This window comes from Corythoichthys intestinalis, chromosome 20 (genome assembly GCF_030265065.1).
Source record: "Corythoichthys intestinalis isolate RoL2023-P3 chromosome 20, ASM3026506v1, whole genome shotgun sequence".
Classification (NCBI taxonomy): domain Eukaryota; kingdom Metazoa; phylum Chordata; class Actinopteri; order Syngnathiformes; family Syngnathidae; genus Corythoichthys; species Corythoichthys intestinalis.
In genome coordinates, this window is record NC_080414.1 from 38,601,256 (window position 1) to 38,673,344 (window position 72,089).

At 40.4% G+C, this 72,089-nt stretch overlaps 1 protein-coding gene across 1 annotated transcript; it reads left to right on the forward strand.

Moving 5' to 3' along the window:
• The first annotated feature begins 3,453 nt into the window (after nucleotides 1–3,453).
• On the forward strand, nucleotides 3,454–39,369 carry LOC130908928 (gastrula zinc finger protein XlCGF7.1-like). The gene is made up of 2 exons (XM_057824875.1): nucleotides 3,454–3,748; nucleotides 36,502–39,369. Exons 1-2 carry the CDS (start codon nucleotides 3,742–3,744, stop codon nucleotides 37,500–37,502), a joined length of 1,008 nt encoding a protein of 335 aa, XP_057680858.1. The 5' UTR covers nucleotides 3,454–3,741; the 3' UTR covers nucleotides 37,503–39,369.
• Nucleotides 39,370–72,089: the final 32,720 nt, after the last annotated feature.

The following is a 72,089-nucleotide window of genomic DNA, read 5'->3' on the forward strand; positions in this document are numbered from 1 at the left end:
TAGTACTAAGCTTGTCAGGGCCTGCGGCAAGGAGGCAACTATCACGCCCTTCCCCCCGAACCGGTCCCAGCCGTCCCACTTCCTCGGTGTATGATGCATTAAAATCAAGCGGGGGACGGCACGGGACTGTATGGCCCCGTTTCGGGTCCCAAGTTCCAAGTGCCAGTTTGAAAATGTACGTATATAGTCCTACAATTTTGACTAAATCACATAACTTACACATCAAAAATTCCAGGACGGGCATGAAAGTATATAGAATTTACCAAAAACCTAAATTTGCCAAAAACGTTCCCATTCATTTCTAAATGGATGGCATTGACAGCCATGCACGTCCAAATTTTACATCCATTTTAAATAGTTAAATGGAAAACATAGGTTCTTGGGATTTTTGATCATTTACCATGACAGCCAATTGACATTCAAATGTCACAGATGTAAGTCGATGCCATTGTCAGCCATGCATGTATGGAGGTAGATTTGTGTCTTTATTATTCAATCCAAAAAAAAGTTGCTTCAATCAAATAAAAAGTTGCTTCAATCAAAATATACATTTTCAATCGAAGAAAACGTCACTTCAATCAAAAAAATGTGTTTGAATGACAAAAATGAATTTGAAACTCCCAAAAATATATTTGAAAACTATTTTTCTTTGATTGAAAAATTTTTTTTTTGATTTAAGTCAAGTTTTTTTTGATTGAAACACCATTTTTGATTGAAGTCATGTAATTTTGCGTTGGGACCACAATTTGGCTAGGACATTTGTGTCTTTATTATTCAATCAAAAATTAAGTTGCTTCAAACAAAAAATATATATTTTCAAAAGAAAAATCACTTCAATCAAAAATTTTAAAAATATTCAATCGTAGAAAAAAAGGTTTGAATGTGAAAAAATATTTGAGACTCAGAAATTCGCATTTGAACACTTTATTTTTCATTCAAACTGTTTTCTTTGATTGAAGCAATCCTTTTTGTGTTCAAGCCATATTAGGGGTAGGACATTTGTGTCAAAATCATTCAATCGCAATAAAAGTTGCTTTAATCAAAAAACTATTTTTAATCAAAGAAAAAAATCATTTGCAAAAATATATATTTTTTGAAAATATATATTTTTTATTTGAAATGTATATATATTTTTTATTGAAGTATCACTTTTTTTGAAAAGCAAAAAGTTTTAAACTCTTTTTTTTTTTTTTTTCAAAGTGGAAAAAGTTTTGAACACACTTTTTTTTGAAGTGGGAAAAGTTTTGAAGGCACTTTTTTCCGATTGAATCATTTTGACACAAAGATTCAACGCTAGTTCCGGTGTGTTTGAGTGGCAGCTGATTGCGCCAATGGCATAAAAGTATGAAGCAAGAATAATGGCCATTGGCCACCAGGTCTCCATCCAGCCATCGGAGTCTCCTGGAGTCCAAGCCGAATGTAGGGCACTGGTACGGGGGTGTAACATCGGCATTTCACCGGAGTACGGTGCCCTGCTGCTTAATGTGATTCAACACGGTGAACTTCACCCGCTGCCCTGACGTGACGGTTGGCAATCGGTTCCAACCGGAGTGTCCGCGACGCGCCGGTACAAGAGTGGTCGGCGAGTGGCCCGACACTAGCCTGCCCAGAAAGAGAGTGGACTACCGGCGAGTCGCCGGCGTCCACGCCTGGAGCCCCGTCACTTCAACTTTGAATGAGTGTCGTGTCATTCGCGGACCGTCCACTCGACAGCCGGCCACCGCGCCTGGGGGGTGATATCGGGGACCGACCAGTGTGCCGCGACAGGGCAACGTGCCGTTGCGGGTACTCCGGTGAAATGCCGATGTTACACCCCCGTACCAGTGCCCTATATTCGGCTTGGACTCCAGGAGACTCCGATGGCTGGATGGAGACCTGGTGGCCAATGGCCATTATTCTTGCTTCATACTTTTATGCCATTGACGCAATCAGCTGCCACACAAACACACCGGAACTAGCGTTGAAGTTGAATCTTTGTGTCAAAATGATTCAATCGAAAAAAAGTGCCTTCAAAACTTTTCCCACTTCAAAAAAAAAAAAAGTGTGTTCAAAACTTTTTCCACTTTGAAAAAAAAAGAGTTTAAAACTTTTTGCTTTTCAAAAAAGTGACACTTCAAAAAAATATATAGATTTCAAATTTAAAAAAAATATTTTCAAAAAATATATATTTTTGCAAATGATTTTTTTCTTTGATTAAAAATAATTTTTTGATTAAAGCAACTTTTATTGCGATTGAATGATTTTGACACAAATGTCCTACCCCTTATATGGTTCAAACACAAAAAGGATTGCTTCAATCAAAGAAAACAGTTTGAATGAAAAATAAAGTGTTCAAATGCGAATTTCTGAGTCTCAAATATTTTTTCACATTCAAACCTTTTTTTCTACGATTGAATATTTTTAAATTTTTTGATTGAAGTGATTTTTCTTTTGAAAATATATATTTTTTGTTTGAAGCAACTTAATTTTTGATTGAATAATAAAGACACAAATGTCCTAGCCAAATTGTGGTCCCAACGCAAAATTACATGACTTCAATCAAAAATGGTGTTTCAATCAAAAAAAACTTGACTTAAATCAAAAAAATTTTTTTTCAATCAGAGAAAAATAGTTTTCAAATATATTTTTGGGAGTTTCAAATTTATTTTTGCATTCAAACACATTTTTTTGATTGAAGTGACGTTTTCTTCGATTGAAAATATATATTTTGATTGAAGCAACTTTTTATTTGATTGAAGCAACTTTTTTTTTTTGATTGAATAATAAAGACACAAATCTACCTCCATATGCACGTTCATATTTTTCATCCATTTTAAATAGTTAAATGGAAAACATAGGTTCTTGTGATTTTTGATCATTTACCATGACAGGCAATTGACATTCAAATGTCACAGATGTAAGTTGATGCCATTGTCAGTCATGCAACAGGGAGTGTCCCCAAAATCAGCAGGAAGTGACCCGATATCTACAGGAAGAGTCCCTGAAATGTCCCCAAATCAACAGAGAGTGACCTGATATCAACAGGACGTGTCACCCAAATCAACAAGAAGTGACCGGATATCAACAGGAAGTGTCCCCAATTTAACAGGAAGTGACCTGATATCCACAGGACATGTCCTCGAAATGACCCCAAATCAAAATCGAAATTTCTCCACAAATTGCCGTTTCTACCTAAAAATGCATGACTGCATATTTTCCTTTGCAGTATTTTGTGGCTCTGATGTGATTAGAACAAGACGTTCATGACCCACCCCCACGATATAATTGAATTTCATCAAAATGAAATTTACCCATAAATGAGTATTGTGAAATGAGGCCCATCAAAAGTAGCGTTCCTGTTTCACGTTGGACAAGAAAACTAAGCAAAAAAATAAAAATAAAAAATTGCGGTGTCGTGTACGTTCGCGTCATGCGTCATGACGTAGGGGATGTGAGTGGCTGGGGAGGAGGAGTTGCCGCTGGTGACAGACCGGATTGCTTACTTTGGAAAAGTAGTGCTTGGAAGAAGACCATAAACTTTTCATCTCTCTTTAGCCCCACGACGTAATGTAATCGATTGAGAGGTGGCAGAAATTTTCGGACACGCCAAGAATCCGTTTAGTCTCGCTTGTGCTTTGAGTGGTTTGGGTGCACGTCGAAACTTCGAGGCCAGCATAGGTTAGCCTAGCCTCGTTTAGCCGCTAACAAAGAGAACAAACCAGGATCGACACGTCGCCGAGCAAGCAAACGTCAAGTCCCAAAATGTCAGGTGAGTAAGTTGACTTTTGACTCTATTGTTTCGCAAATACATACACAAAATGTATGACTCGTGCTGTCACGCATATCCGTGTATCATTCGTTCAATCCATATGTTTTAGATTCCAAAATTGGAAAACCGATCACGACTTATTTCATTTCTCGTTTTCAAATCCAAATTCGAAAAACTGATAACACGTGTTATTTCATTTTTCGGTTTCAAATGAAAAATATTGTGTTATTTGTTCATTCCATATCTGTTGACGTTTTCGATGTGTTGTGACCCAAAAGTTGTTGATACACTGATACGAGATCGCTGTTTGAAAACAGCGTTTTCCCTTCTTTAAAAAGCACATACACATCCGCCATCCTTAACAAAAACGATACATGTAAAACATTAGCTATCATGCTGCTTGACTGAGCCATCAATGTAAATCACCTGGTAGAAACTGACTGACCTTCCTGACAAAAAAAAGTCAACAACTTCCGGGGCACGACACCTCAAAAATCATACAAATCAAATACAAATAGAGAAAAAATACCATAGCCACTTGAAAACGAGACATGAAATCACTTGTCTAGGCTGCACTGCTGCAGCTATCGAATATTTTAGAAATCGAGTATTCGACTGAAAATTCTATCACTTAATCGAGTCACCGGATAAAACATTTTTTTTAGGTAAAGAGCTATTATAAATATTAGCGGTGGGAGTCTTTGGGCACCTAACGATTGGATTACGATTCAGAGGCTCCGATTCGATTGTAAAACCCCAGGCTTTTAATTATTTTTACATTAGTTCCAAAATTATTCAAAAATCCTCTCAGGCTAAACCAAACTACTACTTTAGTATCAAGTTATAAACAATAAATAAAATACTCAAGTCCCCATTCTGTATCAGCAGCTTTAAGCTACATTCAATTAATTTAATGTTGTGAATCAACCGTTAAAGTTGTTAAAATTGCTCCCGTTGGTCCATAATTTCCCTTCTGTCTACATTCGTCATGTCAAAGTTTTAAAACTGTTTCATCATTTAAAGATAGATTCAAGTCAAGATTTTGCCGATTTAGGGTTGGGTTTTTTTTTCTTTTTAGATAAAAAAGTAATTAGGTTCGCTACAACATAGCCTTCTAGAGAAGTCTACTGCTTTAAGATGGCGCTTGTTTACTAGTACGGGAAAGTCTGTAATTTCGCATCTAGTTCTTGGTACATGTTCTAACACGGCCGTCTGTCATTTCACATCTAGTTCTCGATATATGTGATATTTACCATAGCCCTATGTTGCCATATGTTTGTAGCAACTAGCAACTGAGCGCTGTTTGTAGCGGCTGACGGCCGCAGTCAGGTATTATTACAATTTTTTTTTTTTTTTAATCTGGCGGCATGAGTTGAACATGATATTTACTCTCGCTTTACCTGGTACAATTCAATAATCGGAATTTGGACGTTTGTGAATCGTTCTCGAATCTTCCACGGCCGAATCGCTAATAATCTAAGAATCGGAAATTTCGCATGCCTCTAATAAAATAAATGAGAAAACAAGACATTTCATCTAATATTGAACAATTTTCAAGGCAATCAGTTTCTTTATTTTGGATGTACATTGTTGAAAACCGCCATCAATTGCATCTCAGATGTGACTAGAAAAAAAAAACTCACTGCTTATTAAAAAAAAAAAAAAAAAATTCTTATATAAATAAATGTCATTACGCTTGATAACACACATCATTTAAAAGTTACGTGTTTTGTTCCACGTGTTTCAATTGAATTTCCATTTGTGTCAAGCTAATTTGAAGTTCTAGTTAAGTTTTAAGTTAGTCTAAACTGTAAATTCTGATAGGATTTTTAGTTTTTGCAGTGTTCATAATAAATGTATGATACCTGCTGTATTTGAGCACATTTGGGACCAGTGCTACTTGGTGTTTTATCCAGCAATGACTGCTGAGCTACCTGAGAAACCTAGCCCTTCGCAGGGCTAACATTACGTTAGCAAGTGACAGTAATGTTAATCTTATTTATTAGCGCTGAGAAGTCTACTGCTTTTAAGATGGCGGCTGTTTACTAACGCTGCCGAGTCTGTCATTTCTCATCTAGTTCTATATACATGTGATATCTATGAGACACATCAGACGCTATGTACAACCACCGTAGCATCATGCGGGCATAGTTTTTAGCAACGTTGGCATAGTTTGTAGTGGCTGTAGTCAGGTATTATTGCTTATTCCTCTACGCACGTTACGTCAGTGCATATTCCCGCGTTAAAAGCAGTCCGGGCAAAACGTGATGCATCGAGCTGACAAAATTAAACGATTCCTCGAGGCGAATAAAATTACTCAGATCAGTTTTTAAACTCGAGTTGCTTGAGTATTCGTTTCAGCTCTACACATTATCCGTTTTCCGATTTTGGATTCTAAAACAGATATGGAATGAACGAATGGTACACAAATATACGCAGCCCCCCCATTTGTGATTTTTATTCTGTCTTGACTGTTTTTGATTGGTTCTTACCCATTTTAATGTGATGTAAAGCACTAGAATTGCATTATTCTCATGTAACAATTCTACATATTTACCAATCGGAAAATGGAGATACGACCTTTCAGTAATGTCCGATAATAGTTGCTGGACACAAATGTGTCAAAATACATTTACGACTAAGAATAGCATTCTGCAATTTATCCAATTTCAAACACTGCATAGACTGCATACAACTTAATTTAATACTTACAAAATAAGGTTTTCCCAATCCAATAGATGCACAAACTGTGAGGAGAATACTCCTGGTAGATATTTACCTGCTATTTGGCAGTGTGAACCTGTACAACAGTCATACCTTTTCAACTGCAAGATTCCATTGTCTCCAAATCTTTGTCTTCATTGTCTGCTGTGAATATCTCATGTAATCAAGTCCATCTGCTGCTGGCGACTTTAATGATAGCTTTAAAAAAAACTATATTGCTGAATTGGAAAAATAAACAAAATATTAACAAGAACCAATGGCTAAATTTAGTCTTGGAACAAATAACACTGGAGCACATTTCTGCAAAACAGACAACTTGTACAACTACAAAAAACAATGGGCAACATTCGCTAGAATAATGATTCTTTCTTGCATGTGAAGGAATGCCATAATAATAATGCTGGTAGTCACCGGGTTATAAACGAGTTCCGTTCCTTTGCTGGCAACGTTACACGAATTTCCACCTAAGTGGTAACGAAGCCTTTAAGTACCCCCAAATACCCTCTAAATCTCAAAATAACTCTTCAAAAACGGGTATTGTACTTCATTATCCTGTCCTCGCCAAGTAGAGCTAAGTCCTAGCTAGACAGCGAGCTAAGCTCCAAAATGAAGATGTCAGACACCCGTGTGGTTTGCTGACTTTATTCAGCTGCTCATGATGACATCAACACTTGCAGAATGAAACTAAAATAAAAATGAAATTAAATTTTCAATAACAGCGATTCAAATTAGTGTTATCCAGCAATGAGAATCCACAGAAACGATAAGCAAGAATCAGTTAGCGTCCGCACATCATCCAAAACAATCACATCAACTCGCCCCAAGTATTTGACCACAATAAAAAAAAAAAAAAGTACAATAAACAGGACAAAAGATGTAGATGATACAGATGTTGCCTCTGTGGAAACTTTACAAGCAAGTCAGGGAACATTTCTTTTGCTAATTCTGAGACGTGATCATTAATAGTTGCAGGCAAATTGTGTTCGGCAACAAATTGGCAGAATAAAATCTCCGCTTTTGTCACTTTTCATTCTTCAGACTTCATCTCTATGACCAGTGTTGTTAATCTTACTTTAAAAAAGTAATTAATTACAGTTACAAATGACAAATTACTTCTCCCAGAAAGTAATTGAATTAGTAACTGTTACCTGAATGTAAGAGTAATTAGTTAGTTGGCAATGTAACTGGTGTTACCTTTCATGTTTTTTTTTTTTTTTTTTTTTCATTTAAAAAAACCCCCAACAACATAGTAACCTTTGCTATGTTTGAAAGTCATTTAATGTTGTGAATCAACTGTTAAAGTTGTTAAAATTTCTACCACTTTTGCATTAGTTCCCTTCTGTCTACTTTCGACATGTTTAAGTTTTAAAACTGTTTCGTCGTTTAAAGATTGATTCAAGTCAAGATTTTGTTGGTTTACGAGTATTTTAGATAAAAAGTTACTTAAGTTCGCTAGGAAGCTTCACTACAACAGAGCCTTTCTGAGAAGTCTACTGCTTCAAAATGGCGGCTGTTTATTAACGCCGCCGTTTGTCATTTCGCATGTAGTTCTATAAGCATGTGATATCTAGGCGTAGATTGTAGGCTCTCGGCTACAGTCAGGAAATATTGGAGCCACCCAGCCTAGCATCGCGTTTCCAACAGTGTCTCTGACTTTTCTCGCGTCATTCAACCAACGTAGTAACGCATCGTAACGTACATTGTCTCATTGCCGAAACGGTGACAAGATCTGAACGGAGGGAAAAAAAACGTAATGCACAAAAAACGTACAGATTTTTAACGTACGGCGTACACATTTAAAAATCAGTGCTCACTTGTACAAATTACGCCGAAACCGTACAACTTGACAATATTACCTGCTCTGTGCTAAAATAAAAGCATTCATCACAAAACAAAGTCAACATTATTAAGAGAAAAAATATTTTTAAAAAAACACTACAGACAAAATAGCAAACGAGACTCCGGCGTCGTAGGTTCCAAATCACGTATGTCGGGTACGTCGTAACCCGGGGACTACCTGTAGTAAGCCACATGGTGTCCAGGGGTAAATAAAACCAGACAATATTAGCACCACTATGTTCACAGGTAGCACAGGGTTGATAATGGTTTTCTGCTTGTACAGCCTCACTCTCCCTCCTGCTGCTTTTCTTGGGCTGCAGTGCCCTGGAGTTAGCTACTTAAAGTTAACGTTGATTTTCTAGCTTTGATCTTGCCAGTGAAGCCGAGTCGCTCTACGATCAAAGGCGCAATGATTGACAGGTTTCTTGCTTTGATCTTGCCAGAGAAGCTTGGCAGCTTTACAAGAAAATCCCAAATGTGTCAATGTTTGTTTAGCTTGTTACACACTAGCAGTGCCTTAGTGGTAGTCGTTCCCTAACCCAGAGGTTGGGTCCGTGTACCTATTGGCCGTTAGTTATTCCCACTAATTTTGGAAAACGGAAAATGAGCCCGATTCTGTTTTTTTTTTTTTTATGTGTGTTAGCAAAAAACGAGAAATAAATCTCCTGTTTCCTGATTCAAAACGGGTAATTCAATAACGGAAAATGAGGCTTCATCCGTTTTTCCAATATCAGTTTATTGAACTGAAGTCTAAAAACAAAATGCGCCCAATATTTTTTTCCCGCCAAGTTCACTTTTACAATGAGCCTTGACCCGGAAGACGATGTTCTTCCTCAACTAAACTAGCAAGACCCTGCTGCAGCTGCATGATATTAATTTAATATTAAAAACACATATGGAAAACACAGATATTGGGCGTATTTTGTTTTTCGACTGCAGTTCAATAAACTGATATTGGATAAACTGACTGAGGCTCGTTTTCCATTATTGAATTAGCACTTTTTAATTGGGAAACGGGAGATTAGGGCTGGGCGATATGGCCTTAAGTACGTATCACGGTAAATTGAGCAGATTTACCTAGGTAACGATAAATGACGATAAATTCGCCCAAGCGGACTGTTACATAATTTGAAAATTTGAATCAATGCTTGGAATACAAATTAACCGTTTCTCGTTAAATTTATTTACCAGCTTTCAATTTAACAATTGCACATGCAGTCTAAACATTAAGTATAAAAAAAATCTTGTAAACAATAAGAATTCTTGTGTGAACATTTATAACAGCTTGTATGATTTGAAAAATGTACAACATTATAAAAATCAATATGACGACTGTGCAAACATGTCATTGTAACACAAATGACTTGCAGCTTTAACAGTACAGTTCAGACAACTTATTGGTAATGGCTGCTGTGACATAATTATTCAACACAAGTGTTTACATCAGGTTTCAGTTTTTTTTTCCAGAACATTTTTTAATGCATGCACGCCCCACACAGACACAACCAGATTAAAGTTGTATTGCTCTGATGCCAATGAAACATTTAAGATTTTATGATGGCAGAATAAAGCAAACACATACAGAAAAATAGCTGTGGCCATTAAACTGTCATATTATATATAGGCTTCACTGTTGGATGATACTTTATGCTGAGTGCTTTACCATCATGAAAGCTTTCAGAGAAATCACACAGAAATACCAAATAACGCGACATAATGATTGCTAGATGATGTTCGTGCCCAGTCCACTCATTAATTTCATTCATTCATTCATTCATTTTCCATGCCGCTTTTCCTCACGAGGGTCGCGGAGGTGCTGGAGCCTATCCCAGCCAAGTACGGGCAGTAGGCAGGGGACACCCTGAACTGGTTGCCAGCCAATCGCAGGGCACAAGGAGACATACAACCATTCACGCACACACTCATACCTACGGACAATTTAGAGTGTTCAATCAGCCTACCATGCATGTTTTTGGGATGTGGGAGGAAACCGGAGTTCCCGGAGGAAACCCACGCAGGCACGGGGAGAACATGCAAACTCCACACAGGAAGGCCGAAGCCCGGGATTGAACCCTTGATCTCAGAACTGTGAGGCAGATGTGCTAACCACTAAGCCACCGTGCCGCCTCATTAATTTCAGCCGTTTCAATAAGGTTAGAGCCACTATCCGACTCCCATCACGTTCATTTGTACCGTTAGCCGCAAGCGTTAGCCTGTGGCTTGGCTACCAGAGGAAAGCACTGAAAGCATCCTCTCCTGAAATCGTGAGAACCAGGGCAGGACACTGGGTGAAAGCCCGTCTGGAACCCACCAAGAGTTTACTTAATGTCGGGTGAAAGTTTGGCAAAGCTCCCTTAAGCCCGGCTCCATCACGTTAGCTTGTAGCGTTAGCCGCTAGCGTCAGCCTACCGGTCTTCTGTTTGTTTGGCTTCCTGAAAACCACGTGACTCCATACGTAAGCGCACCGACTGCTTTCTTAAAGGGGAATGAACATAGCCGAACAACACAGAGTCAAAGCGGGATGAAAAGACTATATTCTCTTATTTTATTAAATTACTGAATTTACCGACATGGTCTAAATTAAGTCGGTCATCATGAAGAATTTCGGTAACGGTAAATTTTCGGTTTACCGCCCTGCTCTACGGGAGATGATTCTTTATTTTTTATTAACACACATAAAACGAAAAAAATTGAATTGTGCTCATTTTCCGTTTTTTGTTTCCCAAAATTAGAAGGAAAACCGATTGGCCAAAAGGTGCACAGACCAGGTTGTGGGTTCGATTCTGCCCCCTGAAGAACTTCTCAAAGTATCCCTGATCAAGATACTGAACCCCACATTGCTCCTGCATCTCGAAATATCCAAATTGAGTACTGCTTGTCATTTTCCCTCCAAAATGTCATGTGACTCGTTACAGGAGTGCTGTCAGCATGGCTTCAGAGATTAAAGCGGTTGGGGGGTCAGGCTGTTAGTGCACTTATCTTTGTACTCCTCACCTGGTCGCCGCCACACATGCTTAAGACCATCGGAACCAAACAAATTCATCTTCGTCTCATTAGACCATAGGACATGGTTCCAGTAATCCATGTGCTTTGTTGACATGTCTTCAGGAAACTGTTTGCGGGCTTTCTCGTGTACCGTCTTCAGAAGAGGCTTCCTCCTGGGGTGATAGCCATGCACACCAATTTGATGTAGAGTACGGCGTATGACCTGAGCACTAACAGCCTGACCCCCCACCGCTTTAATCTCTGAAGCAATGCTGACAGCACTCCTGTAACGAGTCACATGACATTTTGGAGCGAAAACGACAAGCAGTACTCAATTTGGACATTTAGGGATGTACGTAATTCCCATGTGGTGTACTCACTTTTGTTGCCAGGGGTTTAGTTATTAATCGCTATATTTTGAGTTATTTTGCGGGGAAAATACACAAACTCTATTATATAAGCTGCACATAGACTACTTTTCATTGTGTCAACGTGTCATTTTGTCAGTGTTGTCCCATGAAAAGATATACTTAAATATCTGCAGAAATGCGAGGGGTGTACTCACTTTTGTGATACACTGTATGGCGAAAACACAGACAAGACTGCAAAAGCAGTTTTTGCTCTTGCACCCCTCTTTAAAATAAACTTCTGTATTTTAAGCCAAAAGAACTGTTGCGTTTGATAGAACAATATGTTTATATGCTGCCATAGCAGATTCATGGCGCATGAACCTATTTTTAATTTGTCCGTTTTACCCTGAAAACCCCCCTTTTACAGACGTCGCGCAACTGCTTTTGTTTCAACCCAGCCATTAAAAGAAGCTTATTATATTTGATATTCAAAATGTCTGTCATTTTTTACTTAGAATTATTCATTGATGTCTTGTAGTATGTTTTAAAAAAAAACAACTTGTTGAAATTCGCCCCCCACGGCCCAGACGCACCCGGGAACAGCACCAACCAAAACAAGTGCCGCTCGGCCGACGCTGCCTCCGCACGCGCCGACCGGGAAGGCAGAACTTCGCGCATCCTCTTATTTTAACCCTTTGTACTGACTCCATGTTTTAAAAGCTTGAAGAACACTCACCGAAAACAGGTTGACAATTTATTCGTCGACAATGGTAAAAACAAGTTAAATACAGACGACGGAGGGACAATTCTGGATCCAAAACAAGGCTACATGTTTACGAGCAGCAAAAAATCTGTGTTATCTCAGTGTCCAGTCTTTTTAAAGTCAGTGATGATGTGGGGCGTGCTTAAGGTATGTCCGAAGGTGTGTCTGGGCATTGCTTTTGGGTCTTCCCCTCGGTGGCCGGTTTTGGGCGGCTTAGGTTCGTGCGCGGATTGGGACGCCCGCTATCAACTTTGCAGTCCGGGCTGGCTGTACTTGTTTTAGGACAAAGCGCTTTGTCCTTGGAGTTGGCTGGGGGAGCTGATTGCAAGAGTTGGTGCGTCAATCTTGTGATAAGACGGCATTGTGTATCTCTTCTATTTCTTCTCATTAAACTATGGTGTGCTATTTATTTTATATTAGTAGTGTAGTCCTACCGTAAATATGAAAATTATACTATTTCCTGATTAATTATATTACGTGTGTTAGAGTAATGCAAACAGTTAGATGGTGCCTACGAGAACTTGTACCATATGTATGTGTTAGACTATATATGTGTTAGATTAATGCAAACAATTATATGGTGTATGCGATGACGATATCTTTTCCCCTTCAAACTTTAAAAATGTATTCACTCGCATATTTTAAACTTTTAAACAAATTACGTCACAATGAAAAAAATTAGCCTCTGTAAAAAACTCAGATATCTACCTGATAACTATAGCTTTATCGTACTTTTTTCGTTACTGTTGCATTTTCCCCAATATTTAGATGATAATCGATCCAAACAAAGAAAAATTGAAAAAAAAAAAAAACATTTAAAAGGGTAAATATATCAAAATGAAAATCTCGACCACTCCTTGATGTCTACGATTTCTGCATCGCGACCCTTGTTATCATGTTTCACCCATAAAATCTCCCAAAAATCCGGCTGTGGCCATTCACAGCTGTGTCTTGACAGCCGGTGATACATGTAACATGGAGTTTTTGGATCGAAAAGAGGTAAGTACGCGATAATATCTCGTTAAAATCATGGCGTCTTTAATTATGCTCTTGCGTGCTCTCACCTCCAGTTAGGGTTTTACAGTTTAAAAAAAAATAATGATGTTTCGCACATGCATATTGGACAATTTTAAAATTTGGCCAAATTGGGGGTGTCAGAGCGGAACTTCAAGTCACCTGAATGTTTTACGCCATATATACACACACACTAAGGGTGTAACAGTACATGTATTCGTATTGAACCATTTCGGTACTTGGTGCTCGGTTCGGAGCGGAGGCGTACCGAACGAGTTTCTGACATAATGTAACCCTTACTTTTCGAGGCTGTGAGTCGATCGGGTTACAGTTTCTTTGTGTAGATTATATATACTCCGTCTTCTCTACTATAATGAGGACCAACACGGTAGGACAGTAAGAAACGTCAACGGCGTGACAACGTGGCTGCCGCGAGAACGCAGTGAAACGCGGCCGTTAAAATCAATCAGCCAATGCACACCAGTCGCAGTGCGGCCGCGTGTTAGACGCGTCCCAGAAGCGGCTTAACGCGACGCACGAGAAAAGAACGGCAGAGTTTATTATATTATCCAGCGTCAATACTACTAGCTAGCAAACCGGGCAGACCGGAAGTCACTCGTGTAAAAATACGGTGGATCCAGTCGATTTTCAAACTAATATGCAATCGTAACTAGGGCTGGGCGATATGGCCTTAAGTACATATCACGATAAATTGAGCAGATTTACCTCGATAACGATAAATGACGATAAATTCGCCCAAGCAAACAGTTATATAATTTGAAAATTTGAATCAATGTATGGAATACAAATTAACAGTTTCTCGTTAAATTTATTTACCAGCTTTCAATTTAACAATTGCACATGCAGTCCAAACATTAAGTATTTAAAAAAATCTTGTAAACAATAAGAATTCTTGTGTGAACATTTATAACAGCTTTGTATGGCTTGAAAAATATCATCACTTGAATTTCATTAAATTCATTCCGCATTGTTATACACTAGATAGTGGCATACGTTTAGATATTTAGAATAGATACAAATACGACACATCCACCCGCCCCCCAGAAATTATACTTAATTAAAAAATAAAATGTTTCACAAACCTTTCCTTTCTTTTATTCGGCTCAATTTACATCTTATGATTTTGGAAATCCTAACAGTATGCAATAATATTCCTGTTCCCAAGCACTGTGCTTACTGTAGTGTAATTTTTACAAAAAATAAACAATACATAGTTACTCCCCGTCATCTAGGACGAGCCACTTACAAGACTAGCACTGTCGTGTATTACAAATACTGCTTTGAACACATCTTCACAGACAAAAGCAATGACACAGGCTTAAAGAGGTCAACTTTAATTGTGTAAATCACACTTAATGACGACACGATCTCCTGGTTGAAATAGACGACATCCACTTAATTCTATTGAAGATATGTAATGCTGAGGCAATTTGTCAACTTTACTTTTAAAAAGAAACTTGCACTGTTTATCCAGTAGATGGGGCTCTTGCAGTGTGTCAAACAGTGATTCAATTTAGGGCAATTGTCTTAAAAGTGGTTCATTGTTTCAAAAAAACCTCGGTTTTTCCATCTTTATCTGGAACCCGTCAAGAGTTTACTTAATGTCGGGTGAAAGTTTGGCGAAGCTAACTTAAGCCCGACTTCATCCCGTTTACTTGTAGCGTTAGCCGCTAGCGTTAGCTGCTAGCGTTAGCCTACCGGGCTTCTGTTTGATTGGCTTCCTGAAAACCATGTGACTCCAAACGTAAGCGCACTGTCTGCTTTCTTAAAGGGGAATGAACATAGCCGAACAACACAGAGTCAAAGCGGGATGAAAAGGCTATATTTTCTTCTTTTATTAAATTACCGAATTTACCGACATGGTCAAAATTACGTCGGTCATCGTGAAGAATTTCGGTAACGGTAAATTTTCGGTTTACCGCCCTGCTCTAATCGTAACCCACTTTTTGATTCCATCAGATCTCTTGAGTGGTAGATCGAGGCACAGGTGACTCACTTGTCTTTGCTGATTTTCAGTTGTATTCTCTGCTATAATAATAACCAACACGGCCCCGTGTTCAATACAGAACCCTCCTACCACAACAAAACAAGTAGGAACTAATATTCACATAGGAACTAAAGTTATACAACATAAAATATACAATATCACATCACATTTGTAAATACAAACACATAATAAAATAAATAATAGCCCATTTAAATAAAATAAACTGAAATGAGAAACAACACCTGTAATTAAATAATAATACACAGATCCTGCTTACACAATTAAATTTATTAATTTCTGTGTGGCGCTTTAACTTGAGAAAATCCACCAATAAAGCTTTTGAAAACCGTTCATAAGAAAAAAAAAATCATTGAGGCATTTCATTTGTAAAATACATGTTAAAATCTTTGTCATTGGAATTGCTTTTCTCTTTAGCACAGGACTTTTTTCTTCTTTCTTTCAGAAAGAAAGCTGACCAATACGCGGGGTCTAAAAGGCAAATTGTTGTTGGATTGTTATCTTTAAATACCCGCTACTTTTTGAGCAGAATTCTAGCTTTGTATAGGCTACTGTTCCTATTGTTGAAAGCACAGAAGTGTGTAATAAACAACTAGCATTTATATTTTGCATTTTGTTTTCTTACTGTACCGAAAATGAACCGAACCGTGACCTCAAAACCAAGGTACGTACCAAACCGAGATTTTTGTGTGCCGTTACACCCCTAATATAAACACACACACATATATATATGTACTGTGTGTTAGCAGTGCAACGGTTTGCGGTTCAACCGACGTGTCTTGTTCAATACGCCTTTATGAACCGCGCCTTTTCGGTTTTGCGATTAATTTATTCCGAACGCTTGTGGAATGAATTGGTCGAGCTCTCTGTGCCTGTGTGTGGCGTGAAGCACAGCTGTGGAGAAATTCCCGCCCCGCAAGTAAATGTCCGATCGCTGTCAAACACCTGTGTAATAGAAGCCGAGTAATGCCCTCTCTCGCTTGCGAGTGAAGTGAAAGTGAAACAAGAAAGAAAACAAAAAGCTACGGCGAGCGAAGGAGTGGAGAGACCGCATTTTGAGGAAGCACTGGCTTCTTTCAAATCAGCAGTGTGGCAACATTTCTGTTTCCCCGTGGACTACAATGCGGAGGGAGAGAAAATATTGAAGAAAAAAAAAAAAAAAAAAGTTGCAAGCATTGCTCAGCGCTTGTTCCCTATGCTAATGGCAACACTTATAACATGACTCCGGCACCTCAGCCGGCATTACCCACAGATATCACTTTCTCAGAGCAGGACAACCCCGAAGATGACACCAGTGAAAACACACGGTGGGCTTTGTTAATTTATTTGCAATGCTTGACCCGCGTTACATTGTTTCCTCGCGGACATATTTCTCCAACAACGCAATCCCCATCATTTATGAAATGGCACGCAAAGCCATCGAAGATGATTTCGCTACAGCACATAGTTTTGCCCTGACCACTGATAGTTGGATGTCCCGTGCTAGAGTGGTACTACCTAACTGTGAGTCTGTGACGGTCCACTGTAAGTCATATCTGTCAAATTGTATGGTCTCGGCGTAATTTGTACTAGTGAGCATTGATTTTTAAATGTGTACGCCGTACGTTACGTTCAAAATCTGTACGTTTTTCGTGCATTACTTTTTTTCCACTGTTAGGATTTTGTCAACGTTTCGGCAACGAGACAATGTGCGTTAATACGTTAGTTGAATGACACGAGAAAAGTCAGAGACACTGAGAGGGAAGAGTGTTTGTTGTGACGCTGTAGCAAACGCGATGCTAGGCTACGTGGCTCCAATATTTCCTGACTGTAGCCAGCAGCCGACAATCTACGCCCAGATGTCTCATGCATATAGAACTACGTGCAAGACGGCAGACTCGGTAGTGTTAGTAAACAGCCGCCATTTTAGAGCGGTAGACTTCTCAGAAAGGCTCTGTTGTAGTGAACCTTCCTAGAGAACCTAAGTAACTTTTTATCTAAAATACTCCTAAATTGGCAAAATCTTGACTTGGGTCTATCTTTAAAGGATGAAACAGTCTTAAAATTTTCACGTCGAAAGTAGACAGAGGGGAACTAATGCAAAAACGGGAGCAATTTTATCAACTTTTAACGGTTGATTCACAACATTAAATGACCTCCAAACATAGCAAAGGTTACTGTTTTTTTGTGTGCTTTTTTTAATTGAAAAAAAACATGAAAGGTAGCACCAGTTACTTTGCCAAGTATTTTTTTAATACTGTGTGTGTATTTCAGTAGTCAGTCACTACACTAGCCAAAGAGCTAAGAGGCATTTTAACAGTCGGAAATGTTTACATTTTAAGTGTTTATTTCATTTTCTTAAAAGCAAAATAAAGGCAGTTTAAAAAAAAAAAAAAAAGCTAAACGCAAACCGAACCGAAACCGTGATCACAAAACCGAGGTTCAAACCGAACCGTGGGCTAACTGAACCGTTGCACCCCTACTGTGTATGTGTATATATGTATATAATATATATATATATACCATCTAACACAATGCATCTCTTTGTGAGGTTAGGTATTGCACCCATCACATTATCAAAAGTATATACATACAATCAAATTTCTCACACACGCACACACACACACACACACACACACACGCACCCCCCCACACACCCACACACATCTATGTACAAATTGAAAAGACTGATAGTGAAAAAAATATATAACATTGAAAAAAAGTCTTGCACTTGCACTTGTTTACGTGAAGAAGAGTGCTCACACGCCAGAAGAAGACGGACAGCTACATAGCTCTGAATGAGTGAGTGGGCGAGTTAGCGAGAGAGAATAGACGGCTGCGAACCTACTTTCATTGTTTATGCTTTTAAATCATCTCTACAGAGGCAATGCCTGCATGTATCATCTTTTCTGTTGTTGTTGTTGTGTGTTTTCCACTCGCGATCGGACACTTAGAGCCAGTTGTGTGGTTGTTTGAATGATGTGCTAATGATAGCGAACGCATGCTAACCTGTTACTTATTACTAATAGTACCTAATTATCATTTATTTACGTTGATGCGATCCTGTTTTCTATCGAGGACCAAATTGATTCAGCAAATTATACGGACGTCCAGCATTGTCTTTTGGGAGTTCGCTGTATAGTCAGGACCGAGCCGTAGCGTAGGACAGTATATTCACATTTCGTTGTTCATGCACTGTACACTGTACATTTATTTAGCATGTTGTTCTCTATTGTATTTTTATATTAAATTGCCTTTCAAGATGACATGTCTGTTCTATGTGTTGGATTTTATCAAGTAAATTTCCCCCAAAAGTTCGACTTATACTCCGGTGCGACTTGTATATGTTTTTTTTCTCTTCGTTGGGCATTTTATGGCTGGATCGACTTATACTCAGGAGCGACTTGTAGTCCGAAAAATACTGTAGTTAAAATGTAAATATTGTTTTGTAAAGGTTTCATCTAAAAAACACTGGGAGTGAGACCTCTCCTTGTCCAGCGAATGTGCATTTGTGCTTAGGGCAAGATCATCTGTCGCAATTAGCGATCTTTGACGCTATCCTTTTTTTTTTTCTCCCTTCATTCAAGCTTGGTTCTTGGTTGTCGTGAGATTTATAACCTCGGCGAAGTTGCTCTCCCAGCTAAGACCAGGCTAACATTCGTCTTTGTAAGTTTTTAGTCACCGTAATTTCCCGAATATAAGGCGCACCCGTGTATAACGCGCACCCCAACTTTACCTGTAAAATCTAGGGAAAATTCTTGTACCCGTGTCTAAAGCGCACCCTAATTTTAGCACCAATAAATATGAGTCTCGTGTCTCGAACTTTTATAAAGTAAGCGGTTGCAGCATTTTTTAATCCTTTTGTCAAATTTTTTTTTTTTTAAATAGAATATTTATTTTCTGTGGTAAAATTGCTCACAGTGTACGATAATAATTTTCACAAAGTAAGGAGTTCTAGTGAGTTTTAACAGAATTCACCAGCGGAACTAATGTTGGCAAGTTGTGTAGTTCCCCGGGGGAAGAGTTTAGTTAAGGGAACAGCCGGAAGTAAACAAATGTCCCGCGATTTGTGTGCAAGACGTACGTTGTTACTTGTGTGAGTTTCAATGTAAATATCGCCATACACGTTCTCTTCAAGACAACATTGCCGTGTGCGGGCTGGCATGTTGCAACGCAAAGGTTAGTGTTTTCCGAAATTTCCAGGTTCGCGGTGAATCAGTAACAGGCACACTTATGCAAAATAGACAATGTTTATTGATTAGAAAATGCAGAATAAATGAGATTTATTGATTATAATCCCACAAGAGCAAGCAAACAAGTATCAAAAACAAGCATAACAAATGGCAACGATGACTCTAGATTTGAGTTTGTCAATCCCAGAATCCCCTCGAAACCGTTACTTTTCGTAAAACAGAAAGAAAAATGTACAGTTAGATATGTGCAGTTAGAAAAATGTACCGGTGAATAATAATAGAACAAAAAAAACATTTTTTAGGTTTGAAAAATATCATGAAAACAATTATTTACCACATGAAACTTGATTATTATATCACTGTCGTTCGGATTAGGTAATATTGTGCTGGTCCATGCTTACAATGGAACATGAATCATTATGAATTTTTTTCTGCCTCCGTCCCTGTACCCGTGAATAACGCGCACCCATGATTTTGAGAATAAATTTTGGGGAAAAAAGTGCGCGTTATATTCGGGAAATTACGGTAGTTTGTGTTTTGCATTGGAAAGGATAATATGTGTTTTGTTTTTGCCGAACTTTTTCATGGTCTTCATGGATATGATGACTTCCTCACATTCTGTTGTTTGTGCTAATGAACAGGGTACCTGCGGGTTATTAAAAGTATTAAAAAAGCATTGAATTTAGTTTCCCATTATTAAAGGTATTAAAAGTGTTAAATTAGCTGCTGTAAGTCTGGAATTTTTTCACCGTGGTCTTGATTTCCAAGAACATCTCAGTGCAACCTAAATTATATTCGTGCCGAATTTTTTTTTTTTTTTTTTTTTTAATCCATAACGAAGATGACGCATAGAATTTTTACGATGCACTGCACTACAAATCGAAATGCAACTCGTGCGTGCCAAACCACCACAACCGGCAAAACGGAGAATCCATCCACCTCTGCATCGGAAATGCGTCCGTTTGTGGGTGGAACGAAAACCCTGCAGGCAGAAGTATTGTGGATTCTGAACACCAAAACAGACCACCATTCATATACTTCAAATGAGTCCATTGGGGATCTGTTTCGGATATTACGTCATTTTTGGACAGCATCGGCTGTCACAATGTTGGTCATATTGTGTTTTGTTCCAGAGGGAGCGTTCCCGATGTTGTAACTGTCTTTTGTAACGAATTTTCAGTTGGCAGAAAAAAAACGCACATTTTCTTAATGTTTAAATAGTCTATATATTATATTGATCATTATAAATGCATTTACACAATGAAATAACGCTGGAAAAGTTTGTTAAACATAATGTTGGTCAAATCGTGGTTTTTTTCCAGAGGGAGCATTCCCGACTTCGTAATTGCAGCCAGTTTAAGCTCATCAAGACTTTAATATAGAGGTAAAATCGGGCCTAAAAAATCCAGCCCGACCCGCACTGGTCCGTGGGTATTAAAGCTCGACCCGCGTTTTGTGTGATAACAGTTGTGACGATGTCTGCATAAAAGACTGACTTGCGCAAGTCGTGTCCGTCTTAACGAATTCTCAGTTGGCAGAAAAAAAACGCACATTTTCTTAATGTTTAAATAGACTGCATATTTTTATGATCATTATAAATTTATTTACACAACGAAATAACGCTGGAAAAGTTTGTTAAATATAAATAAACAGATGCGGTTTTGCAGACTCGCAGAGGGGAAGATTAAAAAGGGCGTATAGGCACGCTCTGGCTCTGCAATGACCATACAGCGCCTTTTTTTTTAATTCAAATTATTTATTTTATAACAAGTATTCCTTAGTTTATCATTCATACATTGGTAATATGTAGTTATTTCAAAAAGTTAGCGAGAAAGAGGCCCGGCCCGGCCCGGCCCGACGTAATAATTGACATTTTAATTTTGGTATTGTTTTCAGTTTAATTTAGCTGTTTCCAGCTTGCTATGTTTATAATTGGGATGTTTGTTAACCGCTTTTCCTCTTACTGCGAAGAGGGAGGAAGTTACATCCGCCGCCGCTATGATATTTAAGTCATCAGCCATCTGCTGTGACCCGGGAATTTAACGCCTGCTTTCACGCACACTGCTTCCCATGTCAGTCGACACGGGAAATTGTTTTCTCACACAACTGCTGCACGGTTAAGTCCCGCGATATTCCCGTTGTTTTGGAGTATGTGATAGGGGCTTAAGTTACGTACAGATACTTTAGATGCAGTTTATGGGTCAAGCGAAGGCAGTGGATCTGCTTAAACATTTCCGTTTGCCTTTCGAAGGAATGTGAATTTCGCCGTTTTAACTCAAGCGTTAGCCATGTTCACTGGGGTCTTGGCAGGTGCACTAGAGGCTAGCCTGTTACAGAAGATGGCTGGTCTGGGTCCTGTCCTCCTCCTCTTTTTGTCCATAATTATTGTGTGCGTGTGTGTGTTTATAAAAATTCTGACAGACTTTATAATGTTACTTTAAATGTGTTTTAATTGTATCTTCAATATATGTGCATTCTTTTGTCAAACACACTTAGTAATTGAGGTTAAATTTGATGTTCAGTGCTTTATTTATTTAATATGATTCAATATGATCTAAATAATGGGTGCGAGAAAAGTATTAATTTTCAGTTGAAATGGCATTTAAAAAGGTCTCAAAAGACTTGAATTTAGATTTATCAATTCTTGGGGGACCCTGATGAATCTACTCACACGTGTAAAATACTATTGTACGACGTTTTAAATGTTTTCATTTTGTATATTTAAGTTACGATGATTTTGAGACCACGGCCGTTGCGCAGTTGGTAGCCAGAGTTGTCCTTGGACCGAACGGTCAGTGGTTCGATTCCCGGATACGACTGCCTACTGTCAAAGTGCCCTTGGGCAAGGCACCGAACCCTGATTTGCCTCCAATGGGTTGACAGCGCCTGGCATGGCAGCAGCCCCATTGGGTGTGTGAATGTGTGCTATTGTAAAGTGCTTTGGGCATGGTAACCATGCAGATAAATGCACTATATAAGTACTGTCCATTTACCATTTTTTTACCTCCTTAAATTCAAGAAAAGTATACACCTTTTGTTTGGAGTGCTCCTTTTTGATTCGCTGGTTTTGTACACCGGCTGTCTAGCAGAATAGCGTCACTGACACACACACAGGAGAAGGAGGGGTGAGACAGTTCTGGCAGCATTTTTGAAACATGTAAAAAACATGTAAAATAGCGAATACCGTACAATGGTATGACGGAACATTTTAGGGGTTTTGAAACGGTGACGTTTTCATACCATGGTAAACCTTGAAACCGGTAACCAGCACATGCCTAATCATGACAAATAATTTTTTTTTCAACATTTATGTCTTTCCAAGAAGAACCATAACAAAGACCTATTTGCAAAGTTTGCATCCTGCCTGCACTTGATTTTCCAGGATTTTGTTTAAAAAAGACAATTTGCGGGCTCTTTCATAAGGGAAATCAGCAATTGGTGGTCACATTTATAGTCAATGTGAGGCATGCTTCCAGTTCTCCTGCAGCCTCCTCAGGTCTGTCTTCACCTACAGAAGAATTTAAAAAAAGAGATCTAGGAAATGAAGACATACAAGCATCTCTGACATTGTACAGTTCTGTACAGTTGACCAAATGTCTTACTATGTTCATTGCAGAGAAATCTCGCTCACAGTTCACTGTTGAGATGGGCATTGTCAACGCAATGGCCGACTGTTGGCTCCAGCAAGGGTACAGCAAGGGCCCTCCCATGTTATCAGTCAGTGATGCCATCTTTGCCATCGTGCTGACCTGGTCCATATTCTAAAGCACATTCAATGGATTAGCCATTAGGACTACACTGTTTCAATCCCATGTTTTCACAGGTTACATGCGTTTTAAAATTGAATTGACTTACAGTGTCTTTGTGGGAGTTACTTTTGTGATTGTTTCAAAGTTTCTCCCTAGTGCAAACTGATATTAAAATAATAACAATAGTAATGATTTGTTTCAATGAGATGAAAAATACTTATTTTGCCATCTGTTTTGTATTTTTTTGGATAAGGAATATGCCAATTTATAAACAATGAACCTTTTTCAACGCCGTAACTTAAGTTAAAACAACACAATTTTGATTAAAAAAAAAAAATAGTTGCACAATTCTTAATACTAACCTTGATTTGTGTGGTACAGTCATTTTCTCCTAGTTCTCCTTCCCTGGATTTATTGCGCCTTCCTGATCTCTCATCTCCAGCTGTCATCTTGCCTCATTCAGTTTTTGAAAACATTATCTCAACATTAAAATACAACACTCGCCAAACACTATTGTTTTTTTCTACTCTTGGAATGTGAGAGCTACACTGCTGGCCAAAAGTATTGGCACCCCCTGCAATGCTGTCATATAATGCTCAATTTCTCCCAGAAAATGATTGCAATTACAAATGCTTTGGTAGTAATATATTCCTTTATTTTGCTTGCAATGAAAAAATACTAACGAGAACGGGGGAAAAAATTTAATCATGATAATTTTACACAAAACTCCAAAAATGGGCCATACAAAAGTACTGGCAGCCCAGCCTGATACTTGGTAGCATAACCTTCAGACAAAATAACTGCGAGCAACCGCTTCCGGTATCCATCAATTAGTTTTTTACAATGCTCTGCTGGAATTTTAGATAATTGTTCTTTGGCCAACTGCTCCAGGTCTCTGAGATCCAAACTGCCATTTTCAGATCCCTCCAAAGGTGTTCTATGGGATTCAGGTCTGGACTCATTGCTGGCCACTTTAGAAGTCGTCAGTGCTTTCTCTCATACCATTTTCTAGTGCGTTTTGGGTCATTGTCCTGCTGGAAGACCCATGACCTCTGAGGGAGACCCAATTTTCTCACACTGGGTCCCACATTATGCTGCAAAATTTGTTGGTAGTCTTCAGACTCCATAATGTCATGCACACGGTCAAGCAGTCCAGTGCCAGAGGCAGGAAAGCAACCCCAAAACATCAGGGAACCTTCGCAATGTTTGACTGTGGGGACCGTGTTCTTTTCTTTGAGGGCCTCGTTTTTTCCCCCCTGTAAACTCTATGTTGATGGCTTTTCCCAAAAAGCTCTACTTTTGTCTCATCTGACCAGAGAACATTGTTCCAAAACGTTTTTGGCTTCCTCGGGTAAGTTTTGGCAAACTCCAGTTTGGCCTTTTTTTATGTCTCTGGGTCAGAAGTGGCGTCTTCCTGGGTATCCTACCAGAGAGTCCCTTTTCATTCAAACGCCGACAGATAGTTCGGGTTGACACTGTTGTATAGAGCTGGGAATCTTTGGGCACCTAACGATTCGATTACGATTCAGAGGCTCTGATTCGATTATAAAACGATTATTGATGCACCCCCCTCCTTTTTTTTTTTTTTTTTTAATTTATTTTTTTATGTTTTGTACATTAGTTCCAAAATTGTTCAAAAATACTTTCAGGCTAAACCAAACTACTATTTCAGTATCAAGTTAACATATAGCAGTAAACAAATATACAAAAATAACAGTAAATAAAAAACTCCAGTCCCCATTCTGTATCAGCAGCTTTAAACTACATTCAATTAATTTAATGTTGTGAATCAACCGTTAAAGTTGTTAACATTGCTCCCGTTATTTCATAATTTCCCTTTTGTCTACTTTCGACATGTGAAAGTTTTAAAACTATTTTAAAGATAGATTCAAGTCAATATTTTACCGATTTAGGAGTATTTTAGATAAAAAGTTAATTAGGTTTGCTTGGAAGGTTCGCTACAACAGCCTTGCAGGGACGTGTACTGCTTTAAGATGGCGGCCATTTACTAACGCCCTCATCTAGCTTTTTGTAGGTGTGCTGCTAACTCTACCGAATCAATAATGCATCTAGTCCTATATAAATGATATCTACCATAACATTATGCTACTTTGTAGCAGCTTTTCGGCAGCAGTCAGGTATGTTGTTGTGTTTTTTTATCTCGTGGCATGAGTTGAGCTAGAGCCGTGAGTTGAGCATTGGCATTACCCGAGGGGCCGGGTAATGAGAAGCATGATGTTTAGCTACTCTTGCTCCGTTCCTCATTGACCGCGCGGCGCACTGAGTGTGTTGTACTTCCGCTTTACTTGGCATATTTCAATAATCGGAATTTGGATGTTTGTGAATCGTTCTCGAATCTTCCACGGCCGAATCGTGAATAATCTAAGAATCGGAAATTTTGCACACCTCTACTGTTGTACCCCCGGGCTGTGGGACTGTTTGTACTTGTTTGGATGTTAGTCCAGGTTGTTTATCAACCTTCCGCACAATCTTTCGTTGAAATCTCTCGTCAATTTTTCTTTTCCGTCCACATCTAGGGAGGTTAGCCACATTGGCGTGGGCTTTACACTTATTCATGACTTATAGCCTTGATATTGCCTATGCTTCCTCACGAATTTGCTTCTCAAGTCCTCAGACAGTTCGTTGGTCTTCTTTCTTTTCTCCATGCTCAATGTGGTGCACACAAGGACGCAGGACAGAGGTTGAGACAACTTTAATCCATTTTAACTGGCTGCAAGTGTGATTCAGTTATTGCAACCACATGTTATGTTCCACATGTAAGTAACAGGTGCTTTTAATTACACAAATTAGAGAAGCATCACATGATTTTTCAAAACGTGCCAAGCCAATACTTTTGTCCGGACCATCTTTGGAGTTTTGTAAATGATAATGATTTTTTTTCTCCATTCTCTTTTGTGTTTCTGTGCAAGCAAATTCGATGAACATATTACTACCAAAGCATTTGTAATTGCAATCATTTTCTGGGAGAAACTGAGCATTATCTGAGAAAATTGCTGCGGTGCCAATACTTTTGGCCAGCAGTGTAAATACATTCGGAACTTGGTAGCGTGAGCCGCACGTTCCAAAATATTTAATTAGCACGCTAATTGAATATTTCAGAACTTTACACTCTATATCACCACAACAATAATAGTCTTTTTGTTACCTGACCTTGCTCTTCAGGAACTTTTCTCTTTCCAAAATACTTTAAAATACTCATCTGAAAAAACAACGAGTGACGTCAGTAATGAACAAATGCTAGGCTAAGACACACCATAAAGAACTTCTACATTACGTCGATGTCATATTAAGGGCGTTTTCACAGGCTTAAACCAGAATTACATTCATTAAATTGAAATACCTTTCTGCGGATTTTACTCCCTAACTCCGCGCAGACGAACTCCGACGCAAGTTAACAACGGGAGAACCGATGCGATTTTCAAAATAAGGCGTATAAAGTAAGATTTTTTTTCTTGACTTGCTATTTCAGATGACCAATGGCAAAAAGTGCGTAAATATTGAGAAATATATACACTCACCGGCCACTTTATTAGGTACACCATGCGAGTAATGGGTTGGACTTCAGAACTGCCTCAATTCTTCGTGGCATAGATTCAACGAGGTGCTGGAAGCATTCCTCAGAGAGTTTGGTCCATATTGACATGATGGCATCACAGAGTTGGTGCAGATTTGTCGGCTGCACATCCATGAAGCGAATCTCCCGTTCCACCACATCCCAAATATGCTCAATTGGATTGAGATCCGGTGACTGTGGAGGCCATTTGAGTACAGTGAACTCATTGTCATGTTCAAGAAACCAGTCTGAGATGATTCCAGCTTTATGACATGGCGCACTATCCTGCTGAAAGTAGCCATCAGAAGTTGGGCACATTGTGGTCATAAAGGGATGGACATGGTCAGCAACAATACTCAGGTAGGCTGTGGCGTTCCAACGATGCTCAATTGGTACCAAGGGGCCCAAAGAGTACCAAGGAAATATTCCCCACACCATTACACCACCACCACCAGCCTGAACCGTTGATACAAGGCAGGATGGATCCATGGTTTCGTGTTGTTGATGCCAAATTCTGACCCTACCATCCGAATGTCGCAGCAGAAATCGAGACTCCTCAGACCAGGCAACGTTTTTCCAATCTTCTATTGTCCAATTCCAATGAGCTTGTGCAAATTGTAGCCTCAGTTTCCTGTTCTTAGCTGAAAGGAGTGGCACCCGGCGTGGTCTTCTGCTGCCTCAAAGTTCGACGTACTGTGCGTTCAGAGATGCTCTTCTGCCTACTGTGGTTGTAACGGGTGGTTGAGTCACTGTTGCCTTTCTATCAACTCGAACCAGTCTGGCCATTCTCCTCAGACCTCTGGCATCAACAAGGCATTTCCGCCCACAGAACTGCCGCTCACTGGATATTTTTTCTTTTTCGGACCATTCTCTGTAAACCCTAGAGATGGTTGTGCGTGAAAATCCCAGTAGATCAGCAGTTTCTGAAATACTCAGACCAGCCCTTTTGGCACCAACAACCGTGCCACGTTCAAAGTCACTCAAATCACCTTTCTTCCCCATACTGATGCTCGGTTTGAACTGCAGGAGATTGTCTTAAACCATGTCTACATGCCTAAATGCACCGAGTTGCCGCCATGTGATTGGCTGATTAGAAATTAAGTGTTAATGAGCAGTTGGACAGGTGTACCTAATAAAGTGGCTGGTGAGTGTAAAGATATATATATATATATTAGGGCTGTCAAAATTATCGCGTTAACGGGCGTTAATTAATTTTTTAAATTAATCACGTTAAAATATTTGACGCAATTAACGCAGATGCCCCGCTCAGACAGATTTAAATGACAGTACAGTGAAACGCTCACTTGTGTTTTATGGAGTTTTGCCGCCCTCTGCTTGCGCTTGGGTGCGACTGATTTTATAGGCTTCAGCACCCATGAGCATTGTGTAAGTAATTATTGACATCAACAATGGTGGGCTACTACTTCATTTTTTGATTGAAAATTTTACAAATTTTATTAAAACGAAAACATTAAGAGGGGTTTTAATATAAAATTTCTATAACTTGTACTAACATTTTTCTTTTAAGAACTACAAGTCTTTCTATCCATGGATCACTTTAACAGAATGTTAATAATGTTAATGCCATCTTGTTGATTTATTGTTGTAATAAACAAATACAGTCCTTATGTATCGTATGTTGAATGTACATATCCATCTTGTGTCTTATCTTTCCATTCCAACAATAATTTACAGAAAAATATGGCATATTTTATAGATGGTTTGAATTGCGATTAATTGCGATTAATTAATTTTTAAGCTGTAATTAACTCGATTAAAAATTTTAATCATTTGACAGCCCTAATATATATATATATATACTGTATATTAGAGCTTAAACGAATACTCAAGCAACTCGAGTTTAAAAACCGATCCGAGTAATTTTGTTCACATCGAGAAATCATTTAATTTTGGCAGCTCTAAGCATCACATTTTTCCCGGACTACTTTTAATGCGGGACAACGTGCTGACGTCACGTGCGTAGAGAAAGAAGCAGTTAAAAAAACTACCTTACTGCAGCCGATAGCCGCTACAAACTACTCCGACGTTGCTAAAAACTATGCCTGCATGATGCTACGGCGGTAGCAGGTAGCGTCTGCTGCGTCTCATAGATCACATGTACGTAGAACTAGATGTGAAATGACAGACTCTGCGGCGTTAGTAAACAGCCGCCATCTTAAAGCAGTAGACTTCTCAGCACTAATAAATAAGATTAACATTAGTACTGTCACTCGTTCACGTCACGTTAGCCTTGCGGAGGGCTGGGTTTCTATTAATTATGACCACTGTTGATGCGTGGCTAATGTGTCTTACATCCAGGCTTTATTTAATCCGTGAAAACATAGCGCTGTAGAGTGATGAGGGTGTAAAATAAAAACTTAATAACGCTACCTGTCAATTTTAGCTCGGTAGTCATTGATGGATAAAACACCATGTTGCACTGGTTCCTAATGTGCGCCAATACAGCAGGTATCATACATTTATTTTGAACACTGCAAAAACTCAAAATCCTATCAGGACTTAGTTTAGACAAACTTAAAACTTAACTAGAACTTAAAAGTAGCTTGACACAGATGGAAATTCAGTTGAAACACGAGGGAAAAACACCTAACTTTTAAGTGATGTGTGTTATCAAGAGTAATGACATTTTTAGAGTTTTTTTTGAGTGAAAGCAGTGAATAGAGTGAAATGTCTTGTTTTCTCATGTATATTTATAATTGCTCATTACCTTACAAAAATATTTTATCTGATGAATCGATAGAAATTTCAGTCGATGACTAAAATATTAGATAGCTGCAGCCCGAATATTTATATATGTTCCTTTCGAAGTCGATTGACTTGAAGTAAAAACGGGCTTGGACCTCAACTTTCACACTTTCAAATGAAACCAACCTGCGGCACGTGGGTGACGTAATTACAGCATGACGAGGCTTCAAAGATGATATACGTAATTGTGTCGCCGCCGACACGTCCGGTGTTAAATTGCTAATATGACCAATTATAATACCTTACTAGTCTAGGATGTCATCGGAATAATGTCTGTAACGCTTTAAGTATAGCTGTTTCATGAGCTAAAGTTAGTTAACCCTTTAACACCTACGCCTATTTTGTCCGAATTTGCATGCATTTGCTTTGAGCGCCTTGAAAGGTGAAAAAGCGCTATATAAGTATAACACCATTTACCATTACCATTTGATGTTGCCTTTATATTTCAAAGAAAAAATTGTTCACAATGGCCAAGTTGGGTCCCTTTTTTTTTTTTTTTTTTTAAACCTGTCCTGTTCAGCTGTTTGACACAGAGAATGGAAGTCTAAGTGCCCGGATTCTGAACAGTTTTAATGTTTCACATTGAGAGTCTGACATACTCCCATTGTAATCATTCAAAATACCTTTTTATTATGACAAAGCAGCGAACAGGAAGGGATTATGGGGGGACAGAAGAAAAGAAATACAAGAGAAGAAAGAAAAGGAACACATACACAAACAACAACAAGAAATACATTGAACATCTAAACTAGTTACTAATATGCTGGTGCTATCGTCAGCGAGATGTATTTCCGGTTTACACCATGTGGGGGCCTATTGGCCAGTGAAAGAGGAGAATGGGGGTGGGGGTGTCTATAAGACTATAAGCTAAGTGATTGAAAGGGGTAGAGTTTTTTTTAGGGACACCTTGAACTTCATGTCCAAACTGTTGTTTTCTTCACTGACCAATTATAATCCACATTTTGGACCCAAAAAGACCAAAAAAATCCCAAAATATTTTTTCAAAATTTGTAATGTTGATGTCCCATTGACAACCAAACCTGCTCGACCAACCGTTTTGAAGCTTGATAATATTTATTCAACTTGTTAGGATAAACATTCAATAGAAAAAAATAAGATTGAATAGTTTTATGTTTGACAATTCAACACAAACAGCAAGTATGGTCATAGGCGTTTTTGGCCTTTACACATAATATGGTCTAAACAGGTTATATACAGTGCAAAATAGTGAGAGAAAAAAAAAATCATCAAACACAAAAAGGGTTCGGAGGATATCTCTTTGTGAAGTTAGGTATTAAACCCATCACCTTATCTAAAGTATATACGTACATGCAATCAAGCTTGTCGAACACTCATCTTTATAAAAATTGAAAAGATTATAGTGAAGAAAAAAAGTATTTTCAAAAATATTGACAAGTAGTTCAGTTCAATTCAAATTTTTCTGGCATACGACCCAATAAAGTTTTTTTTTTTTTTTTTTTTTTTTTTTTTTTTTTTTTGCGCACTCAATAAAGCTTCTGCATGAACAGGTCACGGAGCTGCGTCACACAGCCTACTCTTTCGCCGTTCGCGCGCTGCTGTCACTTCTACTCGCCGAGACGCCGACTCATCCCAGGAAAACAACAAGAAATACGGCTCATCTTCTTCCTTGAGTTAATGAAATAATGCATTAGCTTGCGCTTAATTTAGTTTTAGATTCATTCTGCACGTTTCAAAGACGCTCGCTCAATCCAACCGGCTGTTGCTTGCTTCGCATGCCTCCTTTTCGTTAGTTGGTGCCTCGATCGGAAATGTATTAAAAATGTCCACATTCGGTTCGTCCTTTTTGACATCACAACGGCTCTTGGAATATGTAGTCTTTTGTGCTGCTTTCGGTTTTGAAAAAGGACAAGAACTGATGGAAATATGGAGATAGATACATGGTCCATGCAGCGTTTTAATGCATACTTAAGAGTGCAATAAAACTATAAAACTCAAATGACATTATCTCCCGTTTTTCTTGGTTGATTGACTTCAAATAAAAACTGGTGTGGACATCAACTTCGGCCCTTTCAAATGAGACCAACCAGCGGCACACGGGTGACGTAATTACAGCGTGACGAAGCTTCAAAGACAACATACGTAAACGCGTCGCTGCCGACACGTTTGGTGGTAAAGGGTTAACTTCATATTTTCGTTCCCAGTTAAGAATGCACTAACATTAAAGCCATGCTTCCGCTTTTTAAATAAACATTGCATCCTAATAAGCGCCTTGAACTTATTTTTCATATAACATTTTGTGAACAGACACCTTTCTTAGCTCCAAGTATTGAACCTGTATGCTTTTGCCTCGATAGCTTGCTACAATTATTTTATATATACTAGGGGTGCAACGGTTCAGTTAGCCCACGGTTCGGTTTGAACCACTGTTTTGGGATCACGGTTTCGGTTCGGTTTGCGTTTTGCTTTTTTTTTTTTTTTTAAACTGCCTTTATTTTGCTTTTAAAAAATGAAATAAACACTTAAAATTTAAACATTTTCGACTGTTAAAATGCCTCTTAGCTCTTTGGCTAGTGTAGTGACTGACTACTGAAATAGACACAGTAGTAAAAAAATTACTTGGCAAAGTAACTGGTGATTAAAACAAAGAAACCCCAAAACATTGTAACCTTTGCTATGTTTGGAGATCATTTAATGTTGTGAATCAACCGTTAAAGTTGATAAAATTGCTCCCATTTTTGCATTAGTTCCCTTGTGTCTACTTTTGACATGTGAAAATTTTAAAACTGTTTCATCGTTTAAAGATAGACTCAAGTCAAGATTTTGCTGATTTAGGAGTATTTTAGATAAAAAGTTGCTTAGGTTCGCTCGTAAGGTTTACTACAACAGAGCCTTTCTGAGAAGTTTACTGCTTTAAAATGGCGGCTGTTTACTAGCGCTACCGAGTCTGTCATTTCGCATGTAGTTCTATATGCATGAGATATCTAGGCGTAGATTGTATGTTGTCGGCTAAGTCAGGTAATATTGGAGCCACCTAGCCTAGCATCGCGTTTGCTACAGCGTCTCAACAAACACTCTTCCCTCTCCGAGTCTCTGACTTTTCTCGCGTCATTCAACCAACGCATTGTCTCGTTGCAGGAACGGTGACCAAATCCGAACGGATGAAAAAAAAACGTAATGCATGAAAAACGTGCAGATTTTGAACGTAACGTACGGCGTACACATTTAAAAATGAGTGCTCACTTGTACAAATTATGACGAGACCATACAATTTGACAGGTATGAATTACAGTGGACCGTCACAGTTAGGTAGTAGCACTGTTTAGCACGGGACGTCCAACTTCCAACTATCAGTGGTCAGGGCGAAACTATGTGCTTTAGCGAAATCATCTTCGATGGCTTTGTGTGCCATTTCATAAATGTCGGGGATTACGTTTTTGGAGAAATATGTCCGCGAGGGAACAATGTAACGTGGGTCAAGCGTTGCAAATAAATTAACGAAGCCCGCCGTGTGTTTTCACTGGTGTCATCTTCGGGGTTGTCCTACCCTGAGAAAGTGATATCTGTGGGTGATGCCGGTTGAGGTGCTGGAGTCATGTTATAAAAGTGTTGCCATTAGCACGGGGAACAAGCGCTGAGCAATGCTTGCAATTTTTTTTTCTTCAATATTTTCTCTACCTCCGCATTGAAGTCCACGGGGAAACCAAAATGTTGCCACACGGCACTATTTGTTTTCTTTCTTGTTTCACTTTCACTTCGCTCGTAAGCGAGAGGGGGCGTTACTCGGCTTCTATTACACAGGTGCTTGACAGCGATCCGACATTTACTTGCAGGGCGGGAATTTCTCCACAGCGGTGCTTAACGTCACACACAGGCACACAGAGCTCGATCAATTCATTCCACAAGCGTTCGGAATACATTAATTGCAAAACCGAAAAGGCGTGGTTCATAAAGGTGTATTGAACCGTACGGTTCTGCTTTGAACCGCAAACCGTTGCACCGCTAATATATACAGTGTATAACAAAAGTGAGTACACCGCTCGCATTTCTGCAGATACTTAAGTATAGACCCCACTCACCAACGTCACACAATGACGTGTCGCTGTATCCGGCCGCCATATTGTCCGTCATTGTTTATCCGTATTCTCAATGGTTTCAATTTGTCATGCAATTTATAGTGCAATTCATGGAAGCCTCGGTGCTTTCAGACGCTGTAAACTCATTGGATGCGTTGCATAAAAGGCGTTATGTGGAAAAGCTTCAGTCTATCCATTCGCCAGATCCATATTTGATGCCTAAATCGATATTTTTCATTTTTCATTTTGCAACTCATTGGATGCGTTGCATAAAAGGCGTTATGTGGAAAAGCTTCAGTCTATCCATTCCATATTTGATGCCTAAATCGATATTTTTCGACCCGCTGTCTTCGCCGTCTCTGCCTGACATCTGCTACCCTGATATCTACAACTATCTTGTCCACAGAAACTCAGCCTATTCTCACGAAACTTTAAAAAACTTTAAGAGCAGCACTCTAAGCAACATTACCCCGTGTGACCTTTTACTTCCAATTTTCTGTAATGGCGACAATCAATTAAAAAAAAAAAAAAAGTTGACTGCGATGGCCAACGCTTCAAGGATAGGTGGATATTGGACTATTTCTTCAATAAAATACGCAACAACTGTGTCTGCCGCATTTGCAAAGAGACAGTCGCTGTTTTCAAAGAGTTCGATGTGAGGCGATATTACCAAACAAGACACGCTGACATGTACGACAAGATTACACGGAAAATACGCAGCGAGAAATTAAAGCAACTTGAAGCTTGTTTAATTTCACAGCAGCAGTATTTCGCAAGAGCCCGAGGGTCGAAAGAGAACGCCACAAAGGCGAGATTGTTGAAATTATGAATTTAAAAAATAATAATAATAAAGCAAATGTGACACACAGAAGGCCTTGGGTAAAATTTGTTTAAATATATTGTTCTACGTAAATTAGCCAAGGTAGCCCCCACATTTCTACCACACCAAATCTGGCCCCCTTTGCAAAAAGTTTGGACACCCCTGTTTAACTGATGATCCGTAGACGAGGCCAGCTTCTTTCACTTGGTACCAGCTAAATATTATTTAAAAAATAATGATGGTGGAAGTAATAAACATAATGAATTTGAAACTGTGTCTTGTCGGCGATTAGCCTCGCAATGATCTTAATTGTGGTTGTCAGCCCAAAACCCTCTAAATATATATTAAATGCATCTTACCAGATATAAAATGACTACTACATAGTCTGTGGTGATTGTTTGGTGCTCAGTATTCACGTCGAATTGCAGCACTCCATCTCGCTTTCCTCTTCGGGTCTCTCGGAATATGGTAGAATTTCAAGTCTCTCCGTCTATCTATTACTGCAACCAACCGCCACACACGCCTTCACCATTTTGATTATTAATGTTAACGAGCAGAAAAACACTCCATAATAGGAGGAATTTACGTCGCGGTAATGCGTAAACACGACGAGCTGACGGACAATATGGTGAGGAGGCGTGGTTGTGCATCATGTGAGTGGGGTCTATATCTTTTAATGGGACAACACTGACAAAATGACACTTTGATACAATGAAAAGTAGTCTGTGTGCAGCTTATATAATAGAGTTCATTTATTTTCCCCTCAAAAATATAGCCATTAATATCTAAACCCCTGGCAACCAAAGTGAGTACAACCCTTTGAAAAAACGTACATCCATAAATGCCCAAATTGAGTACTGCTTATCATTTTCCCTCCAAAATGTCAATTGAATCGTTACAAGAGTGCTGTCAACATTGCTGCAGAGATTGAAAGAGGTGTTGGGGGGGGGGGGGGGGGGGGGGTGTCATTCCCACCACTTGACTGTAGGCATGACACACTTATCTTTGTACTCCTCACCTGGTCGCGCCACACATTCTTGAGACTGTCGGAACCAAACAAATGAATCTTCGTCTCATCAGACCTTAGGACATAGTTCCAGTAATCCATGTGCTTTGTTGACATGTCTTCAGCAAACTGTTTGCGGGCTTTCTTGTGTACCGTCTTCAGAAGAGGCTTCCTCCTGGAGTGACAGCCATGCACACCAATTTGATGTATAGTCTGAGCACAAACAGCCTGCCCCCCCTCCCCACCTCTTCAATCTCTGCAGCAATGCTGACAGCTCTCCTGTAATGAGTCACATGACATTTTGGAGGGAAAATGACAAGCAATACTCAATTTGGACATTTAGGATGTGCATTTTTTCATAGGGGTGTACTCACTTTTGTTGCCAGGAGGTGAGATATTAATGGCTATATTTTAAGTTATTTTGAGGGGAAAATAAATTATCTCTATTATAAAAGCTGCATACAGACTACTTTTTATTGTGTCCAAGTGTCAGTTTGTCAGTGTTTTCCCATGAAAAGCTATACTTAAATATCTGCAGAAATGCGAGGGGTGTACTCACTTTTGTGATACTTTATATTCACCCTCAGCTGCATATTATAAACTCTCTTGCCTCAATCTGGAGAATCTTGCACGGGTATTGTTCCAAAATAAATTGGTTTAAAACACTTCCGTACACGTCCGCCTGCGATGGCTTTGAGGTTGAACTGAGGAACCTTGTCGGCTTACCAACTGTAACTAAGATGGACTGAGGTTTTGCGAAAGTTCAATTAAATCTGGCTCCAACACAAGTGCTTCAAAATTGGACAGGAGCCATTTAATCAGTTGGAAATACTTTAGCATGATTTTTTTTATGTTAATCATACATGTTTTGGTTTTTTTTTAGTTCATAATTTTTCGTGTTGTCTTGCAGGTTTCAGAAAATATTTTGGTCTCGAGCGGCAAGAGTCCGAGTCACCTGGCATTAAAGAGGAAGTTGAGGACCCGCAAATGAAAAAGGAAGACCCAAGTGACCCTCAACAACAAAAGAGAGAAGAGCAACTTCCGATCAAAAAGGAGGAGGTAGAGCTACTATACGTTACAGAGGATGACGTTATGGCCAGTCCGACTGGTGATCCTTTGAAGAGTGAAGAGGGTCAGGGTGAGACCAGCAGAGGAGCGGCGCCTCCAAGCGGCGGCGGCAGCAGCAGCAGCAGCAGCAGCAGCAGCTCAACTGAAGGATTGCAAGAGGACAGTTTCATCGCTCCACTATCAGATAGCGAAGACGCCATGTCACACTCGCCTGACAGTGATGATGAAGGTCATAAGCAAGTTTACAGTGACGACAAACGCACATGCTCTCTGTGTGGGAAAACCTTTGTTAATAAGTATACTTGTCGTCGGCACATGAGGAGCCACACTGAAGAAAAACCTTTTTGCTGCTCAGTTTGCGGCCAAAGATTTAGTCAGAAGAGAGGCCTAACACAACACGCAAGAACCCACACTGGAGAAAAACCTTTTTCCTGCTCATTTTGTGGCCAAAGATTTACTCAGAAGGGAGGGCTAACAATACACGAAAGAACCCACACTGGAGAAAAACCCTTTTCCTGTTCAGTTTGTGGCCAAAGATTCTCTTCAAAGGGAGGCCTAACAATACACACAAGAACCCACACTGGAGAAAAACCTTTTTCCTGCGCAGTTTGTGACAAAAGATTCAGTTGCAAGAGCCACTTAACAACACACACAAAAACCCACACTGGAGAAAAACCTTTTTCCTGTTCAGTTTGTGGCCAAAGATTTTCTCAGAAGGGAAACCTAAAACAACACGCAACAACACACACTGGAGAAAAACCTTTTACCTGCTCGGTATGTGGTCAAGGGTTCACCCTGAAGCAAAACTTTCAAAGACACACACAAACCCACGCTGGAGAATAACCTAGTTATGCTCAATTTGTGGTCAAAGATTCAGTAGCAAGAGCACCTTGAAAACACATAATAACCCTCACTGGTAAAAAAAATCGTTTTTTGTGGTCAGCGATTTAATCAGAAGGATCGGGTCAAAAGGCACGTGGGTGGGTGTGAGAAGCGATTGCCTAAGACTGTTTTGCCTGTCATGTAGTTCATCAGTTTGTGCATGCAAGACAATTGTATTCTCTGGACCTTCCTCAAATCCTGTTGAGGATTTGCAGCTTCGGTGCTATGCGTGTGCTTTGTGTGAAGTGTATTCACACTATTGTCAAAAAAACTGGCTCACCTGATTTAGGTTATTAATTTAGATGAAGTTAAGTCGCGTGACACTTGACTAGGATGATCTGGCAAATAAAAATTGTCTCATTGGTCGATCCAGATTCTTTTCACAACTTTGTTTCCTTTTTCCCCCCTTTTTTTTTTAATTAACTGTTACTGCTAATCTAGAAGAATCTGCAATGATAGTCTAAGAACCAATACAAGGCCTCACCAAATCCGCACCTCGGAACAACTTTTCCTGTCATGTTTTCTATGTCTCCCTCCTCCAACACACCTGAATGACATTGACATGCAATGGGAAGCACCTCCCAAGGTGGTGGAAAATGAGAGGGCTAAGATCCTTTGGGACTACCAAATACAGACTGATCAGATGGTCGTGGCCAACCAACCGTACATCGCATCACATTCACGCTATTTGATTGGCTGAGGAGTCAAGTGCTCTCGTAAATGTGTCTGATCAAACCTGCAAAGTGCTCATGCTGATTTTAAAAATTGTCAAATGTACAATATGTAAATTTAGTTGTCTCATTGTAGTCCCTAGATACCCCCCAAATCCATCCAAAACATGTATTAAACGACATATTATTAAATCAAAGTAAAAAAATAAGATCGATGGATAAATACTTCTCTTCGGGTAACACTAATCACACCATAGTCCTTCTTACAACTGACATTTATTAATTTGTCACCGTCAAACTATGAACACACTATTAGAAAATAAAATACAATCATGACAAAGAGCGTACAATAATGCTATGAAGTAAATCAATAGAGCCATATTTGCTTACAAAAACATACCTCAGTGGCAGCACAATAATACTGAGGGAACTAAGGTCCCAATAATCAGCAATTCAACAAGGAAAACTGCTGCTATTGGCACTAGTCCAGCAGTTAAAGTGGACGCTGCTTAATAAGCTAGCGGGCTAATAACGAGCTGGGGGGGATGGGGGTTGGGTTGTCATCGCCATGCCCACACTATTTACTGTTTCGCTGCCTTTTGAAATGTCAACTGGCGTTCACCCCTGCTTCGTAATGTGAAAGCAACAGTTGAAAGCAACAGAAAATAGCACTGACATGTTCGAGTGCAACAAAAGAAAGTGGACCACCCATTTACTGTTATGAAATACCAGATATGCATAGCAATAACTGTACAGATCAACCATTTAGATTAATTAGACCTAATAAAAAACACAATTAAATGACCAATAATATACTGTACCATCAATGCTGAGAGGTGGCAAACGAGACACCGTTACCTGACTCCAAAAAAAAAAAATGAAATAAAATGACTTGAGAACATTCAGCTGACTGGACAAGCATCGTAAAGTCGAAATTACGTAAATTGGGTACGTCGTAACCCGGGGACTACCTGTATTGTCTTTAAAAAATGTGTATCCATAGTATCCATGTATTTTGACTTCCATTATTTGTTCAATTGTTTGCTCTAGACAATAAATTCTAATATGCATTTAATGTTATTCCTACATTGTGACAATGTTCACATGAAATTGTTGTCTACCAGTAAAATGCACTCTTGCCGTACCCTACCAGGTCTGACATGTTTTGATTATGATTATATTGTCTACTTTGCACCATCAACTGTGGAGTTCTTTATCATGGTCATTACAGTTAGCAGGTTTCTCATTTCGATGTGAGCTTCCATCATGCTCCAAACTAAGGGTTGCACAGATTCATTTCTTTAGTGGACACAAAATAAAGATTATGATCCAATGTGACAATAAATCCTAATGTAAATACAGCAAACATTTTCATTTTGTGCTGCTATCGTTTTATAGATATTGAGATATTAAGTTCGAGTGATGACGTCAATCGCAGCGGCTGACGAAGTGTACCAACGCTATCAATAGCTGAGGGGTGTCCCAACAACTAGCGCAAACATAGCACAAACGAGGGGCACCCCTTCAGGTCCATTTTGCAGTAAATGGTGGGCTAGGGTGCAATTACGATAAAATTATGAAGGCAGCACGGTGGAACAGTGGTCATCACATCCACCTCACAGTTTAGGATCGCGGGTGCAATTCCGGCTCCGGCCTTCCTGCGTGTGTTTTCTCCGGTTTCTTGCCATATTCCATAAAAGGTGGCATAGTATGCTGATTGAACACTCTAAATTGTATGTAGGTGAGAGTGTGTAAATGAATGGTTGTATGTCGGTATGTGCCCTGCGATTGTTCAGAGTGTACCCCGCTTTCTGCCTTTATAAGGTCCAGCACCCTTGCGACCCTTGTGAGGAGAAGCGGAAGATGAATGAATTATATAAATGTTATAGGGAGTGATTAAAAGTATGGCGTTTACGGTGATCCAATGAAAAATGTGGGTGCGCCTACATTTTGTGTTGGTGCACCATAAGAAAAAAGTTGGGTGCAACCTTAGCAAAAAGTGTGGAACCTTGGCAATATATATCGCAATTTCAATTTTTTCCTCATATCGCTCAGGCCTATCCCAAACAGAGCTATTTAAGTTAACTGGTCAAAATATCACAATATAATATTGCAATATACAGTGGGGAGACCAAGTATTTGATACACTGCCAATTGGAAAACCCATTGACAGTGTATCAAATACTTGTTCTCCCCACTGTATCACAAACCCCCCTAAACATCGCAATGATAGTTTTTTCCCCCAATATCGTTCAGGCCTAATGTACTGTACAACCATTCTCTCACTCTCATATATCATAATTTTCGTACTATAAGGCGCCCCTAACTATAAGCCGCCACCCACCAAATTTTGCATGAAAACGGCATTTGTTCATAGATAAGCCGCACTGGAATGGAATATGGAATATTAACACCAAAAGATATTAACCGGTAACACTTTGTTTGACTGCGGCATCAAACGACTGTCATAAGACCAAATGAACCACTTGGCTGCAAAGCTTCATTGCTTCAAGAAGCTTCTTCATTTTGTCATCACTTCTCCCATAGGGAAACAATCAACCTCTGCTGCCACCTGCTGGCAACACAGTTTTGTCCAACATGCCTCCTCGCATGCATTGCAATGCTACAGATGTAAATAACAATCAAAATTCATGTTCTGTTCTAATTATTTCTTCAGTTACTGTTTCAGTTGTTTCATCAATTGCTATTTATGGTATATGGTAACTTTATTTGACAGTGGGGCCATAAGACTGTCATTAGACAATCTTAATTATGACATGACACTGTCATGAGCATTTGTGAACGCTTATAACAGATGTCATTTAGTGTTATCCGGCAAATTATCTCATTTTTGAATGGATGTAAATTGTAAAGGATCCAAGCTGGACATAAATGGAGTTATTGAAATTATTTGCCAGATTACACTTAATGACATAAGCATTCAGTAATCCCCATGATAGTGTCATGTCACAATTATGACGCTCTTATGATGCCGTTGTCAAATAAAGTGTTGCCTATTAACCCAAATAAATCGACAAACAAGCCGCTTTGGACTTTAAGCCGTAGGATTCTAAATGAAGGAAAAAAGTAGCAGCTTATAGTCCGAAAATTATGCGTGTATGTGTCTGACTTCTTAATAGGACTAGTTGTTATAGATCCCAAAGTAAATTAATCAGCACAGCAGTTGAGGTCCTCTTGGGTGGGGTGGACTTAGTCACTGACTGAGCGGTGCCACCAGCTCGACACATCATCAGTTGTGTGCCCCAGCTTCATCAGGTGTTTCGGCCACTTAACACAATACACCCTCTGCTGGGGTTGGCCCACCACAGGCTGATCAGACCTGGGTGAGTGTCAAGCGGTGGCACCGCACGGTCACTTGGCAGCCCATGTTGCGTCCCTGCGTTTTAGCCACAGCCAGTGACTGCTCCGCTCTGCTGCAGTGGCAAGTTCTTTGATTGCCTTCCGTTGGGCCTGCCCTCTGATCCCCACCTCCTTCAGGAGCCTTGTGGTGGACCTTGCTACAAAGCCTCTGCAGCCGACCTCCACTGGCCACACCTTCACGTTCCAGCCCCGCCCCTCTGCTTCAGCTGCTAAGTTGGCATACCGCAGCCTCTTCCGTTCAAATGCCTCATCGATGGCATCCTCCCACGGGACAGTCAGCTCAACGATGAAAACATGCCGGCAGGATTTGGACCAGAGGACCAGGTCTGGTCGCAGATTGGTTGCTGCAATTTCGGGTGGAAAGGTGAGCCTCTGGTTGAGGTCCACTCGCATTTCCCAATCCCGGGCTGCGCTCAATGGGCCAGATTCCGGGGGAGATGACTTGTTCCGCCGTTTCTCCCCTTCCCGGACAAACATTTTCTGTGGGACGGTAACCTGGGCGTTTAGAGGCATGGCATTGGTGGATACCCTCTTGTTCTCAAGTTCGGCAGCCAAACACTTTAAGACCTGGTTGTGGCGCCAGGTGTATCTTCCTTGGGTCAGGCCGGCTTTGCAACCCACCAAGATGTGTTTGAGGGTTGCTGAGGCTGCACATTGGTGACAGGCTGGGTCCTCTCCATACCAAAGATGAAGGTTGGTTGGAGAAGGCAGAACATCATATGTGGCTCTTATGATGAAGCTCAACCTGCTAGACTCCATGCTCCACAGCTCGTTCCAGGTGATTTTCCTCCTCTCCACACCCTCCCACTTCATCCAGCGGCCTTGCTGAGCTTGGGAGACTGCTTTGGCACACCTAGCTGCTTCCTCCTGGTGGCGCACCTCCTCCACTACCATGTGCCGCCGTTCGGTTGGAGTAGCCTTTTGCCATGTGGGTGTTGTTGCTTCCAATCCAAGGCCCCTCTGCCATGTTGGACGTGCCCCACTATATCCCGGTGTCTGAGGGCGGTCTTTGCAAATGCGACTGCTGTGTAATTGTACATACAAAATGTAAATATAGATAAAGTGTACATAAATCTGTGGAGGAATCCGTGCAGCAGGGACACACCTGACACCCCACCCCTCAGCCCCAAATGCCCCACATCCTCAGTGTATGGTGCATTAAAATTAAGGGGGAACTGGCCCGGGACCAGTTCCAAAATGTAACTAGTCCTACAATTTTTGACCATAGCACATAATTTACACATTAAAAATTCCAGGAGGGTAGGGGGCCTAAAAGTTGTATACAGAATTTGCAAAAAATCTACGATTTCCCCAAAATTTGCCAAAACCTTTCCCATTCATTTCTAATTGGATGCCATTGACAGCCATGCACGTCCAAATTTCCCATCCATTTTAAATAGCAGGAAAACAGGCTCTTGTGATTTTCGACCATTTACCGTGGCAGCCCGTTGACATTCAACTGGCACCCATGTAAGTCGATGCCATTGACAGCCATGAAACAGGAAGAATCTCCAAATAAACAGGAATTGACCTGATATCAACAGGACGTGTCTCTGAAATGTCCCAAAAAAACAGGAAGTGACCAGACATCAACAGGACGTGTCGCCGAAATTTAAATCAACAAGAAGTGACCGGATATCAACAGAAAGTGCCTAATATCAAGCGGACGTGTCACCGGAATGTCCCCAAATCAACAGGACGTGACCTGATAGAGCTGTATCTACCACAGAAAAGGCCCATTGTAATCTCTCTACAAATTGCCGTTTGCAGTTAAAGATACATGACCATAAATTCCCCTTTGCAGTATTTTGTCAAAGTTCATGACCAGTGCACTCCTGCGATATAATTGAGTTTCATAAAATTGAATTTTGTATATAAATGATCATTTGCATATTGCATTCACTTGAAAAATAAAAAAATGGAAGGCTGTTTTTTGAATTATTTTTTTTTTTTAACCCTCTGTTTTTCTAATTAATTTATTTTTGGGTTTTTTGAACTATTTTTTTCCCCTCAACATCGTTTTTCTAATTAATTTATTTTTGGGGTTGTTTTTTTAATTAATTAGTTTTTTTTCCAACCTTGTTTTTCCAAGTAATTTATATTCGGGTTTGTTTTTTGAATTAATTTTTTTTTCAACTTTGTTTTTCAAAATAATTTATTTTTGGGTTTGTTTTTTGAATTATTTTTTTCCCCCAACTTCGTTTTTCAAAGTAATTTATTTTTGCGTTTGTTTTTTGAATTAATTTTTTTTTCCCTGAGCTTGGCTACCGAGGAAAAAATATTTATTCAAAATTCAAGCACTTGGAAGTCTCGCGCGAACTGCATCCTGCAAGTTCAATACTGGAAGACACGTCTCGCGACACCTTCAAGCGGCCGTTTTTCAAATAAATATTTTTTCCTGAGCTTGCTAATGCTAATTCTAAAAAAAAAAAAAAATTCAAAATTCAAGCACTCGTGAGTTATCGAGGTACTTGGAAGTCTCGCGCGAACTGCGTCCTGCAAGTTCAAGACTGGAGAGAGGAGTCTGGAGGACACCTGTCGCCTACACCTTCAAACGTCTTCTATTTTCGTTCAATTAAGGTAAGTCATCAATATGAGTCATGCTAAAACTGTCCTTCTGTGTTAAGCCTTTATATTCTGATGCAGCAGTAGTAGGTAAATTAAAGAGTTATGGACTAAGATATGCGATTGGCTGGAAACTGTTCGAAGTGCCTTCGTTTTTTAGACTAGCTAACTTTGTCGGTCAAAGTAACATACCCGAATACTTATTACAGCGCCTTTCCACACATAAAATGGAATGGTTTTATAATGCCATTGCCTATACCGTAATACAGTACTGTATTTGTGTAAAATAGATATTATCCACGCCACGTGGACCACATGCACCGCTGGACTGGCCATCGGGCATACCGGGCATTTGCCCGGTGGGCCGATGGCGATTTTGGGCCGGTCCTGATGTTGTTTTTTTTTTTTTTTATCCCTAACGGTATTAATCACATTGGTACACAAAACTGGTAGATCGGCCCATCAGTCAAGATTCGTTATGGGCTGGACCAATTACAAACGAGGGCCGATGCCCCCTCCCTCTTGATCAGAGGTATCAGATATACATTAATCAGACATACAGAGAGAGGAGATACAGGCATGAAAATCACCTTTCGGCGAAATTCGCCGTTTTGAAGTCAAAAAGGGCGACCTACGTGAATTGCGTAGATCCGAGGAGAAATTCTTTTTGGGAGGAGGGGGGGGGGGGGTCGGGAGGTTTTATTTAATTATTATTATTATCATCATGTGATTAACTTAGTACGTAAACTGAGCACTTAAGAACACAGTCAGCAAATCCTTCTAGATGCTTCGCTGACGAGAACCAATCATCGGCCCAAGCTGCGTTCCATTATTCCAAACGCGCGCACTCCTTACGCGTGTACATGGAGTGCTCGGAGAGCCTTCGGTTGCATTGCAAAGCTGCGTAAACAAAAAGCAGGCCTTATCCACATCGGGGCAGACCAGAGCGCAGCATACACACTTGCCTGTATTTGCCAGCAGATTGAATTTGGTGAGTAATGGTTTCAATCGTTTTCACGTTTTGCGATATATAAAAGTTACTGCCATTCGTTGCAGCTTGCGTTGAACACTGCCAGAGCTAGCCAAATCTCCCATGAAAAAAATAGCTCCCATTAAATTGGCGTCAAGCTTGTGTATTTAGCGGTAATATAAAGGAAGAAACACACTGTTGAGTCAAATTAAGCGGCATTCTCTCGGATGGAGGGGGCGCCTCACATCGCTCCCGTCGTCCGCCGGAGACGGGTTATTTTCGGCTTGGATTTGAGCTGACGGCCGGTGTCGGCACAACAGCGGCCCGACGAGTGGTGGGAATGAGTCCTGCTTCTTAAAGCTTTTCAGAAATACAGGGATCCCTCGTTTTTCGCGGTTAATGGGGACCAGAACCCGCCGCAATAAGTGAAAACCGCGAAGTAGCGCCCCCCCCCCCCCCCCCCCCCCATTTTTTTGTGCGTGTTCAATGCATTTATTCAGATTTTACATTGGAAAAAAGATATATATATATAAGGCATGTTTTTTCACTTTTTTCACCAAAGTATCATTTATAAATGGTTTTCAAGCACTTCAAAATGTAAGAATTATGATAAGTTTTAAACATGTTACTGCCCCACCGAATTATTTTTAAACAAGAATAAAGTAGTTAGAAAATGCTTGGCTTTATTAAAAGCTTCATAGTGAGTCTACTCAAACCCTCTCAGGCTTTGGTAAACGGTGATTGGCACATGTGCAAAGTTTTTTCTTTTTATATATATTTTTTTGTTTGAAGCAACTTATTTGATTGAATAATAAAGACACAAATGTCCTAGCCAAAATGTGGCCCAAACGCAAAACATTACTTAAATGGAAAAATTTGTTTCAATCAAGAAAAATAGTTTTCAAATGCTTTTTTTGTCTCAAATTTATTATTGCAATCAAAAACATTTTTTTTTATTGAAGCTACTTTTTGGGATTAAAAGTATATACTGTATTTTGATTGAAGCAACTTTGTTTTTGATAGAAGTAACTTTGTTTTTTGATTGAATAATAAAAACACAAATCTAACTCTATCGTTATTGAGTGAGAAAGAAATTAAGAAAGCTTTAAAACTAAAATCCACCGGGGAGTCTGTTTGTTTTTTAAAATATTTATATTTCATTACATAGACATGCGTCGTAGGGAAGGGAGATTTAGGGATAAAAAAAGGAGTTAGATGAGGCTGCTAAAGGCAGTGGATACCTCATCAGCTGGGTGAATAGCAGACCTGGTAAGAACAAGTTTGCAAGGATAGTCGGGTATTAAATCCAATTATAAACACAATTACAATTTTATTTTTCTATAAGATTTTTATGTCATTGCTTTATTAATCATTAGGTGCTAGAGTTGTTAAGTATGGATAATAATGAAATAATAGTTTTAAGAAAACTGTGCTGTTGGTGGCTCAGTGACCATCTGATGTGGTTTGTTCTCAGATGAACAAGTTGAGGAAGGAAGTTTTGATGCAGAGGTTGAAGGAAGAAAAGAGGCAGACTGACTGAGTCACAGCCAGAAAGTGTTGATGACAGTTTTGATTTCCATTCACTGTGTTAAAGTATGTCACAGTTGCAGCCAATTATTATCTAAAGCTGGTTAAAATTGAAGTTATGTTGTTTTAAGGTGTATTAAATACTTGTTCATGTGCCCCTTTTGATCTACGAGCACCCACCCCTCCACCGGTCTCTGCATGGCCCTGCTGAAACACAGTGTGGGTCGACAGAGCTCAATATTTTTGTTGGGGTGTACAATACAGTATACTGGAACATATTTCCTCCACACCCTTCTCACCTTTTTAACCCCTGACCCATTTTCATGCCTGGGAGATAAACAAAATGGATAACTACAAGAAAAGGAAAGGAGGAGCGGAAAAAATTAGAGATAGAAAGAGACAAGCCCTTCATGCGGATGCCGCTAAATGTGTTAAAATAACACAGATGTTTGCCGGTGGCGGAGCTTCCTCTTCAGCGACAGCAGCAACCGCAGGTTACGATGGCGGGGGTGGCCGTCAGGTGGATGAGGGGAAGGGGAGGCAGGAGGAGAGACCCGCGGCCGCCGGCGGTCCGAGTGGAGGGGAATCTGAACTTCAGGTAAGAAGTGTTGAACTGCAGTCTGTCTGGTTCAGATATGAATTAAGCGTGGGTGTAGTTTATTTTCATTGCGCTAGCTAACTCTTAACACCGCCAGTAGTTATAATTAGGCCGTTAAGCAATTTAGCTAGCTGTGCATGCAAACTAACATGATGGGGTTTCTCTAATGCTGGACGGTTTCTATGATGCTATTCTAGTTGTAATTATGTTAGTGCTTAAGTAACTTTATTTTATTAATTTAGTTACACTGTAAATGCAAAAATTGTCCTAACTCAAGATTAAATAGCGCATATCACTTAATTCGTACAAGTTTTTTAAGTTTACTTACTCATATTGAGTTGTCTGCACTTTTTACCTGCTTACTTGTTTTATTAAGTTGTATGAACTTGAATCTTCTAAGTGAGTAGCATAGTTTGTCCTATGAGAGCTGCGCACCTATAGTGCGCATGTCCATTTCAGTGTGGCGCGAATCTACCACTGGAGGAAAATTCGAGAAAGCGTTTGCCGGACTCAGAACAGAACCATTGCGGTAACTGAATGTTGCCCTGACTTGGTTTCGGTAAGTAAAGCTTTTGTTTCTAACCTTGTCATTATAATTTAATGTTTAAAATGAGAACTGTTGGAAGAAAGTCCACTCTTAGACTTTTGCTGGCATGTTCTGCCTGCGGGTTCATAGACCAGTCGTTGTAGCCGTGAGCTCCACTGTTGCGCTAACATGTCTCCGCCGGTGTTGTGCCGAAAAATAACACCGGCTGGTCCTCTCTGTTAGCTGTTTGCGTGATGCTTCTGAGTTAACGAGTTAGCTCAGTGTAACAAGTTGTAATGGCGGGTGAGAAGTGTGTGTGGACGCGCGCGCTAAGGGGTGTGTGTGTGGGTGTGTGCGTCCGTGAAGTCATGCTAGTGCTGGGATGTAAACGTATGTAACGTCAGTTATGTTACATTTACAGTTGTTAGGCGCCTTTTCTCTGAATCAGTACACGTCCCAAAAGTCATTATTCTTTGTCTGAAGGAGTTTTTCATAGTAACTGCCATCTGTTTATCACCTTCAGACATAAGCATTCTTATTGAATAACATGACGCGTTCGCGTCTCTAAACCAATAAATACACAGAATTTAGTTGCTATCGCCACTTCTGGGAGATACTTGGACAAAACCTCGCACGGCTTCTTTGCTATTTTTGGCGCTTTAAAATGGCTGTCAAACAATGACTTCAAAATGACAAACGTAAGTGCTCATTTCTTATCAAAATCACATATGTATGGATATTGAAAATCACCAATAAAAGCATGAGATATAAATCCCCAAAAACAAAGGACTTTGCATGTTTTTACTCAAACAGCAGAAAAGTTTTTTTTTTGCCCACCAAATGTGGGTCTTAAGTTTAATTTAGAAAACTGTAAACTATTGAAATAATATTAATCAGTTCATTAATTTTACCATTTAATCGTTTTTAAACACTTAAAAAATTTATTTATACAATTTTGTAATTACAAGGGATGCACAATGTCCATTTTTTGAAACCAATATTGATAACTTCCTGCTCCTCAAGGCCAATACCGATCGAATAATATATTTTTTAAATGTATATTTACGTTACGTGGGTTTTGAACTCGTGTATGCCAAAAATTCTAGTGGTGGATTCAGCATAGCAGATTTGCCTTTGACCTAACCCGAATTTTCATGATGACATGAACATTATTATAATGAGCAAAACAAATACAAGAACAGTTTTGACTTCAAATAAAGCACCCATATTTATTTTTTTTAAAATAAATATAATTTGAGTCAATCACAATCAATCAGTCAATGTCATTGACGATGTGTTCCCTTGAACAGTGAGCATTGAACTAAAACAAAAATAAACCCAACAGGTATAGTGTTTTTTTTTTTTTTTTTAGCAGATAAGGACAGCAAGCCTATCAATAACCAAAAGGCCTTTTAAGAACTTGTAAACAAAACACTGTAAAATGCAAACATTTGCTAATTGCCAAAGTAAGGTTTATCACTCAGTGATGGAAAATATGGCCTCACAGTAACAAAACATACATACTGGCAAAACAGGAGTTGAAACCAACGCACACATTCCAATCCACCGACACCGTGCCAAAAATATTATATATTATCGGGCCTATTAATAATGTTATCCGATTTATTGGGATGACGTCATAATTCCTATTATCGGACCGATAATTATTGTAATTATTGTAAAACCTTGTAAGAAAATGATAAATGTGACAAAAAAGTTATTTGTGTTGTCTTATTGAATATAGACAACTGTTTACTGTCATACATTTTACCCTTGTTTTTATTTTTATCATTGGATTTAAATTTAAAATATAGTAATAAGTAAGATCTTAAAGGGCAGGTTGCTAATCCAAAATTCTTCAACAATCAACATTACAAAAGGTGGTCACTGTCTCTTTTAGTCTAATTTGTTGTTGTCCTGTATTTTGTTTCAGGTGTTTGCTGAAAGAGAGATGCAGTGGGAGTGTAAGTTCTGCACTTTTTTCACTCCAAAAAGAGGCCAGCTATTAAAGCATTATAGAATAAAGCATGGTGGCTTCACAAGAACCTCCCCAATACCATGTCTTTATCTGCAGTGTTTTTGCACATTCAGATCCTTTAATGCCCTGAAGGTTCATTTGTCCAGAGTTCACTCACAGTTGGCCAGTGAAAAAGATTTTGTGCAAACATTTAATTGTCAAGTGTGCGAGTTTAATGAACCTTGCAGTGAAAATGATTTTTTCACTCATTTACGCAAGCATCTGAAGTTGATGCAAAAAGTGCAGTGCCCCTATCAAGACTGTGACTTCAAGACAAATGTGTACTCTACTTTTAACACACACAAAAATAGGAATCATGACCAGATGTATTCTACATCTAGTCTTCATTTCAAACCAGGAATAGTTGTTCAGCTCTGTGGCACTGAGAAGAGCACCTCTGTCCCAACTGAAGATATCGCGAGTTTAGAAATAGAGGATCTGACAGATGTTGGTGTTGATGTCAATGACCTCAGCTCTCAGCTTGAGCATACCTTGGCTTCACTTTTCCTGAAAATGCAGACAAAACTGAACATATCTGAAAGTGCTCTCCAAGAAATCATCCAGGAAATAAGACAGATATTTCAACTTTCAGAACCTCTGATGTTTTCTGTGGTTGAGGAGATACTCAGACGCCATTATCCTGATCTTGATAACGCTGTTGTTAAGGAGGTAGTCTGTGCAGTGACTGACACAAATGTATTTTTGAAACACACATCAGCTGGTGGCTCGCTTTCAACTTCCAATAGGAGAGCAACTTACATCGCGAAAGAATTTCCTGTTGTGGAACCTGTGGAGTTTGTCACTGAAAAGCAGGGTCAAAATATACTTTACATCCCACTGATTAATATGCTTCAGGCACTGTTGAGCAAAGACGATGTTTTAGACAAGGCTCTCATCACCAGCAGCTCTAAATACAGTGGATACAGTAACTATAGGGACGGTTCCCACTTTAGTGATAATGCAATTTTATCAGAAGATGAATTCAGAATCACTCTGGGGTTGTATATTGATGATTTCGAGGTTGCAAATCCCCTCGGAACATCTAAGAAGAAGCATAAGTTGTGTGCAATATATTGGGTTCTTGCAAATCTGCACCCAAAGTACCGTTCATGCCTTCACACCATACAGTTAGCCGTTTTATGCAAGGTAAACACCATTAAAGAGAAGGGGTATCATGAAGTCCTACGTCCACTTATTGAAGACCTAGCGTCACTTGAGGAGAATGGAGTTTACGTTGAAAAGTTGGGAGCAAGCATTAAGGGGACTGTGCTGTATGTTGCAGCAGATAACTTGGCCGCTCATGCATTGGCAGGATTTCAAGAGAGCTTTATCGTGGAAAGAATGTGCAGGTTTTGTATGGCCACACGAGAAGAAATCCAAACAAAAAATGTCAGCTCAGGTTTTTACATGCTGGGAACCAAAGATGCCCATGACAGACAGGTTCAGGAAGTAAAGCAGGACCCATCTAAAGTAACACATTATGGAGTCAAAGGTGGATGTGTGCTTGGTGAAAACTTGAAATATTTTCATGCTGTAGATGGATTTCCTCCAGATATTCTTCATGACTTTTTGGAGGGAGTGGTCCCATTTGAACTGCACATGTGCATTCAAGATTTGATAAAAAAGAAATACATCTCTCTTGAGATACTAAATCAGGCCATCAAAGAATTCCCATATTCCTTTTCTGACAAAATGGATAAACCTCAATTAGTTTCAAAGGCATTTGCCTCAAAAAAGACCATAGGAGGAAACGGCCATGAAAATTGGTGTCTAATCAGATTGATTCCCTTAATGATTGGGCATCTTGTACCTGAGGGAGATGAGACATGGGAGGTGCTCACGGCTTTAAAAGATGTGCTTGAATTGGTTGTATCTCTGAGATTCACAGATGAGTCTTTGTTCTATTTGGAGTCCAAACTATCAGAGCACAGAGAGTTACTAGTGACTGCTTTCCCATCTTGCAAACTCCGGCCAAAGCATCATTATATCGAGCACTATCCCCACTTGACAAAAGTCTTTGGACCTCTAATACACATGTGGACAATGCGGTTCGAAGGGAAACAAAAGTTCTTCAAAAAAGTCATCCATGAAACTCAGAACTTCAAAAATGTTCCTCTAACTTTGGCAAGGCGACATCAAAAGATGATGGCATACCATTTGGACTGTGCTTCATTTTTCAAACCTGCTCTCCAAGCAAACAAAGTAAAAAGCATAATGATTTCTTCCCTCCCTGGGAACATTCAAGACATTTTGCACAAAAGATGTGGTCTCCAAAACACGGTTCTGTCAGCTGTTTCTGTCAATATTGATGGAATAAACTATACTGCAGATATGGTGGTTTCTGCAGGTTCATGTGGAGGGCTTCCAGAATTCAGACAGATTAAGCAAATTCTAATGAATAATGCAGACATTTTTTTCTTATGCAAACCAATGATTGTATGGTATCATGAGCATCTTCGTGCTTATGAATTGACACAAAGCAGCACAGGCTTGGTTGCCACTCAACTGACCGAGTTAAATGATGTTTTTCCTTTGTCGGCATACCAAGTCAGAGGCACGTTGTTTGTTTCTTTGAAACATTACATATTATGCTAGCCGCACTAACTTTATGACATTTCTATTTAGGACTATGGAACAGAAGTGGCCAATCAGAGTCATCGTCAGTGATGGTGACATTAGAAGAGTCAGTCTTGATGAGAAACCAGACAACCTTGAGTCTCTTCTAGAATACTTGAAAGTTAAACTGGCACTACCATATGATTTCAGCCTACAGTTTGAAGATCCACTGTTTAACAATGCACTCTGCAATCTCACAGATCTGGCAGAACTGCCAGATCTAGCCACACTGAAAATTATCAGTCTTGAGTCCCTCTCTTCAGTCTCTGGCATACAGTCCTCACTGAGCACATCAGATACAAAGATACAGTATACAAGTGAAGAAAAATCTCAGTTGATGAGGCCGGCTCCTTGGCCGTCTGCCTTTGATGTTCCAGAATTCTCTGCGGATGTAAAATTCCGACTGAGACAGGGAGACCTTGCCTATTTGAAGGATGGAACTCTGATGAATGTTTCCCGGGACATGAAACATGTGATCTTAGAAAGACTTGCAGAGACAATGTACAAGTACACAGCATACCCGACAGAAGAACAATTTCAAGAAGTAGTCTCTGCACTGATTGCAAAACATCCCTGTCTGAAAGAAGCAGGATCACTCACTGGATACTGTGGATGGAAAAATAGCGTTAAGTTTAAGATGGGGAATTTCCGTACGAAAATGAGGAAATTTGGAATGGCTGATGTCAAGGTGAATGGCAAAAAGAGGAGTAGGGATTTCCCCGAAGGAGTGCCATCATGTGGTAACATAAAAAGGCCAAAAAGAAGCGAGACAAATTTCTTTCCAAATTTTCCCGATGGTGAAACTGCAGAAACTCTTGAGTCTGTTAGAAGACAGCTTGAAAGTGAAGCAAAGAAAAGGCTTCCAGACTCAGCCAACATAAAGAAAATGATGGACCAGACATTTTCTTTGCGACGTAAAGAAATAGTGGAGGAGCAGCCTCCAGTTAAAAGGATGATAGAACGCTGGCCTGCGCTGTTCACAGAAAATCAGGTATGGCCCACTGGACACTGCACCATACTGAACCACAACACAAGCAGTCATTATTTTCATTGTGAATTACTCAGTTTCGTTAGATTGTTTGAATGATTGTTTTATCATTGGGTTAATCTGGTCATTACTTTTTGAGAAATCAGTTGTATGGGACAGAATAAAGAATAGTTAGTTAACTGGATATTCCCTGGATGTATTTTTTTTGTTTGTTTCATTAGATCTTTGCAGAGTTCTACAGAGTCGCCAGTAAGAACCTTAAGAAAGAATTCTACGAAGCTCTTGACCACCATACCACTCGTCTCATTGACCTCTTCAAATCCAAAAAAGGAGTTGCCGGCCAATCAATCAATCGCCTTCTCCAGCCAATCAATACACAAGTAAGTGATATTTCAGTTTCTTCATTAATATCACTTTATGATAGTGTGCTTGCAAGCTTCCAACTAGGTACACTGCTGCTGCTACAGCACAAATAATTCTTCATAATTTAATGTTGTAACTAGAGCACTCATACATTCACAGGCATTTTTTTCCCCAAATAGGTTTAGGGCAGTACTTCTCAAATAGTGGGGTGCGCCCCTAGCGATGCCATTGGTGGTGCATGTGACCTCAGGAAACATACTTTTGCCGTACAAGAAAGTGTACGTGCACATCCACTTAGTGGGTGGCAGTGGTGCTCTCATTTTCAGAGTGTGCGCAGTATTTCTGAACCAAGCAAGAGCACGCAGCTAAGAGATATGAAGAGCTGTGCGCCGTTTTCCGGCCGGGCTCACGCAGCGACCCACTGTCTTCTCCGGTTTTCATGTCTCTGCCCTAGAAGGGCCATTTTCGGTGTGACGGTGTAGCCCCGTCAGATCCCGGGGGGAACTCGGCGTCCGCAATATAACGCGTCAGACACGGCAGACTCGGCGTTATCAATAGTATTCATTTTGACACACACACGTGCGCATGTACACTCACACCATACCTGTTAACTTTTTAGGCATCGCGGGGGTCTGGGGTGCACACTAGACTGCCGCCACAACATCGTTATGCCGTACTCACTCCTAACAAACATTTCCACATGTAGTCATCCTCAATTCCCATGCTGAACTGTCAAAACAGAGCGCACATTCACTTCCTGGTTTTATGACGTCGCGAGCGGGCCGTCAGCGAGTGACGTCACAATACGGCTTGAGTTTTTGGCCATCGTAAATTTATTTTTCTTTCCAAATGTTTTTTCGGTATGGTAGTACCAGTATTTGGTTTATTGTATTTTTCTTTAATTTATAGTGAAGCTAATATTGAACAAACTGGAGTTGTTGAACAGAAAACTAAACTTTTTGAGTTAATTGGCTGAAGGGGAGGGGCCAGGAGAAATATAAGGACAGACCTACCTTTCCTACCTCAGTCATTTGGAGTCACGCAGTGGTGCAGATCAGAACACTGCTTGTTATTTGTTGGGAACGTCGTTAATAAAAACACTTAAAAACCATCATTCAGCTTCGGTTGCCATTTTTGGGAGCAAGAGCCCCGCCACATATGGTGGCAGTGGTGGGATGGCAAACCGAAGAAAACGACGTTCCCAACAGCGAAAGATGGAGGAGGAGGAAGACTTCTCAGTGGACCAGGGGGCTGCAGCAGCACAGCAACCCATAGGGGAGCTCCTTGGCCTCATGAAGGAGTTTATGTCCGGTCAGCAGAGAAGAGAGAAGGGGATGTTGGACGAGATACGCAACCTACGTGTCTCGCTGAGACCAGCTACCCCGGCCTTTTCAGCTGAGCATGACGGGTTATCCAGCGTGGGCAGCCCACGGATGGAGCTGCCTACACCAGCCCAGTTAAGGCGGCCTCTAGGACAGTCCACAACATTGCGGGCGGGGCCAGAACAGAGCGCCGCCGGAGCCAACCTTCCACCGCCAAATATGGAGCCGAGGCCATATGCAGCTGAGCCGAAAATTCCGCCATATGAGAAGGGAGAAGACCTCGAGAACTACCTGTTACGTTTCGAAAGAATAGCGAAGACTTGGCGATGGCCAGAGACTGAGTGGGCATGCCGGCTTGTGCCACTTCTCTCGGGGAAAGCGCTGGAAGCATATACAGCCATGGATGAAGGGGAAGCACACCGCTACTCAGACCTAAAAGCAGCCCTGTTGGCCAAGTTCGACATTTCACCCGAAACCTACAGACAGCAGTTCCGCACCACCATGATTCCACCTGGAGAGACACCGACCGAGACCTACCACCGTTTAAAAGGCCTTTACCGAAGATGGGTGCGTCCAGACCAGCTCACCAAGGAGCAAATCGGGGAGCTCGTTATCCTGGAGCAGCTGCTTCGTGTCCTGCCTGCTGACGTCCGCACCTGGGTCCGAGAGCATGAACCTGACGATGGTCTGACTGCAGCAAAGTTGGCACTGCAGTATCAAAACGCTCGTCGGGGAGGAGTTCCACGACCCACCAGCTCAGCACCTAGACCTGCCCAGCAGTTTACACCAGCACGACATACGAGGGAGCCTATGAACAGCTCGCGGGGTACACCCAACTCTGCTTCAAACCAGCCTGGGATGGGTAAGCCCTTTATTTGTTATTACTGCCAGCAACAGGGACATAAAGCTTCCGTGTGCCCAGTACGAAGGGATAAGCTTACTGGGGCCTGTTACGCGCCTCGTGCAGAGGGTAGACGGTTAACTAACCAGGATTCGAACAAGCATGTATTAAAAATTGTGACTTTAAACGGCCAGCCAGTGACAACACTGCTGGACAGTGGGAGTATTGCCTCACTGGTAAAAAAGAACTTGGTTCCACTGACCTGTATAGACTATAACAAAAAAACTGATATTGTATGTGTTCATGGTGATAGTCATACATATCCCAAAGCAGAAGTGACTGTAAGAATTGATGGACAATCTTACTTGATGACTGTTGCAGTAGTGGAAAATTTACCAGTTGACCTGGTCCTTGGTACAGATTTCCCTGTACTGTTAGAACTTTTGAAAAATGAAAAAGGGGGAGTGAATGGGTTGAATAACCATGGTTTCTGTCCGGTTGTAACACGGTCTCAAACAAAAATGGGCTTAGAGCCCTTACCAAATTTAGATGACAGCATCTGTGAAGGAGGCCTCAAAGGGCCCAGAAAGTCCAAACGCCAGAGGCGAATCGAAAAGCAGCTTAAACTAAGTGGCTCAGACGCTAGCGACTTGAATATTGAGGAGGGGTGGAAGATACCCGAGAATATTTCAGAGTTGCAAAGACGGGATAAAACCCTACAAAACTGTTTTAAGAACGTGAATGCTAATGCTATTGCTAATTCTAGTGCCACGGGCAAAGGACAGTTTATTCTCATCAATGATTTATTATACATTGTTAACGATACTCAAAAACGTCTGGTGATTCCTGCGTCCTGTCGGCAGATAGTCATGCACGTTGCACACACTCTCCCGTGGGCTGGACATCTTGGGCGTCACAAAACATATTTGCGCGTGAGTGCTCGGTTTTATTGGCCAGGCATGTATAATGACATACAAACATATTGCACCACATGTCCGACCTGCCAAAAAACCTCACCACCTCGCCGATCTGACAGGGCTCTCCTACATCCGCTCCCGTTAATATCCACACCATTTCGCCGAATTGCCATGGACATTGTTGGACCGTTGGTCAGAAGTGCTCGGGGCCATCAGTACATTCTCGTAATCTGTGACTATGCCACTAGATATCCCGAAGCCTTTCCATTACGTACCATTACTGCTCCAGCTGTCCTCCATTGCCTCGTTCAGTTATTCTCCCGAGTCGGGATCCCCGATGAAATCCTGACTGACCAGGGAACCAATTTCACTTCACGTCTCTTACAATTATTTCATAAACAGTTAGGGATTACAGCATTGCGCACCACACCTTATCATCCGGAAACAGACGGCCTGGTCGAGAGATTCAACCAAACGCTCAAGAGGATGTTGCAGAAATTTGTTGGCGACCGGGAGCGATTGGGACATATGGCTGCCATTCCTTTTATTCGCCTACCGAGAGGTACCTCAGGCATCCACTGGATTCTCTCCCTTCGAGCTATTGTATGGATGGGACGTGCAGGGACCCTTGGACTTGCTGAGCAAAACATGGGCGGCGATGGAGTCCAAAGCCAGTGAGAGGGGAATCGTCCAGTATGTGCTTCAAATGAGGGATCGCCTGTCCGACTATCTGGAGGAGGCTGAAGAGAACCTGAAGGAGGCGCAAAAGAAGCAAAAACTTTGGTATGACCAACAAGCCAGACACCGTGACTTCCAGCCGGGCCAGAAAGTATTGTTGTTGCTTCCATCATCCAACAGCAAGTTATTGGCAAAGTGGCAAGGCCCCTACACCATCCTGCGATGAATGGGACATGTCACGTACGAAATACATCAGCCTGACAAGAAAAAGACCAAACGGATCTACCACGTGAACCTGCTGAAGGAATGGAAATCGGCTTCTCCAGAAAATCCAGACATCACCTGTTTAGTGAGGAAAATGGACGTGGATGATGAAGATCCTGGTGTTCCTGTAGTCAACGATCCATCTGACCCTCACATAGCTCACCTCTCAGTTGACCAAGCTGCCGACCTTCAGAACATCTTCGAGGAAATACCATCCATCTTCAGGGCGGAGCCTGGCAGGACCACCGTAACCCAGCATGTAATCCGGTTGAAGGACACCAACCCCATTCGTCAACGCCCATACCGGATCCCCCAACAACTGACCGAACAGCTGAGGCAGGAGGTGGAGTCGATGCTGACGCTGGGAGTCATTGAGCCATCAACATCAGAGTGGTGCAGCCCAGTTGTCATTGTTTTCAAGAAGGACGGGTCCTTGCGTATTTGCATTGATTTCCGAAAACTCAATTCCATCTCTGCTTTTGACGCTTACCCTATGCCAAGAATAGATGACCTTTTAGATCGCATTGGCTCAGCATCTTTCATTACAACATTGGACTTGTGTAAAGGCTACTGGCAGGTACCGCTAGAAGCCTCCAGCCGACCATATGCAGCTTTCCGAACACCTACCGGTCTGTATCAATTTACAGTAATGCCATTTGGCCTGCATGGCGCCCCAGCAACCTTCCAACGCCTCATGGACAGAGTTCTTCTAGGCTGTGAAACATTCAGTGCAGCTTACCTGGATGATGTGGTGATTTTCAGTAGCACATGGGAAGAACATCTCAAACACCTGAGGGTAGTATTAGGGAAGATCAAGGAGGCGGGGCTGACCTTAAATGTATCCAAATGTGAGTGGGCACGCCAGGAAACCCGATACCTGGGGTATCAACTGGGCGGAGGAGAGGTACGACCCCAAATTGACAAGGTGGAAGCAATTCAGAGGTGTCCTCGTCCTCGCACGAAAAAGGAGGTGCGATCCTTCCTTGGCCTTGCGGGATGGTATCGCAGGTTCGTCCCACAGTTTGCCACAATCGCTGCCCCACTCACTGCTCTGACTACAAAGGACAAAAAGAATCCAGTGACGTGGACAAGGGAGTGTGAAACTGCCTTTGAAAACTTAAAAACACTCCTCTGTTCATCTCCAGTGTTGCGCAGTCCTGATTTTAACAACCGCTTCTGGGTCCAGGTAGATGCTTCCGATGTTGGCCTCGGAGCAGTTCTTGCACAAGGTGACCCTGGAGCTGAGCAACCCATCCTGTACCTGAGCCGGAAACTGTTACCGCGTGAAGCCAGATACTCAGTGGTGGAAAAGGAGGGACTAGCCATCAAGTGGGCTCTGGAGAGTCTGAAGTATTATTTATTGGGGAGGGAGTTTGATCTAGAGACAGACCATAGGGCCTTGACTTGGATCAACTCCATGAAAGACCATAACAGCCGGTTGACACGCTGGTATCTTTCACTGCAGCCTTTCCAGTTTAATGTCAAGCACCGGTCTGGAAAGTCCAACTTAGTAGCTGACTACCTCTCTAGGTTGCCAAGACTTTGTCAACCTTCGGGAGGAGGTGGATGGTGTGACGGAGTAGCCCCGTCAGATCCCGGGGGGAACTCGGCGTCCGCAATATAACACGTCAGACACGGCAGACTCGGAGTTATCAATAGTATTCATTTTGACACAATATTATTCATTTTGACACACACACGTGCGCACGTACACTCACACCATACCTGTTAACTTTTTAGGCATCGCGGGGGTCTGGGGTGCACACTAGACTGCCGCCACAACATCGTTATGCCGTACTCACTCCTAACAAACATTTCCACATGTAGTCATCCTCAATTCCCATGCTGAACTGTCAAAACAGAGCGCACATTCACTTCCTGGTTTTATGACGTCGCGAGCGGGCCGTCAGCGAGTGACGTCACAATACGGCTTGAGTTTTTGGCCATCGTAAATTTATTTTTCTTTCCAAATGTTTTTTCGGTATGGTAGTACCAGTATTTAGTTTATTGTATTTTTCTTTAATTTATAGTGAAGCTAATATTGAACAAACTGGAGTTGTTGAACAGAAAACTAAACTTTTTGAGTTAATTGGCTGAAGGGGAGGGGCCAGGAGAAATATAAGGACAGACCTACCTTTCCTACCTCAGTCATTTGGAGTCACGCAGTGGTGCAGATCAGAACACTGCTTGTTATTTGTTGGGAACGTCGTTAATAAAAACACTTAAAAACCATCATTCAGCTTCGGTTGCCATTTTTGGGAGCAAGAGCCCCGCCACACCCGGCCACCGAGAATGCGCTGTTTTCGGGCCGTTTGGCTTTTTAATACAGTGGGAGAAGAGAAAAGACCACTCTGTTTACTGTGTCTAAAAAAGATTGTAACGTCGCTTGATTGTTTTTCAGCGAAAACGATATTGCCAACAATCGTCCCGCTTTGTCACTTTTACATCACAAAACCAGTGTGTACAGTTAGCACGCTCAGTCCAAATAACCCCACACCATTGCATATGAGGTATTACAGGGAGCAGCAAAAATTAAAACTGTCCCTCTGTCCAATGACACTGTCGTTTTTTTCTTCTCTTCAGTTTTGGTTTTTCGGTCAATTTTTTTGGCATATTATCTCATGAGTTAATCTTGCAAAGCAATTTGAATTTATTATTATTTATTGATTTTATTACATTTTTCAGTATCAAATGGTCTAAAATGTACATTGACTAGTTTTCTAGCTGGATGCGACTTTTTTTGTAATTCAGACATATTGATGCTGTTGAGGTGGTGGCAGCATAACGCTGCATTCGTAGGAGTAATTGACGGAGAATAATTTGTCTTTCAGCCAAAACTTAGCGTTTAATTTCCATCGACATGCGGCTACATCCTCTCTCATTGCCGTTTTCACAGGCAAATTCCAAAAATCAAAGTCCCATTCTGCCATCTTGTGGCAAAAAGATAAAATGTCAATAATAACAAGCAATAGGAACATTATTTCAACATCAACTGAAGGCACATTTATGAATACAAAACAATTCCTCCAACTTTTCTCTCAACAGATGCACTTTAAGTCTTTTCTGTTACAAAAAAAACAATGTTAATCAGAGGTTGCGCTAGACATTTTCGTTGTCTGTCATTTTGACTGACAGGGTCATAAAAATCCGGTCATAGTCTATTTTTACCCGTCACGTAAATTTTTAAAATGATAATGATGACATATTCAATAGTATTTAGTTTTCATTCATTTTTAATTAATATTGTAACGCTTGCTTGGCGGCGAAAAATTAGACACGGAAGTCGTGGTATTTTTCTCCCTTTTTACTCTGCTTACCGCCAACAACTCCGCCCCCAAAGAAAAGGAGGCAACGATATAGACCCCAATCACCAACGTCACACAATGATCTTAATTGTGGTTGTCAGCCCAAAATCTTCTAAATATATATTAAATGCATCTTACCAGATATAACAAGACTACTACATAGTCTGTGGTGATCGTTTGGTGCCCAGATTTCTTGTCGAATTACAGCAGTCCATCTCGCTCTCATCTTCGCGTCTCTCAGAATACGGTAGAACTTCAAGTCTCTCCGTCTATCTTCTCTGTGACAGCAACCAACCGCCACACACGCCTTCACCATTTTGATTATTAATATTAACGAGCAGAAAAACACGCCGTAATGGGAGGCATGTACGTAGCGGTAATGTATAAACATGACGGGCTGACACACAATATGGCGGCTCCGGTCAGGGAGGCGGAGTTGTGACGTCATGTGATTGGGGTCTATACACAGGCGGCAATCTTGTCCATCAATTGGATGACGCGCTGACACACCGGGTGCACCAATAAGAACCTCGCGTTGATGTGTCAATCACGGTACCGCCGCCAGACCCCGGTTACGCTACAATATTTTGACAGAATAGCCAACGACGTCATGCATTAAGAGAGACAATAGCTAATTAATATGCTAACTCGCCACCCTGTGGTCTGGGGTGTGAATTGCAATCTGTCAAAATGACTGACGGACTTCAGTTTTTTCTGTCACCGTTTTAAAAAAACGGTCAACGACGGAAAATTTCCGGTTAACGCGACCCCTGATGTTAATAAAGTTATACTTTATTATAAGTTGCTCTATGTTACTTTTTTTTCTTTTAATAGAGAAAAGGACACAATGTTAGGCAGAGGTGAACTTATAATAGTAATTTTATAGACAAATTATACTATTTACAGTGGCAGCAAAGAAGTTGGGGGGGCACGAAACATTTACGTTTTCATTGGGGGGGGTAACAGAAAATAATGGTGAAGCACTGGTTTAGGGGAACTTTCATATAGTCCTCTGCTTATTATTTTTTGGTCATTTTATCCTTTAGACCAATGACATCACTGCAACACGCACGGCTGTCCTGCAATGTCTGCCCCTGTACCTTGGAGATAATTCTGAGAAATTCTTCCTTAGATGTCTCGTAAGTACATTTAAAATGATAATGATATGACCATCGTGCAGTGCACATTTTAGGACATCATCAGATCTCAGGTTCAGTTGTCTAATTTCAGAAAAAAAAATGCATTGTTCTGGTCTGGTGTATTTATTAAGAAAAAAAATGTTATCAGGGCTTATGTCTAATGCACCTGGACTGCAAAAAGCCAATAGCAATGTCCTCCAAACTAAGATCAACTTTGGTATTACAGCCTGTATTCACACTTTGCAAGCCAAACATATTTAAAGGGGAAACGCATCACCCAACTCACTCATATCACTTTTTTGTTTTACATTGGGTGCACTTCCAAATATATTGTGTCAGACGATATCCACTCAACGATGGCAGTGGCGGCTGGGTAATGCAGGCAGTAAACGACTTGTTCCCAAATTTACCATTGTGCTACAGTAGTAACAATTCCATGGAAGCCATGCTTTGGTGTTTCTGACCACCTCTTACTTCCCAGCAATAATACTGAAACAGCACAACCTAATGCTGTCCAGGTTTGCAGTAGAGATGTAAGTTCTGCACTTTCATCATCACTACTACTACTGCTGTAGCACAATTGTAAAATTCGGAACAAGTCATTTCCTTGCCCTTTACTTTGCCAATACGGCTATCGTTGAGTGGATATCGTCTGACACAATATCTATAAAAGTGCACAAAATGCGTAAAAAGTTATATGGATGACTAAAATGATGCGTTTTACTTAAAAAAATAAGGTGCCAAATGATAAAAAAGTGATATGGGTGAGTAAACTGTTGTTTTACTTAAAAAAAAAAAAAGGTGCCAAATGCAATGGGAAAAAAATTACCTTTTCCAATTTAAGTGGGGATGTCACAACAAGTGACATATTCTGAATCAGTTGGGAGTTACAAATTGGATGTCCCACATGTGACGCTGGAGGAAAGCAGTTTTCCATCTTGGTCTATAATGAAAATGTTTTACTTCCATTTCTTTCCGATATAAAATTTGGTTCAGAAGGTTTCATAAAAAAAAAATTGCAACAACATATTTAAGTTAGAAATTATTTTCAATGCATCCAAAGACTGAGCCAAATCTGAGCTTCTCTGATGAGGTTGTATTTGTATATATTTTTTAAACCTTTTTGTGCAGGCTTAGTGCTGAAATGCAGCAGTTTCTATCTGCTCGTAATCTAAAGAGCTCTCCAGGACAGTATTACAAAGTTTGTTCTCTGATTTTGTGCAGGCAATTCAATCATCAAAGTGAACATACTATAATGTGTGTGTGATGTATTAGCATCTTAATTGAATTTATTTGTGTTTTTATTTCAAATGCAGGATTCAGACACTTCAGACGACTTGACCCAAGTTCCTGTTGGGCTTCTGCAAGTCGTATCGGAGGACATGCCACCAACGCTATGCAGCATTGGGATAATTCTTGAAGGGAACCTTGTAATGGATGAGGTTCCCACAATGTCACAAGCAATTTGTCTTGTTTTTGCCTTAATTTTTTCTCTACATCTAGAATACCCCAAAACAATGAAAAACACGTTTGAGTTCTTTCAGAAAGTTTTGTTAAACTTAGGACACCAAAAGATAAGCCCAAAACTGCAAACATTAAAGAATGCACTTTTGGCCTAATCTAGGCCAAAAGTGCATTCTTAAATGTTTGCAGCTTGCAGCTCTAGGCTGTAGATGTTGTGGCAAGGAATTTATGGAATATGAAATGATATGTTCAGAATGTTTGTATGTTCAGATTGTTTGATGTTTGTATTTTTATAGTCTAAAGGAAGTCTGTTGTGTTGTTATATTGTTATAATGGTATATTGTTATGTTGTTTGTAAATACAGAAGTTAAAAAACATGTTCATAATGCCATTTTGTGAATTCCAATTTTAAAGTTAGTGAAACTATATATGTTTTAAAAACTGCAATTTCTGGAGAAATTACTCTGGACTTTGCTGTGTGAAGATGCTGATCTTAACCCCGCCCATGTTGGCTTATGGATATTTCAGGGACCATATCTGGCCAGTTCCTGTTGATTTGGGGACATTTGGGGGACATGTCCTGGCCATATCAGGTCACTTCCTGTTGATTGGGGGGACATGTCCTGGTAATATCAGGTCATGTGGGGACATTTTGGGGGTGTTGCCTAGTCATGTCGGGTCATTTGGAGGCGTGTGCTATTGATATCTGGTCATTTCTTGTTGATTTGGGGACATTAGTTTTTTTGCCATTGAAAATGAATGGGAACAAATTTGGACGTTCATGAACGTCAATGGCGGCACCCTTCATAAGCATCAATGAAATTGGGGAAGTTTGGGGACACGTCCTATTGATATCTGGTCATTTTCTGTTGATTTGGCGAAGAAAAAAAAAAAAACCCCATTGAAAATGAATGGGAAACATTTTGGACGTCCATGGCCGTCAATGGCATCAACATCAATATAGTCAATAGATTCCAATTACATTGGCATCAGTAGATTCGACATGCATAGACGTCAAGGGCACCAATGAAATGGAAATCCATTGGAAATCCCATTGGAAGTGAATGGGAAATTCTCCTCATTTGAAATGAATGGGAACGTTTTTGGAAAATTTCCGAGGAACCGTAAACTTTTTCCAAATTCTGTACACAATCTTTATGCCCCTCACCGTCCCGGAATTTTTTATGTCGAAATTATGCGATTTGGTCAAAAATTGTAGGACAAGTAGCGTTTTGCAACTTTTTTTTTTTTTTTCGGAAAATTGCTGTTTACGGGCGAACGGAAAATTTTTCGGGGCCGTTTTACAAAAAGCCACAGTCACACAAAAATTCCAGACGTGTCGATACCTGAACGATGCCGATCGGTGCAGCTGTACGGGCTGTGCGGCGCGCCGAAAAAACGCGGAGAAATAGATGATTAACTAGAAACTGCAATTTCGGGAGAAATTACACACCTTGGTCTTTCCTCTGTGGAGATACAAATCTTAGCCCCACTCAGGTCTATCAATAGAATGGACCATAATGCCAGTCATTGGCACTAAACAAAGTTAAAGCCATTAGAAAAGATTGGGAGAATTGGACGTCCATGAACGTCAATGGCATCACCCTCCATAAGCGGCAATGCAATCGGGGACATTTGGGGGACACGTCCTAATGATATCTAGTCATTTTCTGTTGATTTGGGAAAAAAAAAAAAAATCCCATTGAAAATGAATGGGAAAAATTTTGGACGTCCATGGACGTCAATGGTATCAACTTACATAAGCGTCAATGGAATCCAAGTACATTGGCATCAATAGAATGAACAAACATGAAGAAATGCCTTTGGAAATGAATGGGAAGTTTGGACGTCCGTGGACGTCAATGGCATCACCCTCCATAAGCAGCAATGCAATCGGGCACATTTGGGGGAAACGTCCTATTGATATCTAGTCATTTTCTGTTGATTTGGGGGGAAAAAAAAAAAATTCCCATTGAAAATGAATGGGAAAAATTTTGGACGTCCATGGACGTCAATGGTATCAACTTACATAAGCGTCAATGGAATCCAAGTACATTGGCATCAAAAGAATGAACAAACATGAAGAAATGCCATTGGAAATGAATGGGAAGTTTGGACGTCCCTGGACGTCAATGGCATCACCCTCCATAAGCAGCAATGCAATCGGGGACATTTGGGGGACAGGTCCTATTGATATCTAGTCATTTTCTGTTGATTTGGGGGAAAAAAAAAAAATTCCCATTGAAAATGAATGGGTAAAATTTTGGACGTCCATGGACGTCAATGGCAGCACCCCCCATAAGCGTCAATGGAATTGGGGACGTTTGGGATATACGTCCTATTGATATCTGGTCATTTTCTGTTGATTTGGAGAAATTTAGTTTTTTCCCCATTGAAAATGAATGGGAAAAATTTTGGACGTCCATGGACGTCAGTGGCAGCACCCTCTATAAGCGTCAATTGAGTTGGGGACGTTTGGGGGACACGTCCTATTGATATCTGGTCATTTTCTGTTTATTTGGGGAAATGTAGTTTTTTCCCCATTGAAAATGAATGGGAAAAATTTTGGACGTCCATGGCAGTCAATGGCATCGACATCCATATAGTCAATTGAATCCAAGTACATTGGCATCAATAGATTCGACATGCATGGCCGTCAATGGCATCAATGCAATGTAAATTCCATTGAAATCCCATTGTAAGTGAATGGGAACTTTTCCCATTAGAAATGAATGGGAGAGTTTTTGGCAAATTTCCAGGGAACCGTAAATTTTTTCCAAATTCTGTATACAACTTTTATGCCCCTCACCGTCCCGGAATTTTTGATACCCAAATTATGTGATTTGGTCAAAAATTGTAGGACTAGATACATTTTGAAAAAAAAAAAAAAATCTGGAAAATTGCCGTTTGCGGGAAAACGGAAAATTTTTCGGGGCCCTTTTTAAAAAATCCATCGTCGCGCAAAAATTCCGGACGTTTCGATATCCGAACGGTGCCGATCGGTGCAGCGGTTCGGGCTGTGCGGCGCGCCGAAAAAACGCGGAGAATAAGATGAATAATAACTAGAAACTGCAATTTCGGGAGAAATTACACACCTTGGTCTTTCCTCTGTGGAGATACAGATCTTAGCCCCACTCAGGTCTATCAATAGAATGGATCATAATGCCAGTCATTGGCACAAAACAAAGTAAAAGCCATTAGAAATAAATGGGAGAATTGGACGTCCATGGACGTCAATGGCGGTACCTTTCATAATTTTTAATGGAATCGGGGAAGTTTGCGGGACACGTCCTAATGATATCTAGTCATTTTCTGTTGATTTGGGAAAAAAAAAAAATTCCCATTGAAAATGAATGGGAAAATTTTTGGACGTCCATGGACGTCAATGGTATCAACTTACATAAGCGTCAATGGAATCCAAGTACATTGGCATCAATAAAATGAACAAACATGAAGAAATGCCATTGGAAATGAATGGGAAGTTTGGACGTCCATGAACGTCAATGGCATCACCCTCCATAAGCGGCAATGCAATCGGGGACATTTGGGGGACACGTCCTAATGATATCTAGTCATTTTCTGTTGATTTGGGAAAAAAAAAAAAAAATCCCATTGAAAATGAATGGGAAAAATTTTGGACGTCCATGGACGTCAATGGTATCAACTTACATAAGCGTCAATGGAATCCAAGTACATTGGCATCAATAAAATGAACAAACATGAAGAAATGCCATTGGAAATGAATGGGAAGTTTGGACGTCCATGAACGTCAATGGCATCACCCTCCATAAGCGGCAATGCAATCGGGGACATTTGGGGGACACGTCCTAATGATATCTAGTCATTTTCTGTTGATTTGGGAAAAAAAAAAAAAAATCCCATTGAAAATGAATGGGAAAAATTTTGGACGTCCATGGACGTCAATGGTATCAACTTACATAAGCGTCAATGGAATCCAAGTACATTGGCATCAATAGAATGAACAAACATGAAGAAATGCCTTTGGAAATGAATGGGAAGTTTGGACGTCCATGGACGTCAATGGCATCACCCCCCATAAGCGGCAATGCAATCGGGGACATTTGGGGGACACGTCCTAATGATATCTAGTCATTTTCTGTTGATTTGGGGAAGAAAAAAAAATTTCCCATTGAAAATGAATGGGAAAAATTTTGGACGTCCATGGACGTCAATGGTATCAACTTACATAAGCGTCAATGGAATCCAAGTACATTGGCATCAATAGAATGAACAAACATGAAGAAATGCCATTGGAAATTAATGGGAAGTTTGGACGTCCGTGGACGTCAATGGCATCACCCTCCATAAGCAGCAATGCAATCGGGCACATTTGGGGGAAACGTCCTATTGATATCTAGTCATTTTCTGTTGATTTGGGGAAAAAAAAAAAATTCCCATTGAAAATGAATGGGAAAAATTTTGGACGTCCATGGACGTCAATGGTATCAACTTACATAAGCGTCAATGGAATCCAAGTACATTGGCATCAATAGAATGAACAAACATGAAGAAATGCCATTGGAAATAAATGGGAAGTTTGGACGTCCATGAACGTCAATGGCATCACCCTCCGTAAGCGGCAATGCAATCGGGGACATTTGGGGGACACGTCCTAATGATATCCAGTCATTTTCTGTTGATTTGGGGGAAAAAAAAAAATTCCCATTGAAAATGAATGGGAAAAATTTTGGACGTCCATGGACGTCAATGGTATCAACTTACATAAGCGTCAATGGAATCCAAGTACATTGGCATCAATAGAATGAACAAACATGAAGAAATGCCATTGGAAATGAATGGAAATTTTGGACGTCCATGGACGTCAATGGCATCACCCTCCATAAGCGGCAATGCAATCGGGGACATTTGGGGGACACGTCCTAATGATATCTAGTCATTTTTTGTTGATTTTGGGGAAAAAAAAAAAATTCCCATTGAAAATGAATGGGAAAAATTTTGGACGTCCATGGACGTCAATGGTATCAACTTACATAGGCGTCAATGGAATCCAAGTACATTGGCATCAATAGAATGAACAAACATGAAGAAATGCCATTGGAAATGAATGGGAAGTTTGGACGTCCATGAACGTCAATGGCATCACCCTCCATAAGCGTAAATGGAATTGGGGACGTTTGGGGTATACGTCCTATTAATATCTGGTCATTTTCTGTTGATTTGGGGAAATTTAGTTTTTTCCCCATTGAAAATGAATGGGAAAATTTTTGGACGTCCATGGACGTCAATGGCAGCACCCCCTATAAGCGTCAATGGAGTTCGGAACGTTTGGGGGAGACGTACTATTGATAACTGGTCATTTTCTGATGATTTGGGGAAATTTAGTTTTTTCCCAATTGAAAATGAATGGGAAAAATTTTGGACGTCCATGGACGTTAATGGCAGCACCCCCCATAAGTGTCAATGGAGTTGGGGACGTTTGGGGTATACGTCCTATTAATATCTGGTCATTTTCTGTTGATTTGGGGAAATTTAGTTTTTTCCCCATTGAAAATGAATGGGAAAAATTTTGGACGTCCATGGCCGTCAATGGCATCGACATCCATATAGTCAAATGAATCCAAGTACATTGGCATCAATAGATTCGACATGCATGGCCGTCAATGGCATCAATGCAATGTAAAGTCCATTGGAAATACTATTGAAAGTGAATGGGAACTTTTCCCATTGGAAATGAATGGGATAGTTTTTGGCAAATATCCGGAGAACCGTAAATTTTTTCCAAATTCTGTATACAATCTTTATGCCCCCCACCGTCCCGGAATTTTTGATGTCCAAATTATGTGATTTGGTCAAAAATTGTAGGACAAGTAGCGTTTTGAAAAAGTTGTAAAAAATCGGAAAATTGCCGTTTACGGGCGAACGAAAAATTTTTCGGGGTCGTTTGAAAAATTCCCATCGTCGCGCGAAAATTCCGGTCGTGTCGATACTTGAACGGTGCCGATCGGTGGTACGGTTCGGGCTGCGCGGCGCGCCGAAAAAACGCGGAGAAACCATTGCATAATAATAATAATAATAATAACTAGAAACTGCAATTTCGGGAGAAATTACACACCTTGGTCTTTCCTCTGTGGAGATACAGATCTTAGCCCCACTCAGGTCTATCAATAGAATGGATCATAATGCCAGTCATTGGCACTAAACATAGTTAAAGCCATTAGAAAAGATTGGGAGAATTGGACGTCCATGTCCGTCAATGGCAGCACCCTCCATAATTGTTAATGGAATCGGGAAAGTTTGGGGGACACGTCCTATTGATATCTAGTCATTTTCTGTTGATTTGGGAAAAAAAAAAAATTCCCATTGAAAATGAATGGGAAAAATTTTGGACGTCCATGGACGTCAATGGTATCAACTTACATAAGCGTCAATGGAATCCAAGTACATTGGCATCAATAAAATGAACAAACATGAAGAAATGCCATTGGAAATGAATGGGAAGTTTGGACGTCCATGAACGTCAATGGCATCACCCTCCATAAGCGGCAATGCAATCGGGGACATTTGGGGGACACGTCCTAATGATATCTAGTCATTTTCTGTTGATTTGGGGAAAAAAAAAAAATCCCATTGAAAATGAATGGGAAAAATTTTGGACGTCCATGGACGTCAATGGTATCAACTTACATAAGCGTGAATGGAATCCAAGTACATTGGCATCAATAGAATGAACAAACATGAAGAAATGCCTTTGGAAATGAATGGGAAGTTTGGACGTCCATGGACGTCAATGGCATCACCCCCCATAAGCGGCAATGCAATCGGGGACATTTGGGGGACACGTCCTAATGATATCTAGTCATTTTCTGTTGATTTGGGGAAAAAAAAAAAAATTCCCATTGAAAATGAATGGGAAAAATTTTGGACGTCCATGGACGTCAATGGTATCAACTTACATAAGCGTCAATGGAATCCAAGTACATTGGCATCAATAGAATGAACAAACATGAAGAAATGCCATTGGAAATGAATGGGAAGTTTGGACGTCCGTGGACGTCAATGGCATCACCCTCCATAAGCAGCAATGCGATCGGGCACATTTGGGGGAAACGTCCTATTGATATCTAGTCATTTTCTGTTGATTTGGGGAAAAAAAAAAAATTCCCATTGAAAATGAATGGGAAAAATTTTGGACGTCCATGGACGTCAATGGTATAAACTTACATAAGCGTCAATGGAATCCAAGTACATTGGCATCAAAAGAATGAACAAACATGAAGAAATGCCATTGGTATTTAATGGGAAGTTTGGACGTCCATGGACGTCAATGGCATCACCCCCCATAAGCGGCAATGCAATCGGGGACATTTGGGGGACACGTCCTAATGATATCTAGTCATTTTCTGTTGATTTGGGGAAAAAAAAAAAATTCCCATTGAAAATGAATGGGAAAAATTTTGGACGTCCATGGACGTCAATGGTATCAACTTACATAAGCGTCAATGGAATCCAAGTACATTGGCATCAATAGAATGAACAAACATGAAGAAATGCCATTGGAAATGAATGGGAAGTTTGGACGTCCGTGGACGTCAATGGCATCACCCTCCATAAGCAGCAATGCAATCGGGCACATTTGGGGGAAACGTCCTATTGATATCTAGTCATTTTCTGTTGATTTGGGGAAAAAAAAAAAAATTCCCATTGAAAATGAATGGGAAAAATTTTGGACGTCCATGGACGTCAATGGTATAAACTTACATAAGCGTCAATGGAATCCAAGTACATTGGCATCAAAAGAATGAACAAACATGAAGAAATGCCATTGGAAATGAATGGGAAGTTTGGACGTCCCTGGACGTCAATGGCATCACCCTCCATAAGCAGCAATGCAATCGGGGACATTTGGGGGACAGGTCCTATTGATATCTAGTAATTTTCTGTTGATTTGGGGAAAAAAAAAAATTTCCCATTGAAAATGAATGGGTAAAATTTTGGACGTCCATGGACGTCAATGGCAGCACCCCCCATAAGCGTCAATGGAATTGGGGACGTTTGGGATATACGTCCTATTGATATCTGGTCATTTTCTGTTGATTTGGAGAAATTTAGTTTTTTCCCCATTGAAAATGAATGGGAAAAATTTTGGACGTCCATGTAAGTCAATGGCGGCACCCTTCATAAGCGTCAATGGAATTGGGGAAGTTTGGGGGACACGTCCTATTGATATCTGGTCATTTTCTGTTGATTTGGGGTAATTTTGTTTTTTCCCCATTGAAAATGAATGGGAAAAATTTTGGACGTCCATGGCAGACAATGGCATCGACATCCATATAGTCAATTGAATCCAAGTACATTGGCATCAGTAGATTCGACATGCATGGCCGTCAATGGCATCAATGCAATGTAAATTCCAT